A 63,803-nucleotide genomic window follows, 5' to 3' on the forward strand; every position below is an offset into this window, starting at 1 on the left:
CTTTTGCCATGGCGAAGTCTAATTTTTCGAATAAATTTTCCAACCATTAAAGCTTAGCTCAAGCTTTTGCATATAAGTATATTCTTTAATTTTATTAAGGCATGAATTTTTAAATAACTGAATTGTAAAGTTTTTAGTCTTCTTTTCTAAGAAATATACTTTCCTCCTTATTATTACAAATCCGTTGCTTCAGTTATGTGAGTCGGAATGGCACAAAACAGAAAATTGAAACACGGTAATGGCAGTTAATGGTGGTTGAACTTTTACAGAAGAGAAACGAAAAATGAGTTGGATTTGGGCTCAAAATTTATGATTCAATTTCAATGGAAATGATGGATTTTTGGGTGTGTTTTCTGGTGATTTTGGTTAGTTAATGCTGGCTTTGTCATTAAGTAAAGGGTGGGGGAAGAGGCTATGGTTGTTGATGGTGAAGAAAGGAGATGGACGACAGCCATGGTGGTTTAGAACTTGGGAAGATTAGGGGTATAGTTGTAATTTTAATTATTATATTTTTTAAATAAAAAATAATAACACGTGTCATTGTTTGATTAGTGCGTGATATTACACATATTCTAAAAAATTGGTTAAGGAAAAAGTAGTATGTATTAGATACACTTTGGAAAGGTCTGAGTGTGTAATATGATTTTTGTCCGCAAAAAATGTGTAACAGAGATTTGGTTCATAGTTTAGGGGTAACTTATGTATTTTGCCTTTAGTTATTGAATTATTTACAAGACTTGTTATACAGTTTAATGGTAATAGTATGGTTGATATCAGTATTAGCTAATTAATACTATATCAAGTATAAAATAATACTGTACTTAAATTGAGACATAAGTTATACTACTAGTATTAGTGACAGTGAAAATAGAAAAGCCAACTAAATACCAAGTTATATACTGGAACAAACGGCCCCAAGGGTTTAAGCCAGCAGAACAAGGGTTTAACGACAGAGAAAATTCACATTTCTGCAAAAAATTTAGAGGGCATATTCATATCAATGGCGTCTTCACTATCGAGAAAGTTTTTACGCAAGATGCTGACGAACCCTAGATCCATTAAAGCTTCGCAACTGTCTTCTTTTTGCACAAAAATCTCTTCAGCCACAGACGATTTCTCCTCTCCGGATTCTGACCGCATTGAGTTGGAGTCCGCATCGGACGCCGAACCCGAATCAACTGGGTTTTCATCACCTTCAGCTTCTGATATTAATCAAGAACGAAAATTCGTTGAACGTCCCCTAGAGAATGGTCTAGAAGTTGGTATTTACAAGGTGAATTTTGATAAATAGAATTGGAATTCATAGATTAAGGGCATTGGTTTGCGTGTTATCAATCATTTTGGACTCTAACCTAACTGTTTATGTATGTATAAATTTGTATGTCTTTGTATGTTATGATGTGCAAATGTACCGGTAAGAAGGTTTGTGCATACAAGTATTGGGGTTTATATGCACGTATATTGTTGAACATTCACTTTGTAATTACACGGCGGATTGTGATAAATGGAGATAAATTTACACTCTTTATGCATCTGCTAGTTGCAATTAATGTATTAAGGGATTGCTTTTACAGGCAGGATTCTATTTGTACATGTATGAACTTGTGTGTCTCCATAGACTGAGGTATAGCTTAGTCAAAAGGACCCTCCAATCATGAGATTGGGGGTTCGAGACGCCGAGGGAAGTGGGAAAAGACTGTTGGACACTGGGGGAGGGGAGTTTGGGGGTGGTATTTACCAATCTTAGTGGCTCTAAATGTCAATGTTGGTTAAGATGGTTTGGTTATGTCCTGAGTGGACTTCCAGATGCATCGGTTTGTAGGTGCAAAACCATGGTGAGTGAATGTGTTAAAAGGGGACGAGATGGACGTAAAATCACATGGAAGAAAGTTGTCTTAGAAAACTTACAATCTCTTGGGATCTATGCAGACTTAGTGAAAGGTAGGCAAGAAAGAAAAAGATCTATATAGGTGATGCACGTAGGGGTTCGGTCTAGTGGTAAGAGCGCATCACCTGATGTGTGGTTTAAGTGCACATCGTAGGTTCGAACCCTTCCACAAACAAAAGCCTTATATTTAAGTGGACACTCAAGAAGTTGATACCAATTATTTAGGAATATAGTCATGTTAGTATGTTTACTTTAGGTCCTATGCTTTCTAGGAGTCTATTACCCTTTCACAGATCTTTATGTTTGTAGAAAATATAGTGAATTTCTTTATCGAATATGCTAGTAGAAAATATAGCGAAATTCTAGTACACTTTATTTTTATTTTTTAGTTTTTATGTTTTATTTTTTATAGTATTGGTCTGATATGAATATAAATGGAGAATCATACTCGTTTAAGGATTCGTATAGCGGACCCCAAATTTGTGATTGAGGCATATTTGTAGGCATTTAATAAATTAAAACATTATTTTGCATACTATGCTTCATACAGACATGATCCTGACTGTTCAAATGTAGTTTATGTGTCTATATATGTTATGATATGTAAATGCACCAATAGAGTTTATGCATACATATTATGGTGTTTATATGCTTGTAATAATTCTTTGATGATTAAGTGGGGATTTGTCTGTTTGTTTTTTGCTTTGGGGTTATGATCGGAATTATTTAGTATTGGAATGAAACAGATCCGAGTAGAGCGAAATGGATATAGATGATTCATCTAACCAACCCCTAAATGTAATTGGGATTAGGACATGGTTGATTGATTGAATTGTGTTTGAATTAGCCGTTAGAAAGATTATGGTTTGCCAGTTTTGACAGAGAAATTGGTACAGCTGCAATACCTACTTCCTATCCAACCAAATGCAAAAAGATAAAGAGGCAAAAGTCATAGTCATATTAGTTAAGTTGGTTTGATGTTTTTTGTTGAATCTGAACAGGCAATCTTGGTTGGTCAAGTTGGCCAGACACCAATACAAAAGAAGTTGAAGAGTGGGAGGACCGTCACTCTGCTATCCCTTGGAACAGGTGGGATTCGGAACAACAGGAGGCCGTTTGATAATGAAGAGCCAAGAGAATATGCCAATAGGTGTGCAGTTCAGTGGCACAGGGTCTCAGTCTATCCTGAGAGGTTGGGGGAAATGGCCATGAAGAGTATTGTTCCAGGGTATGCTTCCATTTTTCTTTCATCTCTTTACTTTTTAAGTTAAATATGGGGTCATGCGATTGCATATATTCTTGTAATTTCCTGTGTTCTCTAAGGTTTTTCTGTTTTTTTTTCGCTTAAAATTGAACCTGATAGGGGTTGTGTTAATCTAGAGCTCACTTCTAATTCTATTTGTTGTGAAGTCGATATAAGCGTCTGCTTCATGGTTAAGCCTTGAATGAGAGATCAACAGAAAAACCAAATTGACTTATTCACTGCTTTTCATTTTTTCCCTAAATCATAAGAGTCCCCCAAAAAATGTCATACATGAAATTCTACATCCCTGACGACTGGGTCAGTGTCATAAAATTACACAATAATTAAAAAAAATATAAAACGAATTGCTAGATTTTCAGCTGATTTTGAGGTCCAACTTCCTCCCAGGAAAAGAAATAGACTGAATTTTGCCATCTGGTGAAAGTTTGTTGTGCATCTTTGACTGAATGCTTACTTTCTGTTGAATCTGTAGTTTCATACTTCTGCTTCCAGCTCTTGTCAAATGATGTGCTAATCTTCTGATAGTAGTTTGATGCACTGCAAATTGTAGTTCAATCTTGTATGTGGAGGGTAACCTTGAATCAAAAATCTTCACTGATCCTATCACTGGTCTTGTCCGGCGCATACGAGAGGTTGCTGTACGAAGAAATGGTAATTTCAGCCCTATGCATATTTTCTACTACTTCACTAAAGTTAGTTTCTCTTGCATTTTCCTGCATATAGTTTTAAAGTCTGTTACTATTTCAGCCCTATGGATAGCTTTTATTTAGTTTTTTCAGTATACAATCATTTTGCCATCAGAAATGAGTAAGATTTCTAATGGCTATATACATGTTTCACCTTGACTAGAAATTGTAGATTCTCTTTGGACATACTAGGTGGAATATACATATATACTGGATTCTGGTGTCTAGGTTACCGTGCTAGACTGGCCCTCTCGGCAACTGCTTCTTTTGAAGGCTGGGTCAGTTGCTGCAGTTACATTTCAGAGTCTGTAAATTGCACTATTAGTTGATCCCTTTTCTCCATTTTCTATCATAGCCACCCTTTTAAGTTTGAATTTTGAAGGTAGAACTTAAGTTTATGAGCTTCGAGTGAAAAGTAGCCTCTGGCCTACTCTTGAATTACTAGCCAATTTTTAAGGGCTTTAAAGCAAAACCATGTATGCATCTTGTACCGGCTTCTGAATCAACCTAGAATTTATTAATATGTTAGTGAAAAGTAAGTTATGTCCCTTGACAAACAAGGAATTGTTTCTGAAATCTCATGGTACCTCAAATGGTGGCGCCATCTCTATTCTCAAAGCATGTTGTGCTGTAGTTTTTACTGGAAAAATGTTTTTTGCTCTAAAGCATGGTATGGTATTCTGGCTCATTTCCACTTGTAATATTGTGGCAGACTATCGATGCCTGTAGTGATCATGCATAAAACCATATCGTCCAATAGGTCCAGGAAACTAGCAAAGTTCTATAGAACTTTTTCGAACCCTAATTCCCTGACCCTTTGCAGGTCGTCTGGTTTTCCTTGGGAATGGGAGTGAAGCACAGCAGCCATCACAAGCAGAAATCAAAGGGGTTGGTTATTACTGAGAGTGCGCTTGTAATGAAAGTAATTGAATCTTTGTGTAGAAGAAGTGTATTTGAGTTGTTTTTTGTTTCTTTTTTCCTCAAATTAATCCTAGGAGAGGTCAATTTCAAACCAGTCATCTGATGGTCTACGTAAACTCAGATCAGAGATCTAATAGTACTGCACCTATTAAGTTATGTTCTGATAATTTTTTCCATCTGTCTGCTGGCTAAGTTATTCATATTAGCTTTGAGTTGTTACACAGCTCATTGTTTCTTCCACTGATTGATCTGCAAGTGTTTTGTGGAAAAGAAATACTTTCCCAAAACGCAGTTGGTTACTTTGTTCTTTTAGAACATCTGGGGTGTGATTTTGCCTTAGCTATTTTGGAAGGTGTCTTACAAGAGAGCAACTGATGCATAGCAAAAATCACTTGGTAGACTCTCTTTAGTAATTTTCTCCACAAGTAGGCCCCTTATGCATTTCCCTTATAGCTCATTGGTTTGGTGTAAACACAGGTGTAGATATGTGCTTACCCTCTTCAATGTTCCAGAAAAATGGTCATCATATAGACGTTTTCTTTTATACCCATCTAATATTGTATTTTAGAAGGCAGTGCTTGCAAGTATATTTATGTCTTCTACTCGAACTCAATAAAATCGGAAAACACAAAGCATCTTGTGTTCAAGCAGGGTTCGGAGAAGCGTCGCATCTTTTTCGGTGTGATGTAGATAACCTATTCTAATGCATGATGGGACAAAACTATGTGGGTAAATGAAAAATCAAAGAAAAAGAAATAAAGATAAGAAAGAAAGAGACATAAAGAAAGAAGGGTCAGAAAATTTGGGCTGCCACAATGTGAAATAGAGAATTCTGCGCGCAGTTTCCGGTGTCGTCTTGTTCGTATTCATATTCATCGAAACTTTTTTCAGCAGACGTTCTGCCTATAAATAGGCATCCCCTTCTTCAATTGTAAATTATCCATCAACTTTTTCTTTCTCTTCAATTAATAAAGAGCTATTCTTTGTGTGGCCGTGGAGTAGGCAAAAATTGCCGAATTATGTAAATCTTATCTTGTCTTATCTTGTGCACTTTATTGCTTTTCTCTTTAAATATATTTTTTCTTTCTATTAGTCTGACACGCTTCCCAACAACTGGTATCATAGCAAAGACAGTGTAATTCTGGTAGAAAAGTTCGGTATTGATGCATGTACTATTCACAAGAATAATGTAACACTATTGATCATCAATACTAACACTATTCACAATAGTAAAGTAATATTTCATTAATAGTGATAATACTATTCATCAATAGTAATTGTTGTTTACCTTATACGGTTGGGACTGTTAATATTGACAAGTTCAATGGCAAAGATTTTGGATTCTAGAAAATGCAAATAGAGGATTATTAGTACCAGAAAAAATTACACTTACCTCTGATCGGGGTAAAACCAGAGAATATGGCCAACACGGATTGGAATCTATTAGATCACCAAGCTCTTGGTGTGATTCGTTTGACGCTAACACGAAATGTAGCGTTCAACATCATTAACGAAAAGACCATTGCAAGCCTGATGAAGGTCGTTATCAAATATGTACGAGAAGACATCTGCTTCAAATAAAGTCTATTTGATGCATCGATTGTTCAATTTGAATATGACAGGAGGTGGATTTATTATGGAACATATCAGTGAGCTTAATGCAATATTAACTCAATTGAGTTCTGTTAATATAACATTAGATGACGAAGTCGAGGTGTTGATTCTGCTATCATCTCTGTCGGAGAGTTGGTCTGCAGCAATAATTGCATTTAGCAGTTCATTAGGAAGTACTAATCTCAAATTGGATGATATTAGAGACTTGGTTCTAAGAGAAGATATTCGCCGGAGAGAATCAAGTGATTCCCCAGGATCTGCTTTTAATATCGAAAGCAGGGGAGAAGCAGCCAAAGAGGACAAAGTCATGGCCGTGGAAGATCAAAGTCAAGGAGAAGAGGGTAATCCAAGAATCACAAAGACATTACTTGTTGGAATTGTGATAAGAAGGGTCACTACAGTAGTCAGTGTAGAGAGCCAAAAAAGAAGAAGAAGAACGATCAATAAAAGGATAATAATTCAGCAAATACAATTATTGAACAAGTCGGTGATGCACTAATTTGTTGCGCAGATAGTCCAGTCGAATCTTGAATTCTGGACTTAGGTGCATCCTTTCACTCTACCTCATGCAAAGAGTTATTGCATAATTATGTTGCTGGAAAATTCGAAAAGATTTATCTAGCAGACGGCGAAACTTTGGATATTGTCGGAAAATGTAAAGTTCATATAAAAACTTCACAAGGGACACTACGAAAATTGCAAAATGTCCGACATGTTCCTGGCCTCAAGAAAAATCTGATATCCATGGGCAAATTGATATGAAGGATACACAACAGTATTTGGTAACGGATCGTGGAAGATAAACAAAGGAAATTTGGTTGTGGCACGAGGCTTCAAGAAGGGAACACTGTATGCAACAGCAATATAGAGAGATAATATAGCAACAACTGACTATGGTCGTGATACAATATTGTGGCACCGGAGGCTCGGGCATATGAGTGAGAATGGAATGAAGTTTGTTGGCATCCAAAGAAAAGTTTCCAAATATCAAGCATATTGAATTAGGTTTATGCGAAGATTGCATTTACGAAAAACAAAAGAGAGTTAGTTTCTCAAAAGCGGGAAGAACGCTAAAGAAAGAGAAGCTGGAACTAGTGATACAGATGTGTGGGGACCAGCTCCTGTAACTTCTTTGGGAGGCTCACGCTATTATGTCACCTTCATTGATGATTCCACGAGAAAGATATGAGTTTATTTTCTGAAAAATAAATATGACGTGTTTGTTACCTTTAAAGGATGGAAAGCTGAAGTTGAAAATCAGACAAGCCTAAAGTTAAAATGTCTGAAGTCTGACAATGGAGGAGAGCATAATAGTCAAGAGTTCAAAGCATTCTGCTCAGAGAATGGGATCAGAATGATCAAGACAGTTCATGGAACACCAGAACAAAAAGGTGTTGCTGAGAGGATGAACAGAACCCTGAATGAAGGAGCAAGAAGTATGAGAATATATTCTGGGTTGCCGAAGTATTTTTGGGCCGAGGATGTCACACGGCAGCTTACCTCATAAACAGGGGACCCTCTGTACCACTGAATTTTAAAATTCCTAAGGAGGTATGGACAGGAAATGAGGTAACTCTCTCAAATCCGAATTCTTTTTATTGTGTTGCTTATGTGCATGTAAACTCTAATGATAGAGATAAGCTTGATCCTAAAGTCAAAAAATATTTCTTTATTGCCTATGAAGATAATAATTTTGGTTATCGATTTTGAGATGATCAGAATAGAAAGATGTTAAGACACAGGAATGTCACATTCAATGAAAATGTTATGTACATGGACAAGCTTGGAGTAGAACCAACTAGCACCAGCAGACAGACATTCGAAATAGTTGAGTTAGAAGAAATCTCAGAAAATGAAGTGGCTAGAGGAATTACAACTGAATCTAAAACTAAAGATGTAGAACCAGTAGCTGAATCTGGGTCAGAATCAGAACCAGAAATAGAATCATATGGAGAACCAGATCCGGAGCAAGAACTTGAATCAAATTCGGAATCAGTTACTCCTGAACCTACATTAAGAAGATCTAAAAGAGTCATGAATGATCCAGATAGGTTAACTCTCTCTCTCTCCACTATTTACTTATAACTGATGCTGGAGAACCAGAGCATTTTGTTGAAGCAATACAGGTGATGAACTATGATAAGTGGAAGCTAGCCATGAAAGAAGAGATCTCTTCGAAAGAATAAAATATGGATACTTATAAAGTTACCAAAAGGAAAGAAGGCATTGGAAAACAAGTTGGTGTACAGGGTCAAGGAAGAGCATGAGGGTAAGAAGAGATACAAAGCACGATTAGTAGTGAAAGAATTTCAGCAGAAAGAATGAATTGACTACACCGAGATCTTCTCTCCTGTAGTCAAATTAACTACTATTAGGTTGGTGCTAAGAATTGTAGCTGCAGAAAATTTGCATTTGGAACAACTAGATGTTAAAACTGCTTTCTTGCATGGTGACCTTGAAGAAGACATCTACATGAAGCAACCTGAAGGTTTTCAAGTTTTTGGTAAAGAAAACCTTAAGTGTAAGTTAAAGAAGAGTTTGTACGGTTTGAAACAAGCTCCCCGATAATGGTACAAGAAATTTGATGGATTCATGCATAATAATGGTTTCACTCGATGTGAGTTGGACCATTGCTGTAATATCAAAAATCTTGATGAATCCTCTATCATTTTACTGTTGTACTTGTACGTTGATGATATGCTAATTATAGAATCTAGTATAAATGAGATCAACAGGGTTAATCAACAACTGGCGGAGGATTTGAAATGAAAGATTTAGGACCAACTAAGCAAATGCTTGGGATGAGGATTAGTAGAAACAAGTCTGAAGGAACTTTAAAGTTGTCTCAAGAAAAATACATACATAAGGTAATAAGCAGGTTCAATCTACATAATACAAAGACAAGAAGCACTCCACCCGGAAGCCATCTTAATCTGTCAATGGACCAATCACCTAATACAAATAAAGAAAGGAAGTACATGTCCAAAGATATGTATGCTTCAGCAGTTGGATATTTGATGTACGCTATAGTTTGTACTAAACCTGACATAGCCCATGCAGTTGGAGTTGTCAGCAGATACAGGTCAGATCCAAGAAAGGAACATTGGAAAGGTGTAAAATGGATATTGCGATATCTCAAAGGCACCTCAGGTATGACACTTTATTTTAAAAAGAGCAATATTATCTTACAAGGTTTTGCTGATGCAAATCTAGGCGGCGATCTCAGGCTTTGAGACTTCAGAAAAGTGTCACAGGCTTTGAGAGAAAAGTGTTGCTCTATCTACCACTGAAGCAGAGTACATGGCAATATCAGAAGCTGGAAAGAAGATGATTTGGCTCAAGAACTTTCTTAACGAGCTAGGTAAAGAGTAGGACATGTGAGCTTTTCAGCGAAATAGCTAGAGTGCAATTCATCTTGCCAAGAATCTAGTATTTCATGCAAGATCGAAGCATATTCAGTTGAGGTATCATCGTATCTGAGAGTTGATAAGTGAAGGAACTCTTTCCCTGCAGAAGATATCAGGATCAAAGAACCCGTCAGACATATTGACCAAAGTTGTCGGTGTTGACAAACTGAGGTTGTGCACTGCCTCAGTTAGCCTTCAAGATTGATAATGTGAAGGCGTCATCAGAGAATAGCAATTTTGTTTTTAATTTTTTTTCTTGATGTATATGGGTTTGGGGGGGGGGAGGGGGGAGGGAGAGAGAGATTGATGGGACAAACCCATGTGGGTAAATGAAAAGTCAAAGAAAAATAAATAAAGATAAGAAAGTAAGAGACATAAAGAAAGAAGGGTAAGAAAACTTTGACTGCCAAGATATGAAAGAGAGAATTCGGCGTGCAGTTTGCGATATCGTCCTGTTCGTATTCACATTCACTGAATTTTTTTTCAGCAGACGTTATGCCTATAAATAGGCATCCCCTTCTTCAGTTTTAAACCATCACTCAACTTCTTCTTTCTCTTCAATTAATAAAGAGTTATTCTTTGTGCGACCGTGGAGTAGGCAAAAATTATCGAACCGCGTAAATCTTGTCTTGTCTTGTGCAATTTATTGCTTTTCTCTTTAAATATATTTTTCCTTTCTATTAGCCTGACATGTTTCCCAACAAAGCAGGCATTAGTGGTTGTTTCCACATGTTGAACCCGTGATCTATAGGTCACATATAGATAACTTTGCCGTTACTCGAAAGCTCTCCTTACTTGACTCAATATAATCAATTATTATAAGTGCACTGTCCTTCTTTAGCTAATAAATGAAGCATCAATATCAGACATAAACAATTATAACAATTTTAAAATTTCTTTAAACCCCACTTATTGTTGGTGATGGTGGTTCTTCTCAGATTTTAGATAAATTTGTTACATTTTCTATATATTTTTTCATATTCACCTGCCAGCTTTTAGGACCTCCTTGGATTTTTAACTTTTTTTATATTTTCTTTGTCCTCTTTTTCTCTTTGTTTTCGGTTTCGGGAGCCGCGGAATCAATGTATGTAGGCGTAATCGGGGTGGGATCACAAACCTTTAATGAATTAATATACCAATTTGATATCAATATATTGCACATACTATCATCAAAGGGCGTGATAAGATAGTTGAAATCGTTTAATCTTTAACCAGATATTTCGAAATGTCATGAAAATAAAAAATCTATTGGTAGCGAGCGTTTTATCCCACCCCACTTAATTAATCTACTTAGAGTGTATCTGAATTAATCAAACCCGTAAATGTTAGGTATCTAATGCCTGCAAGGAAGATGGCACACACTGCAACAAAGGATTTTTCAGTAGTTTATGAGGTTGTCTTTAATAAGCATTTATTTGTTAAGTAAAGCAGCAACCTGTGCTTTATGTACAGCAAAAGGATTTGAATATTTGAATAATGATAACATGATCAAAGAAAGACTTCGATTATTGTGAATTGTAATCTTAACCTGATCTCTTCGTTTGAATGTTGTACTCCACATGTGCCCCTACCTTATCTTTGTGCACTTTGTACAAAGGAGCAAAGAATAAAGAAATGAATAACAAAGCCAAGAAACTAGGGGACTAATGATAGCTTATTGTTTTTTAAAAAAGAAAACCTCTAGATGATTTCTCATAATTAAGTTGTAACTGTATCATGTATCACCAACCCCCTTCCTTGTTTTTCCCTTTTGGCGTTTAACCTTCTCTAATAAACTCTTTAACAAGCTCTTAAAAGCATTATCTTATTTACCAAATATTTTATTTATGCAATGTATTCTTTTTCTAGAGAAGGGGAGATATGATCAAGAGGTTACTGGTCGAGCCGTGAAAACACACTCTTACAGAAATGTAGGATAAGGTTGCGTATAATATATATTATGATATGACTCTTTTTCGGACTCCATATATAACGAAAACTTAATGCAACGGACAATACTTTAGTGTATTCTTTCAAGATCCTATTTCTCGAACTTAAAGATTTACATTAATGAAAAGATAAAACTAAATTTTGCAGCCGCATCACTTGTCAGTCTGCAGGCAAGAAAATTTGATTTTACTTTTGAGGACTTCTATGATTAAAAAATAACACAGTTCAATTTATTGGGATTCTCATGTTACTTTGATTTAATCCACACGAAAGATACGCACCATTACCAATGATTGACACATGTACTAACATTTATTCAGATGCCGAAATTTCACATAGTAAAGCACTGGCTCGTACACTTTTAGTTTAACACGTTTTAATTTTTCACGCCCCTTAAAAAATAATAGATGAAGTGTATAATTTATTATGATATCCATATTAATTGATGCATATTTTATTGAATTTAAAAAATAATTAGAAATAAGTAATAAATATTATGAGTATAATAAAAAAAATTATTTTCTCTTAATATACGTAAAGTAATAAATAAAAATAAAAATTTATTTTTAGTCTAAAGTCTTAAACTTTGCCAGGAAAATATATTAACCAAGTTGCCAGGAAAAGAAACTAAAGCTTTAAACTTTGTCTAAAAGCAGTCAAGAAAAGAAGGAAATTGAAAAGAAAAGCATCAAACATTTTCAATGATGACCATGGTTCAATTTCCCACAAGAGGACAAACATAGACACCTATTGCACACTTTTTACACAAACATAAAATCTAAAGTAAGATTTAAATGTTATTCTCACATGTTTGGAAGCAACAGAAGCCTATCAAATAATTTTTCTATGGACAATAGTAACATGACCAAATTTTTACTTGTTCGCTGTATTACAAATATATATATTTTTTTACTTGTTTAAATTTGAAAAATCAATGAATATTTACCATCTTATACCTATTTTACCCTTATCATTTCCAATATTTTGGACTTATACTCCCTCCGTACATTTTTACTTATCTACTTTGGACTTTTCACGCCCCTTAAGAAATAATAATTGTAGTATATATTTTACCATATAATCCCTGATAATGATAGCATTTGAAAAAATCTTGAGAAATAATTTAAAAAATGAGTAATTAATTATAAGGGTAAAACAAGAAAAAAAAATTGTCTTTCTCTTGATTTCCTAAAATAGACAAGTAAAAGTGAATGTATTTTTAGTATAATAAAAAAGTAAAAGTGAACAGAAGGAGTAATAGTCAAAGTTAGTTTTTCAATATAATAATTAAGGGTGATATATTAAAACTTTCATGTTATTTAATAGTCAAAGTTAGCTTTTCAATATAATAATTAAGGGTGATATATTAAAGCTTTCATGTTATTTATTATTTCTTAAAGGGTATGACAAATCAATAGTGAACAAGTAAATTTGGACCGATGGAATATACAGTATCATTTGTTAGTAATGTTGACAAGATTCAAGAATTCAACTTGGCCCTACCAAACAGCAATGTGAGAAAAGAAAGTAGTAGCATAATGTCAACTTTTGATGAAAAACAAATTAATGAAACCAAAGGATATGGCATCAACAGAGGATTAGAGAACAAAAACAATGAGCAGAGGACACTACTAAAGCATTCATACAAGCTGATAAGTGGGGGGGAGGAGGGTTATTTATCCTGCATTTTTCTTATTTGATCATGTTGCAAACCATTCAATTAAGGATATAACTTATTTATGAATATTTCTACAATTAGTATATTTTAACTTTTTCGTGTAACTTGCCTCATTTTTTATGTTACTAGTCCGACTTTTATGGACGATTATCACTTAATTGATCTAGTGTAATTTTTTTTAAAATTGTGTATAAAAGCTAAACTCTTCAATTGAAATGGGAAGTATATTTTGGTAATAGCAATAATACAATGTTCCATACCACCCAAAAGAGAAAAAATACAGTATACCATTAACCATATACCATTCTCTAACCACATTTTCTTCAAAACAAGAAGAAAAAAAAGGGGGGAAATACTAAAAACTTGGACATGGCTAGACCTCCATGTCTTTGGAAGTTAGATCAAGAAAGGATTATAGTTCAGTTTAACTCTCTTAAAGAAAAGAGAAAAGTAAAACTAAGTCATTGGAAATTGGGATCTTCCATTGGCTACTTAGACTCTAAGCAAGTAGAAACTAAGTTCAGGAGCTCCATTTCTATCAGGATTCATCATATAAAATGCCTCTGAATCTCTAGAGCCAACAACTCTCTCAAACTTGGCCCTCATATACATAATATCACCAGAGTCAGCAACCCCATTTTCATTCCCTGGCAAAACACCAGCACCAGTTGAAATTGGCTCCACAACTTTAAGTATCTGCAATTCTTTCGGCCCACATTCCCGTCTTGTCGCATAACCACACTTCTTTCCATTACAGTAAGTTTTCCATTTAGGCTCATCTATCAATTTTCCCACCTTCTTTTCTTCCTCCTTGTCACATTCCAATGCTATTCTAACTAGGCCTGATGCCATTTCTTGGACTAATACAGTTATAGGAGTGGCAAGCTCAATCAAGAAAGCTGGTTGTGAATTGGGATCTTTCTGAAATGCAAAATGTACGTATCCACGCTTGTGGCCGAAAAGGGTGCCTACAACTCTTGTTCCAAGTCCTTGTTGGAAGTGTATCCTGTTTCTGCCAATTGCTATAAGGACAGACTTTAGCCTGGCCACTGTTATAGTTTGCAGTTTCCTTCTTGTTGTTGTAACTGATGCTGATGAAGTTGCTGTAGCTGATTCTTGATTTAAATTCTTGTCATCTGTCTTGTTGTCATGGATAGTGTTTAAAGAAGAAGACTTGGAGTTGGTCCTTGACACTTCAGGGGTTACTTTTGAAGTTATGTTTTTGTTTGAAGAGGGATTTAGGGATGGATATTCTTCTACTTCTGCTTCTTCATTACTGATTTTGGCTGTCCAGTGAAACTGCCTCTTGGAAGACAGGTCTTGAAAACGCTTAGCCATATTTGACTTCATCTAAAAAGGGGGGGAAAAACCAGGCTGCACCTTTGAAGTGTTCTTGTGTAGGAGAGTGAGAGCTGATAAAGTGTAGAGCTTCTGTTTTGTTGTTTTGAAGGGATTTTTACTTTCTTTTCTTAATGTTTTGCTTCTACTATGTTAGATATACGAATCTGATAAAGGGAAAGCATAGCTACCCCACCAACTTTGATGGGAATTAGAATGAAATACAGGGCTATAAGGTGGTGGTGGGGAAGGGGGGGGGGGATACAACAGAGAAAGAGAAAATTTGTACATAAAGAAAGGAATCTCAGGGAGACACAGGATATGTTATTTCACTTTCTTTTGTGGTACGGTGCAAAAAGAATAACTTGACTGGCTCTTTTTTGACTTGAACAGTTTATTTTTCTCTTCAGAGAATGATCTAAATTTTATGCGACAATGTAAAGATTTTTTGATATCAATGTAGTTTAAACCCCAAGGGGTCGTTTGGTATAACGAATAAGCAAAATAATCCTGAAATAAAAAATTTAGTACTTCCCTATTCCCTGTTTGGTTACTAATTCTGGGATAAGTTATCACAGGATTAAAAATAGCATCGGAATAACTTATACATGCCAGAGGGTGGAATAGTAATCTCACGATAAATTATCCCTGAATAAAGCAATAAAATTGACAATCCCAAAATTAATACAACATACCAAACAGTCAATAAAAAATATTGTAATACCAAGATAAATAATTCTAACATAACTAATCTCAACATAACTTTTCTTTTTCTTCAAACTAAAAGACCCTAGTAGTAGGTTACTTACCAATTTTATTAGTTTAGGATTTAGTGTTTTGTCTTAGAGATATACAAGTATTTACGTCATAATCGACATGACCATCAATGTATAGGAACTTCAAGGCTTTTTGAAAAATGAGCAAGTGGTCAACGAAATCAGAGGAAGAGAACCAAGGATCAGTCACTGTTTACAGTAGAAATCCTCCCAACACAATGTTCTGTCTCATGTTTGCGCTTGTGATAAACCTGCATCCACACCCAAAGGACAACCAGAGATGATGTTGGGTTCAGCTCGAGCAAACATAATGCTACTAATCAAGAACCTGCAACACTGATATAAAGCTGAAGTTGGCTTTATAGGATTTAATGTTTCCTTATCCTCTTTCACTGAGCTGTAAAATTCACTGCACAATAACAGCCGTCAAAAACTGATTTTAGGGCTAAATCAAACAGATTGGGAGGTGTATTCTCTTTTCTCAATACTGAATGGGATCAGTAATTCAACAATGACCAATTAAATAACCATCACATTCACCATTCTCTCCCACAACTTGACAACTTAGTTTTATTTGGGCGGAATTGGAAAATACACACCCCAAAGAAATTGACCACATTTGCTCCTTGGGGCAGTGGCTGAGGAATGTCGATCATTCTGCTCATTAATTACACACAATATATGGAGACAAGTACAAATTGAAGGAAAGTTCACATAAGTAGCACATGGGACAGGAGCTTTTTGTACATAAAGAAAAGAGAAACCACTTGCCTACAGAACTAACAAAGAAGTCCTAAAATTAGCTAGTCAAGTTTTGGTCCGCTTCTGAATCAGGCTGTTTCGAGGGAACTGTAACACCGCCATTCATCTCTGCATGTGCCTCAGCAAACATCCTCTGCTGCTCAGCTAGTGCTTCTGAATCAGGCTGTTTTGCGGGAACTGTAGCACTGCCATTCATCCTTGCACGTGCCTCAGCAAACATCCTCTGTTGCTCAGCTAGTGCTTCTTCTTCGGTCATCGCAGCAACATTGCTGCACCTCCCTGATCTAACCGTGTCCTGTGGTTGAAAATACACCAGAAGGCAACGCAATTATCAGACTCTTCGCTTTTCGAAAAGCTACTTTACTTGGAAAAACTACATGCATGGGTTCATGGAGTGAGGGTGAGAATGAGACTGATTTGGGGAGGAAAAAGATGAAAAAGATAACACTAAGATGACGGCTCCATGGAAATGAAAAGAGTCAGTGGCTCAATAGATGGATAAGTCTACTTTTTTTTGGTCCGTAGATAAATCTAGCTATTCAACAGGAAGTCATTGAAGCATCCTACATAACAGGTCAAACTAATGCAAGAAGATATAGAAATGAGCAGTTACCATGGTCTCTAGCCTGTGTTGTTCGTATGCAGCATAAACTTCTTCAATATATTCCCCAAAGCCAAGAACCTGAGAAATCATTAATTAATATAAGTTGTGAATGCGTATGTCAATTGCAAATAATTATCAGCATGTTATGATTAGCAAATCAGGTCATTAATTATCACTCTCATTGTAAAGATACCATAAAAGCTTTCATATGCTTATGATTAAGAGGTAACCTATAAAGATACAAATTGATCAAACACTCTTGTTTGGTCACGAAAATAACTGTAAGAATACTGAACAACATAAAACTGGTTCAGTTGATCTTCATAATGATTTTTTTTTTTTTTTGGGATAAGGTGGTGAATATTTGTTCCTTGAGACCTATATAAAATAAAAAAAGATTTCACCATAAATGTGGACATCAGTCTAAATCATGAAAAACCATTTGCATCCGATCATATATCAGGCCCAATATAACCTCAGACGAAAACTTGAAGGCGAGAACAAAATTTACAGTTGGTGTCCTTCCCACTCTACTCTCACCTCAAAGTTAAACTAAGTTTCAAATGGCTTATATCTCCTCAAAGTAAACTCATATATAGCACAGTTTCAAAGTGATATGCCGCAGAAAATTGCAAAGCAAAATCAACATAAAGAAGATGAACATAAAAGATGAACTGCAAGATCAAGTCTAGTACCTCCAAAGCCTTGAGTACATGTTCTGGTGCAATTGTTCGTCTCTCTTCTCTATTACAAACTTCATTTGATTCTGATGAGATAAGATTAATGAACTCTGCAGAAGATCAGAGAGTACCAAAAATTAATGCAAATCAAAAAGAGAACCCCAGTACAACGATGCTTCATATACTAATTGAATCAATTATTTCGTTATCTAATCGTGGTATGTGAATAGATAACACTCAATTATCTGTTTTTCTTTTCTTTTGACTGTTAGATAACATTCAACTATCTATAGAGGAATGAACAGGAAGGAGAAGGGACCTCAATCCTGTTCAAGCAGTAGAGACATGTTATCACGAATTCTCTTAGAATAAGCTTGAAATGTGTTAATTTATCAGCTTATTTTAATATATTAACCTACATAATGTCTTAAACATGTTTTATGCTCATTAGTCACTACCATGCACTTGTACCATACTCTTCTTAGTTCTTACTACAACTCACCATAAATTATTTGACTTGACAGCTTTTAGACTCGCTTTCCCTTTAGATCCATAATCCTCCACGGGAAATAGTAATTCTAGTCATGTTACATATTCCCTTAAAATTTATACAGAAAATCAGCTGCTATTATAAGCAAACACCACTAACAATAGCAATGACATATCACCAAACTTAAAAACTGAACCCAGAAACTAAATCAACTCACCTACACAACATTCAATCAAAAGATCCTGAGTATCTCGAGCAACACGGACATCTGGGGGCAACATCTCCTTAATAATTTTTGTCATAGTTGCTGAAAAGAAATAACAGCAGTATCAGATAGCCAAACAATATATCAATTATAGAAGTAAAGCAACAACCAAACACATTGAGACCTCCTTAAATAATGAACTTCTGCCAAAAACTAAATGAGCTTCAGAGTATAAGGCGAACCCAGAGGCAACAATAATTCCTATAATACCATTGTTCTCAATTGAGATCATCAATCTCATCAGCCTAACACAATTAGCATACTGTACCACAAAAATAGAGAGAGAGAGAGAGAGAGAGAGAGAGAGAGAGAGAGAGAGAGAGAGAGAGAGAGAGAGAGAGAACTTCAGTAATTTTTCACATCATATAATAAGAAAAACCTAGAGAAATTGAAGCATACAAGAACCAATACGTTATCAAACTGATCTAATACTTTAGAAAGTGTTCACTGCTCAACCCAATTTCTCAACTCTATATTCAACTACGACACAGAAATCCAAACCACTGGAGACACTTTATACAATGTTTAGCAACCATTCATCTGAGAAAATTTTCTCCAACAACCTTTGGAAAAACAAGGCAAACCCTCTATTCCAGCTACAACACTCTGTCCACATATGTAGAAGGACTGATCACCCAATGTTCTAATATCTCAATAGTGCTAATATTATCCTAAGAGAAATACAGAAAGTTCCAGCTATTATAGAATTCTTCTAACCTAATACTTCTAACTTTTAGTCAAAAGGGAACTCAATAAATTTCGTACAAACAAATCTGAGGCAAAGCAGTGACATCAACATGCATGTGCTGTTCCAAATTTATAGCATTTACTTGCCACCGTAGTTCACGGAGAGGCCTACACATGTCAACTACTTCAGTCATTGCAAGTCAATGCGTGCTCCATAAATTGTATTAAATGCATCTCTTAGATTTCAGAAGAAAACCTCCCCTCCCTGAATCATAAAAGTCGCAAAGGCATGCAACTAAATTGGCATAACCTAATACCTTCCAAACAAGCACTTAATCATCAACCTTTGCGCGATTACATCATATTCATCCACTCAAAAGCTCTTCAATTACAAACTATGCCAAATTCCAAACTAGTCTGTGCACAGCTATACGAGTCCCGAATATACATTCCACTCCATTCGGAGCCGTTCCATTCCAATACTCAATAATTGTCCTTTCTTCAAGTTAGGTATACAAAAGTGAAAGAGAAACTTTGGGGTGCGGCCTAGTGGTCAATAAAGTCGGTGGAAAACCATGAGGTCTCAGGTTCAAATTATAGCAATAATAAAAAAATACTAGGCGATTTCTTTCCATTTGTCCAAGCTTTGGTGGACACAGTTACACAATACCAGTGCTGGTAGGAAGTGGCAGGTATATTTAGTAGCTTAATCGAGGCGCAAAGATGCAAAAACAAAATAGAACATGGAATTTAGGGAGAAGAGAAGAAAGTAACCTTTTGGAAGCGAAGCATCCTCCTTATTTTTACCAACGATGTCCATAGGCTCCATATTAACCCTAAAAAAACCAAACACAAAATCTCAAATACAATATACATAATACAAATACGAAAAAAATTGCTTATACGAATCGAAGAGGAAAGATCTAGAGCTATAGAGTGAACTAAACTCACCTTACGAATTAGAAAACCGCGAGTGGCGGATCGGATAAAGGATGACGATTTTATAGAGAATAGAGCCGCAGCTCCGCCGATTGGAAAATAAATGAATGAGATCGAAGGAGGTGATCGGAATCGTAAACGGCGGTTCATGATGCTGGATATAGATAAGGAAAGGGAGAGAGGAGTTTCGCAGATGACTAGGGCAATTTTTTTCTGAATTCAACGGCGGATAGTCTGAAGCACGAATGAGGGAGGTGTGGTTCAGAATGACGTGGGTCCCATAAGGTCTGAGTGATGATTGGGACGTGGCTTGCACGTAAGAAATGGGCGCGTGAGAGGGTCGGGGATGATAAATATGATTCATTTGCTTATATAGTTTCTTCTGGAGAAAGTGGAGAAAAGGTGTGGCAAAGAGATTTGCGGACTCTGTTGTGATCTTCCAATTGAGGCCTAACACATATTCCCCAATATGGTATTCTATATACTATCATGAGAATAAGCTCTTTTCTATTCCTAACTTCTTTTAATTAAGTGTGTTATAAAATAAAAGCAACTTAGTAAAATATGAACAAGACATGTTATTATGAAATAAAAGCAATTTAGTGAAACATGAACAAGAAATGAAGATAGAGAGAAGGAAGAGATTTTCTTCTTCAATTGTATGTATTTTCCTATCAATTACAAGACCTTTATATAGGCATGAAAAGTGAAGAAAAATATGTCATTGAATATGTCATTAAGCATAGAAATATGTCATTGAATATGTCATTAAGCATTTGAGAAGATCATGGAGGAAGAGTAGACATCCACCATAATTTGATTTTTCTTATCACACTCCTTCTTGGATGTCCATAGATAATGTGCCTCGTTAAAACCTTATTAGGAAAAAACCCTATGGGAAAAAAAATTCTAGTGAAGGAAAAAGAATACACATGTTTAGAAATACGCATTTTGGTTGCCTCGTTAAAAACCTTGCAAGGAAAACCCAGTGGGACAAAACCTTGTAAGGAAAAAAGAGTACAACGCGTATTAACTCCCCTTGATGTGAGCATCAATTCACATCCTTGAGCCTTCGCATCCCAATCTTGTACACTAGTTTCTTGAAAGTTGACGCCAGTAGAGATTTGGTGAACAAATCAACCATATTATCACTTGAATGGAGCTGTTGCACATTGATATCACCATTCTTTTGAAGATCATGTGTGAAAAATAACTTTGGTGAAATGTACTTTATCCTATCCCCTTTTATGAATCCTCCCTTCAACTGAGCTATGCATGTTGCATTGTCTTCATACAAAATTATTGGTAGTTTGTTACACTTCAAACCACATTTGTCTCGAATAAGGTGTATTATAGACCTCAACCATACACATTCTCGACTTGATTCATGAATAGCAATTATCTCAGCATGATTAGATGAAGTAACCACGATTGATTGCTTAGTCGATCGCCAAGATATGGCAGTGCCTCCATATGTAAACACATAGCCTGTTTGAGATCGAACCTTTTGTGGCTCATATAAATACCCAGCATCGGCATAACCAATAAGATCATGACTGCAATCATTGCCATAAAATAATCTCATACCGGTAGTCCCTTTTAGATACTGCAATATATGCTTGATTCCATTCCAATGTCTCCTTGTAGGAGCAGAACTATAACTGGTTAAGACATTAACTGAAAAAGTTATGTCAGACCTTGTAATGTTAGAAAGATACATTAGTGCACCAATTGCACTAAGATATGGTACGTCGGGACCACGAAGCTCTTCATTATTTTTATGAGGTCAGAATGGATATGCTTTATCCATATAAAATCGCTTTAAAATCATTTTAGTGTATGTTGATTGATGGACAAAAATTTTATCTTTCATATACTCAATTTATACACCAAGACAAAATTTTATCTTTCCAAGATCTTTTATTTCAAATTCTTTCTTTAAATAGTCTACTACTTTAGGAAGCTCTACTGCTTTAGGAAGCTCTTCAGGAGTTCCAATGATATTTAAATCATCAACATACACGGTGATTATAATAAATTTAGATCCAGATCTTTTTATAAAGACACAAGGACAAATTGAATCATTCTTGTACCCTTCTTTCAACAGGTACTCACTCAGGCGATTATACCATATGCGCCTTGATTGTTTCAATCCGTATAAGGATTTTTGAAGCTTTATTTAATAAATTTCTTGGAAACCTTAATATGCTTCAGAACAATTTAAATCCTTCAATGATTTCCATTATACGCATATCACGTTTTTCTTGTATTGCCAGATTAAAACTTGAAATGGCGAAATCCACCACAGGAGAACATGTCTCTATATAAATCAATGCCAGGATATTTACAAATTTTCTTGTGACACAAGTCGTCTTTATATCTATCGACTTGACCCTTTTTTTCGCATAAGAACACATTTATACATCTACTGGCTTTATACTTTCAGGTGTTGGAACTATTCGTCCAACTTCATATTTTTCATGTGAAATCAATTTTCATTGCATATTTTTTATTTGGCCAATTATTTATCTGTCCAAATTTTATGACAGATTTGAGCTCAAGATCCTCGTCAATATAAATAATATTGAGCGCTACATTAAATTAACAATATCATCGACGATCATTTTATATCGGTTCTACTATTACCCAATAAAGACATAACTTATTGAGATCTCTTTATCTTATTATTTTCAGGTACCTGAGCCTCTCCCATGAGGTCTTATGAAGTGTTATGTCGTGGTGCTCTCCCATAGCACTTGCCTCCTTATTATGACCATCTTGAACATTTGCTCTTCTCCTTCTTCAAGGAGTTTTATCTTTAGAACCGATTAGTCTATTATGCTTTATGCATGCCATGGACTCTATTCATTATGAACTTTATTTTATTTGGAGAATTAGCAGCTGAATATGACATTTAGTTTTGGGTCAGCAAATACGCCTGGCAATATTTTGCAAATGAATTATCACTTGAACTTCAAGTTCACATGTTCTCGTACGAGGATCTCGATGTACTCATAATAATTCATTACATGTATTACGTTTTCAGCTGCCTATTTTCTCCCCCTATTGTTGGGATCACCAACACATATCCCTAGCCTTATTTGGGGATCCATCTTTGTGCATTGTGGTAGAACAATTAAATCATATAGCACATTCATATTTCTAGATGGAAATTATTTGGTTCCTGACCCTGAACCGATTGTGATAGGGAAAACTTATCATAACTTGGCTAGATGCGTACAAGTGCTGTTGTATATTAAATAATACATCACATACTAAATTTTACTTTGGCAATTTTATTCTCATAACTAATGGTTTAGATATAATTGGAGGTATACAATTTCTGCTAAACCAACTTGGATTTAAACCAGTATTATCAAGATAAATCATCATAATTTATATTCTGAAACTGTGCTCTAATAAGTTGAGCAATCAATCTTGCAAAAGCCAAACTACAAGTTGATAATAAATGCACATATAACCATAGAATAGATGCATCTATTAAAATCATATAATAGTAAACGGTCCACATGGAAGGTGACTGGGCCCATATATTTATCACCTTTTATTCGTTCCAGAAATCAAGGGATTCAATCCCAACCTTAATTGGTATATCATGAGAATAAGAAGCACAAGAGAATTCTTGAAGAATCTTATATTTCTTCAATATATGCCAATGTAATTCTCAATTAATTTTTTCGCATCATAATTGAACCGAGATGGTCAACCGATCATGCCAACTAATATTTATTTCAGTAAACCTTTAGTTTACTTGTGGCTTGTGATTGCATCATCATGATTATACTTGTGTAGTACAAATAGAAGAAAAGTCAGGTAACCTTTCATATTTACCCGGTATGACTATAGTAATATAAAGATATTCAATCTTCTTTTCATTTATAGTCTCAATATGCCAACCACTTTGGCTAATATATTTGTAAATCAAAATATTTCTTTTGAGATTTACTACAATATTAATGTCATGAACAATTTCATTCATCCGGGTAGTAACAAATTAGTTCTTTCAGAGCTCTTAACTGCTTTTATACTACAAGATCTTTTGTCACACCATCCATATAATGAACGTCTCCTTCACAAAGAGAATCATATCATAATAATTGTCATGTTAAAAATCATCACAAGTAAAATAATTTCTTACTTTAATTTTGCTTTTAATAACTTTCATAAGGCATGACAAAATATTTTTGGCGTATCATATGTATTCGACCAATGATATATTCATGTAACTACACAATAATATTCATTATCTTTCTTTGTCTCAAACCTCCCTTAGAGGTGAGTTGTAGTATTTATCCAACTATGCACAAGTACATTATTATGCATAATCTTTATCATATATATATTTTCACATTCACTTTCAGGAATGAGTATGCAATCTCAATGTTTATCACAAGTCACATTCTCTTCAAAGAATTTCTCCCTTTTTATAATTACCATAATGATAACTATTATTATTTTGACCTTTCGCACGCCCATATTCATTGGTCAACCACTTGTCTTTATTTAGACTTATCATGCACTGCTATCACATTCACTTCAAGAATTGAGCAAATCAAGTGGGACAAGCTTCGTGCTTTTTCATGAGAATTACATTATTTTTTCTTTAGTTGTTATTATTATTATTATCAATATGGTGCATTAAGACTCAAACTCAATGCTTTACCCATATAAAGGTATGCTAGGTCATAATGCGTTGGAACTTAAATCCAACGTCTTTTAATCAACATAGTGCGTTGGGACTTGAACCCATTGTCTTACCCTCAATCTTTGGCATAATAGGCCAAAATTTACTAGGATTCGCACTCGAGCCTTTAAAATATTATTACTTCATAATTATAGGTATAAGTAAATTAACTTTCAAGAAGACATATATAACTATTTCAATCTTGAAACAGTTCCTCTGCAACAAAAATGTTAGTTAGGATATATGTCAATTTTGCTTTCAATGAAATACATCATGTTATGGTAAAAATATTATTACTAAATTACCTTAATAATTATCTATCATAGTATGTAAAAGGTCAGAACATATATATACGTTGGAATATTATCTTTGTCCTATAAGAGATGTAGCAAATAAAGACATACCTTTCCAGTTCTTTATCTCACTAGATACAATTGAAAAAAATATTTTTACTAAACACTGCACATAAAGTTAATGCAAAGATATGAAAGTATGAATGGGTTTAGATGGATGTAAAACTTATCTTTGTATTATCATCCAAGATATTTTTTATTGTACTTGATCTCATTGTCTGCTTATAATTTACATAGTCTTGACGTAGAAGATCATGAAATGAGCAGTTCGTGCTGATAACGTATTATAAAATAAAAGCAACTTAGTAAAACATGAACAAGACATGTTGTTATGAAATAAATTTTTTTTAGTAAAACATGAACAAGAAATGGAGATAGAGAGAAGGAAGAGATTTTCTTCTTCAATTGTGTGTATTTTCCTATCAATTACAAGACCTTTATATAGGCATGAAAAGTGAAGAAAAATATGTCATTGAATATGTCATTAAGCATAGAAATATGTCATTGAATATGTCATTAAGCATTTGAGAAGATCATGGAGGAAGAGTAGACATCCACCATAATTTGATTTTTCTTATAACAAAGTGGTCATTGTTAAGTATTTCTTCATTTTCAAAGTTCAGATTCTAGATCTTGTTTGGGCTATTTATAATATTGTATCGAATATTTATTTCGATTGTTACTTAAATTTTATTATATCATATCGTTACATCCGTCGTTACGTGACAACGAAAAGTGTGACCGATTTGGTATGGTCGCATCGTTACTTTATTTTGTTCTCTCATTTTGCCTTTCCTTTATTAAATAATTTTATTTTATCTGTTACCTTACTTTTTTATATAATAATTCTACTTGTACCTTACTTTTTTTATAATATTATAAGTTTATTCTTCATATTGTTGGTGCATGACATCAAACGATGGCAAACAATACAATCTACCCAAATATTATATACAGTCAGACTTTTCTATAATAACATCCCTATATAATAACACTTCACTATAAAAACCAAGTTTTTTCGGAACTAATTTTCATGTTATGTTATAATATATATTCTCTATAACAGCACTTCGCTGTAACATCTAAAAGTATTCGGAACAAACAAGGTTTTTATAGAGAGGTTTGACTGTACATCAAAATGACACAGTACAATACAATACATTATGAAACGATACATAACAACCATCCAAACAAGCCATTAGTTAAGGATATAGGAATCTCGTAAATCCCACCATAACTCCAATGCTATACCTAACATATCAGGACTTGAAACCGTAAAAATATGAAATTAAGCTTTAAGTAATATTGTGTCTCTTTTATTCTTTTTCAAAGTAATATTGTGTCATTACTGTCTAGTTAGACATTTTTTATTATCCTATTAATGATATAAGAAGAAGAAAATTTAATTTATTTGCCTGTCCATGTTCTCATATAATTGATATAACTGTGGTCTAGTAATATTGATGTATAAAGTATATTCTAAATGTGAAAATGATTTTACACATCTTATCGTTGGTATTGAAATATGGGCACCAAATTGAAACTGGACCTTGCTTCTACAGGGGTTATAGAGTTTTCACAAAGCTTTCATTTCAAATGTAGAAGTGATTAACCACCTCGTTGGCTACAAGGGTAATTTGATGGTTTTTGTCATCTATTCCCTCATTTTGTCAATAGACTTGAAATTATAGTAAATACGTATTAGGAGAGCTCTTGGAGTGATTCCTGGAATGATGTAATACACAAATAGGAACCTTCTGATACAAAATCAAACTTCAGACATAAGGAGAGAAATTATATAAAATTGATTATATTTGAAAGTATGTATTCCTTTTTCTTTTGCTTTCTTTTCAACTCTTAGATTGATTTAAGTGATAAATCCACACCATTCATGTGGTTAGGGGTGGCAAACATACGTGTCGGGTCGGATACGGGTAATTCAAAAACAGATAAATTATCCGACCCAACCCGTATTTGAGACGGATAAAAAACGGGTTATCCGACGGATAATATGGATATCCATATTATCCATGGCTTCTTGAATATGATTACTTATGGGAGAATTCCTAGCCTCCCAAACTCGAGGAACCCCCAATTTGAGGCTTTACAAATGTAAAAGTTAAACACATTAGTTATGCATTGGTTAGCCATTTTCTAAGTGGATAATATGATTCTTATTCATATTCGACCCGTTTTTATAAAGTTAATTATCCAACCCATTTTTAATAGATAATATGGGTGGATAAATATTCTCTTTTAATAATTTTTCCACCTATACATGTGGTTATTCATCAAATTTAATTATAGGAGATTATATTTCTTGATGTATTTAATTATAGAAGATTGTAAATCACACTCTAAGAAACAGAGGGAAAGTTTATAGAACAAAGAATGACTAATGTAAGTCATAATGCAAAATTGCAAACCAATGCCATGAAATTTAACTTAGACTTGAATGAGTGCGGTAAATACTTACCACACCCCGTATGTTTACACCAAACTATATTAATACACCACATTTAATTGATTTAGTGAGATGAGAACGCTTGTAATTCACTATGGTTAAATGCTTGAAGTCCATGTGCAAGACATATGTTATGCATTTATTGATTTGGTGTAAACACTCTATGCATGTAAAAACTTACATGCTTATGCCGAGGACTTTTTTATACCAGTAAATTTTAGTAACTAACTCGTGTGATATCCGTCCGATTTAGGAGCATTTCTAGTAATTAGTTAGCTCTCTTATTACTTAGGAGATCCAGCATAAGTTTAGTCCTTGTTTGTTACTTCTTTGTCTATTTAAACATTGGTTAGTGACTGAATAAAGTATCCTTCAGTTACTCTTCATCACTAGATTTTACAAGGGATTAGAGAATCGATAAGCTCTGACTAGCCAAATCCATCTCAAAATTTTAAAGCTTCCTTTTCTAAGGTTAGCAGTCAACCATCTTTGCCCTGTTTCTGGCAATTCCTCGAAATGATTTTGACATTCCAGATCCCTGGTATAATGTTTGGTTCTCTCAAAATCAACTGATCCGACGAGGAATAATTATGACATCTGTTCAGGGGTGGCTCAAGGGGAAGACAAAGTAAAGCCTTTGATTTAGTTTGGGGCCCCTTAAATTTTAAATATATTTTTTTGATGTTATTTTAGCTTAGACATTATTAAATTTATAGAAAAAGTACAAAATCTTTATAAGTATAGAAATACTGACACTTTGTAACAGTAAATTTTTTTAGAGCTTTGAATTAAACTACTCAAATCTTTATATTACTAAATAATATTTTTTACAAAAAAATCCAAGATAACATATTACAAACACATGACTTATACCTTATTAACTTGAATTAACCCTTCAAAAAAATTTAATATTACAATCAGATGTTTGTTGTGCATTTGAACGCTTTATATCTTGTAAAAGTACTATGCTATAAACAAAAATACTTAACAAGAAAAAGCTCTCTTATTTAAATTAGGCCTTAGGCCACTAATTTTGTTGAGCCACCATTGTATCCGTTGATCCTACCATTGCTCCGGTTGTTGCCACTGTTCCATCACCTCAAAAAACCCCGGGAGATCCTTCACACGACTTACCCCGACAATCACTTGCTTTTTAAGCTGGTGAGACCAATTGCAATATATGAAGAAGGCCTCCAAATTCATTTCTGAATATTTACAATTCCTTAGGTTGTTACTTCTTGTTGGAGTATTATTTTGAATAAGTCTCCTAGTATTTCTAGTATTATTTTGGAGTATTTCTAGTATAAATGCTCCTACACAATAGGAGACTTATTCAAAATAATAATAAAAATTACCAAACTAAGGAAGCATACAAGGATAAAAGTGTTGCACGTGCGTAATACATATTACATCCCAGTACCAAGGCAAGCTTCCAGGGGGGCTGATATGCTACTGTCACATTGCCAAATGCATTCATATTTAATTTTATCAACATATTATCTCCATATTAAGTAAATTGCCTGTAGTTTTAGTACTCATTTTCTATTTCCAGTTATAATTATCACTTGAGCAACTTAATTTGTAATGCCATTTTCAGGTGACCTGACTCCTGCTCAAACACTGAACCTAACGTCCGTAAGTTGGATGTTTCCTCAGAGACGTTTCATGTTTATCTTTAATTCAACTAACTAATTGCATATGCGTTCTTTAAATATTATTTCAGTTTAAAGGGTTTACCAAGTAAGGTGAGGAGACCTGTGATAAATTCTAAGAAAGCTGAATAATTAGTAGTTCTGAAAACCCTACCTAGCCTTCTTGCCGCCCCATTCTTTGTCGGCATCGATCCATGACATTTCATGGTATCCCTAACCCGTCCTGTTTGTCACAGCTTGACTTGGAAACATGTTAGGAGTTTTACTTTTGTATGTTTTCTATGTTAGGAAGAATGGTGATAACAAACTATATTTTCATGACCACAAAAAAAAAAAAAAAAAAAGGAAAAAAAGAGCAAACTATAAGGTTTAAATGTGAGAAAATATGGACATGTGTTAATGAGAAATTTATCTACCGTTTTTTGGAAGCGTAACACAATCTAAGTGGAAGAATATTAGGCTGCTGGTTTTGGCTCGAGTTATTTCTCTTGGGTGGAGTCTGATTTGTGTTTAACCAAAAATAGATTTTTCAGTCAAAGTCAATATCTAGAAGAAGTTGGGTTACTGATAACCAAGATTTACTTTAATTTTCCAATAATTTTGGAAGAATAGATCAAAAAATAAAAATGATTGACAAAGAAAATAAGAAATGAACTGATAATCGCTCCCAAAATTAAAGCTTAAAGCTTGGAGAATAAAGCAAAGAATAACAGTATGGATTTCAATAATAATTGTTACTTGCCATTACAAATGAGATTTTTGTCCTTATATAGGAGCATATAATTATAACAGTTCCCTTACTTAATTTGGGCTCACTAATGGTATTAATTGTGTTGATTGCCCGTTACCATGTTTAATCGTAACAGAAACATTTATGACTAAAGATTCCTTGTAACTGTACCGATTTCTCTTCCTTGTTTATGTCAGGAACGTGTATCTTCCCCTTTTTTGCAGCCTTTATTCATTTCGTTCCTGTTTCTTGTTTTACAGCTGTCAGGTCCGGTGTTTTTCTCAGCATAACCCCGTGGGTGTTTCTCTCGTGCCTTTTCCACATTCTTTAACTCGTCTAATGAAGAACGCCACTTGTCCTAACACCGACGTTCCACGTATCATGCCCCCGTCAGCTTATTGATAGCCCACGTGTCATGTCTTTTTCACCAATATAGATAGTCCCCCCACTTTTTGAATATTCTCAACTGAATATTCGGGAAGTGGTAAGTTCTTTATGGCGGGAATTCTTTGCAGTCGTTTCTTGAGTATCATTATGCCTTCTTCAGAATCGATGCGACGTATGTCACATTCATTTAATGCCCATGCCACGTGGCTTCTTATGACTGGTTCTGCAGTTTCTCAGCACTTTTTTAGAGTTTTTCCTGTGGTTGCGTTAGTCACGAAGTGACGGTTCCATTATAACACTTCATAATGATCGATTTTAATGACGATACAATCCTTTTTGATTTCTTGAAACCTCTTTCCTTCTGTATCCATCATCTTAACCCTTCTTCGTATTTCTGTACCTTTTCTCTGTAGTTCCTTTGTTAAATATGTCTTCGTCAACACTAGACCCTCGCAAAGTTGTAATCGTCGACGAGCTTACTCCTTCTACTACCCCTACTAGGAGTATGAGAGGTGGTAGACTTTGTCGCCTTGGTTCGTTATCTACTCGAGATTCCTCCTCTCAAAGTAGTTCTGCCAGGCCTTCTTCTTCTAGACTTAGGGCTCCTTTGACCCCTAGATCCTCTTCTAGAAATAGGGACCTAAATGAACCTCTACATGAGCCTACGGTTGCTGAGATTACTCCTCAAGAATTTTCTTTTATATCAGATCGTGAGACCATGTGGAATCAAGTTTCTTCTATAGCTTCCCTTAACCCTGCTGAACTTTACCCAAGTTTAATCACTCCTGGTATTCTTTTCTTAGTTTGACGAGAATGTCATTGGAAGCTAGGTTTCCTAGTTTTAATCCTTGGTGCCAATCAAAGAATCACTTCTTACCATGCCAGTTTTTCTTTCGTTTATACCTACCCTTTCACTTGAGGGTTAAGCTTCTCATTGATCCAGTGATCATCGAGTTTTGTCGCTATTTTATTATTTGCCCTTGCCAGATTGGTCCCATCGTGTGGAGGGCTATAGCATACCTTTGTTATGTCGGGTTTGGTCTCCGTTCCTTTTACCTTTCGTCACTTACTTCATCTTTACTCCCCCAAGTTGTTTCTCGAAGGGGTCTTTTCCCTCGTGGCTAGAAGTAAAAGGGTTTAGTTAGCCCCGAGCATGACATGGGCCGTGGCTGGTACGCCCGCTTTGTTGCTGCCACCACTAGTGGGTTAGTGGGTGAAGAAAACATGTCTTTTTCAGAAAAATAGAACTTTACACGTAAGTTTTCTTCTTTTTTTTTTTATATGTCTTGAATTCCTTCATGTAATCACATATCCATTTTTTCAGCAACCATGGAAGTCTTTGAAGAAATTTCCAACTTCCGTGCTTGGGTAGAAAAGATGTTGACTGCTGCTCCTATGGACAAAAGATCTTGGAAATTTCTTTCACAAAAATTCAGTTGGAAAGTGAAGACACACGATACCCTTCACCCTCATAGTTCTTCTCCTTCTTTTACTTGTTCATATGTAAAAATTTCATCATCCCCTTTTTTTATTAGGGTTTGCTATTCGTGACATTAGTCCCGTATTTGTTCCATCAACCAGGCTTTCTGTAAGTCTTGCTCAGGAAAGGATTTTGAGTGTTTCCTCCTCCAAGAGGAAAACTAATAAAGCTCGTGGGTCTGATGATGAAGAGGAGGTAGAAGAAGGTTCTTTGGTAAGAAAATCGTGTGCCATGATATGCGTGGTTTCTGATGATGAAACCCTATTTCTCATGATCCTCCACCGAGTTCAATTCCTTTCAGACTCATTGATGAGCCGGAGAATATTCCTTTAGAAATTTCTGATAATGACGCTGGTAACACAGCTAATCCCCTATCTAGTCTTGTTGATAGGTTGTTCGCCCATGGCTTTGAGGGTGAAGAAGGCCTCAGGCTTGTTTCTGAAGAATTACCTCTTGTAGTTTCATCTACTGTTAACCCCCCTGTGTCTTTACCTGATGTTACTCTAGTTGTTGCTCCCGTTGCTGCTTCTCATATAGAAGTTGAGCCTTCTAGCAGCAGGAGGGAAATGAGAAAAATTGTAATTGAGGTCCCTGAGGGTGGAAATGTATTGAGGAAGTCTGGTCAAGCTGATGTATGGCTGAAGCCATTGTTAGGACCCGTGGAGAAGAAAAAGTTGGAAAGCCACAGTTCCCTGACCTTAATGAATGGCATTGTTCATTCTTCTCTTAAGGTATAAGTTTACTTACATTTCCTTTCTTCCTTTTCCTCATTCATAACTCTTCTTCTCCTACTTTTTTGTAGATTAATTTGATAGGCACTGAGCTTATGAAAAGAGTCTCTCAAACTGACCATCAAGTAATTGATTTATGTACCGAGGTTGACAATTGGAAAGAACAATTTGAAGGTCTTGATAAGTGAAGATTTTGACTACTTATTAGCGCCTTTTAGCTTTTGTTTTAGTCTAAAAACATTGAATTGCGGTCCCAAAACTAATGAAATATGCAAAATTGTAGGAATGTTAGAAGTTGGACTCCTGAGATGAAATCCGGATCAAAGAGGAGTAGTTCGAGCACAAGGAAATAAAAGGGCACAAAAGCCTACAAAGTGCGGTCTGCGGAAGGAATTATGCGGCCGCTGAAGAAATTGCGGTCCGCAGAATTCCATCTGCGGCCGCAACCAAAGAAGGAAAACTCAGCAGACTCTCGTGCAAATTGCGGACCGCACATGAATTGTGCGGCCGCAAAAGAAAGGCTCAAGACCAAGATCAGAGAGATGACAAAACAGCCAAGTCTAGAGCTTCATTGAAGTGCGGTCCACACAATATTTGTGCGGCCACAATCATACTATTGCGGATCGCAAAAGAGTGCCTTACGGCCACAGTGCTAAATCTGCGGACCGCAGAAATATTTCCTCGCGACCGCAATTCAGAATTGTGCGGCCGCAGAATCCCAGCTCCTGCCAGATGAAGAATTCTGCAGACCGCACATGGAATTGTGCGGCCGCAAAACCTCCCGAAGGGCATTTTTGTCCAAATATTTTAGCCTTGTATAAATAGACGAGTTTCACAAAATTAGGTTAAGTTTTTGACATCATCAAGTACTGTAGCCTTTTTTCTTTGCCTCTTTTGGAAGTTTACTATATTTTGGTGTATTTTACAATAGATTTTATTATTTTATGCTTACATTATGAGTTTAATTAGTGTTTCTTCTTCTTCTTTTTCTAACCCAAGCATGAGTAGCTAGATTTTTACTAGGGTTGTGACCCAACCCTAGTGTGTTAACCTTATGGGTAATTAAATTAGTACTTATTTATGATTGGATGTTTGTTATTTAGCCTAGTTCATGCTTTAATTTGTGGAATAAATAGTTGTAAATATTGGTTCATGCCTATTTGACTTAGTCTCTACTTGAGAAAGAGGGACTTAGTAGTCTCTCGATCAATGTGCCATTAGGTGAAGCCTTAGAATAAATGCCTGGTTATGCAAAGTTTATGAAAGATTTGGTGACAAAGAAGCGGTTACTGAATTTTGAAACTATCAAAGTCACTCATCATGTGAGTGCAATTGTGCATTCAATGGCTCCTAAGTTGGAAGATCCCGATGCTTCCACAATTCCTTGTACCATTGGAAGTGCCGAGTTTGCTAAATCTCTTTGTGATCTTGGGGCAAGTATCAATTTGATGCCTTATTCGGTTTTCAAAACTTTGGGAATTGGGAAACCAAGACCCACCTTTATAAGATTTCAAATGGCCGATCGTATAATGATGAGACCGTTGGGAGTGATTGAAGATGTATTGGTTCGTGTTGATAAATTCATTCTTTCGGCGGATTTTGTCATTCTTGATTGTGAAGTGGATTATGAGGTGCCGTTTATTCTTGTAAGACCTTTCCTTGCTATGGGGAAGACTTTTTGTGATGTGGAAGCCAGAGAACTCACCTTCCGAGTGGGTGATGAAAAAGTGGTATTCCATGTGCGAAAATCCATGCGGCAACCAAATAGCAACGAAGTGTGTTCTTTTATAGACTTGGTAACCGATATAATTATTGATGATTCAAGTGCCACGATCAATGTGGGTGATATGTTGGAGGCCGTCTTGCTCAACTTTGATGATGACGAGATGGATGGCTTCATGGAATATGTGAACTCTTTGCAAGGAATGGGGTCGTACAACTATGCACCCTAGAAACTATCCTTGGATCTTGAAAATAAGAAAACTCCTCCTACAAAGCCTTCCATTAAAGAGCCTCCTACATTGGAGTTGAAGCCATTGCCTCCACATCTTCAGTATGAATTTCTTGTCCCTTGTTCTACTTTACCGGTTATTCTTTCCTCTTGTTTGACTAACGTGCAGCTGGACTCTACTTTGGCAGTACTACATAAGAGGAAGAAGGTTATTGGATGGACATTGGCAGATATTCGGGAAATAAGCCACGCGTTTTGCATGCATACGTTCAATTTGGAGGAAGATGCCAAACCATCTATTAAACATCAAAGGAGACTCAATGACGCTATGCAAGAAGTGGTCAAAAAGGAGATTATCAAGTGGTTGGATGCCGGGGTTGTCTACCTCATTTTCAATAGTTCGTGGACTTCTACGGTGCAATGTGTCCCAAAGAAGGGGGGCATGAAAGTGGTCATCAATGACAAGAATGAGTTGATTCCCACAAGAACGGTGACCGGGTGAAAAGTGTGTATGGACTATCACAAGCTCAACAAAGTCACAAGGATGGATCATTTTCCACTTCCCTTCCTTGACCAAATGCTTGATAGGTTGGCCGACCGTGCTTTCTATTGCTTTCTAGATGGATATTTGGGCTACAACCAAATCCTTATTTCTTTGGAAGATCAACTGAAAACAACCTTTACATGTCCTTATGGTACTTTCGCATTCAAGCGGATGCCATTTGGTTTATGTAATGCACTGGCGACTTTTCAAAGGTGTATGATAGTTATCTTCACATACATGGTGAAGGACTACCTTGAAGTTTTCATGGATGACTTCTTGGTGGTTAGAGATTCCTTTGATGATTGCTTGGCAAATTTGGATAAAGTATTGGCAAGATGTGAAGAAACGAATTTGGTGCTAAATTGGGAGAAGTGTCATTTCATGGTCGAGGAAGGCATTGTCCTTGGCCTCAAGATCTCAAAGAATGGCATTGAAGTCGACAAGTCAAAGATTGAGGTGATTTCTAAATTTTCACCTCCAACTTCGGTGAAAGGTGTGCGGAGTTTCTTAGGCCATGCGGGGTTTTACCGGTGTTTCATCAAGGATTTCTCTAAAGTGGTGAACCTGTTATGAAAGCTTTTAGAGAAAGATGCTAAGTTTCACTTCGATGATGATTGCATGAGAGCATTTGAATTGTTAAAGTTCAAGTTGACAACCACTCCCATTATCACCGCTCCTATTTGGGGTATCCCTTTTGAGCTCATGTGCGATGCTAGTGACGTAGCGGTTAGAGCTGTTTTGGGGCAATGCATCAACAAGATTTTTCATCTGATCTACTATGCTAGTAAGACCATGAATGATGCCCAAGTCAACTACACTATTACAGAGAAAGAGATCCTTGCAAGTGTGTTTGTAATTGAGAAGTTCAGCCCGTACTTGATGGGTGCAAAAATTATTGTCCACACGGATCATGCGGCACTTCGCTATATTATGAGCAAGAAAGATTCCAAAGTTCGGTTGATGAGATGGGTGATTTTGTTGCAAGAGTTCGATATTGACATCCAAGATATAAAAGGGAGTGAAAATCAAGTGACAGACCACTTGTCTCATTTGGAGGAGGAGGGAAGGTCGCATGATGACCTTGAAATAAATGACTCCTTCCCCGATGAGCAACTCTTGGCTATTTCAATGAAGGAGGTGCCATGATTCGCAGATCTAGCAAACTTCCTTGTGTGTGGAATCATCCCGGATGAGTTCTCTTCAAATCAAAGGAAGAAGCTCAAACGGGATTGTCAAGATTATTATTGGGATGAGCCATACATTTTCTAGATTTTCATAGATGGGGTGATTAGAAGATGTGTACCGGAAGAAGAGCAAAGTGATATTCTTGGGGCTTGTCATTCTTTTCCATATGGTGGTCACCATGGTGGAGCAAGAACGGTAACCAAAGTGCTAAGTTGTGGTTTCTATTGGCCCACTCTTTATAAAGATGCAAGTGATGTGGTAAAAAGATGTGATGAATGTCAACGGGCCGGTGGAATCTCGAAGAAGAATGAAATGCTTCTCACTACCATTTTGGAGATTGATATCTTTGATGTGTGGGGAATTGACTTCATGGGTCCTTTTGTGAGTTTTTGTGTAAGCACCTATATCTTGGTCGCGGTTGATTATGTGTCTAGGTGGGTTGAGGCCATTGCTCTACCCAACAATGAAGCGAGAAGTGTGGTGGCGTTCTTGAAGAAGAATATTTTCACAAGGTTTGGTACTATGTGGGCTATCATAAGCGATGGGGGGTTGATGGCAAGCTATAATCTCATGTTTTAGTCGATTATTACATTCCAATTTACTACACTTTAGTTGAGTTTGAGCTTTAATTGCTAGTGTTTTGCACTAATTGTGTGTTTTATAACTTGTAGGAGCGATTCCGAGCTATGTAGATGTTATGGAATGAATTCAAGTGATTTGGAGCTTTGAAATCTGAGTAAAAGCCCAAGAAATTAAGCTGGAATCGTGTTCAGGGATCAACGGAAGATAGTAGAATGAAACGAAGAATCGAGTATGCATGTTGCGCAGCGTTTAGTAAAATGCACATAACTTTTCTCTAGGAACTCCGTTTGGGATCCACAGTATATTGTTGGAAAGCTAATTTTAAGGACTACAATTTAAAATTTCCAACAGAACAGGGTGAAATGTGCACGTCAAATGCGCGGTCGTGCACTGACCGCGCATATGGGGCAGAATAGTGTGAAAAGTGTGCGGCCAAGTGCGCGACCGGGCATGTCCAACTCCGGAAAAGTGTCCTTTTTCGCGTAGGAGAAGGTGTATTTGTTTGGGCCTAACCCTACTTGGTATATATACATAGAAAAATGGTATTTTGAGGACTTTTGACATAATTTAGACCTAAGTAAGCTAAGGAGAAGAGGGAGAAGCAAGAGCACAAGGATTTCATCATTCATCCTCACTCAAGACAAGGGTTTGGATGTTTTATATTTTCCTTTGACTTAAACTTAATTGTGATGAATTTTTCCATATCCATGGAGTAATTATTCCTTAGGGATTGATGGATTTGGTATTTTGAGAATTGTTTGTGGATATTAACTCTAGTTTTATGTATTGAATCGTTTTGGGTATTTTTATTATTGCATATATATTCACATATTTATGTAATCGAAAGAGGCATAATTTGTGATGTTTTGCATTATCTTGTTGGTTGAATTCGTTGATTCTTCTTAGTAATCGAAAGAGGTTAGTTGAATTATTGTTTAGACCTAGTTAGGAGGATAATCAAAAGAGGTTCTCCTAAAGATTAACCCACTACAAATTCTTGCATATCTTCACTAAGCTTAACTTAGTTTATATTGTGAGGTTGAGACTTAATCGAAAGAGGATTTTCTACTAAACGTTCGAACTAATAATAGAGTGAATTCGAGAGACTCACTTGAACCATAGAAGTGAAGTAACTAGAGTTAATTCCCCAAACAAGTATCTTGCACATATCCAATCAACCCCTATTTTCTCCCTTTGATTTCTTCCTTGCTACTTTTGTTTGATTGTCATTAGTCAATTAGCTCTAGATTCTTAGTTAATTTTAGTATTAATTCATATAATTCTCAATTATTGATCATCTTGGATAGTAATCTAACTACAAACTATAATAATATTGTTTAACTCCAATCCTAGTGGATACGATATTATATTTTACTATATTCGACTAGTGAGCATAATTATGTTTTGTGTTTTTATCTCGTCAGGGGTTGCATTTTTGCAAAAAGTCTTTTGACACTTTACTTAGAAAGTATGATGTTACTCATAAAGTTACGACTCCCTATCATCCACAAGCTAGCGGTCAAGTGGAAGTCTCCAACAGGGAGATAAAGAGTATCTTGTCCAAAATAGTGAATGCTAACCTGACAGATTGGTCAAAGAATCTTAATGATGCATTATGGGCTTATCAAACGACTTTCAAAACACATATCGGAATGTCTCCATACCAATTGATGTTCGGCAAAGCTTGTCATCTTACGGTGGAACTTGAGCACAAAGCCATGTGGGCTCTAAAGAAGTTGAATCTTGATTGGGATGCAACCGCTAACTTAAGGGTTGCACATTTGAATAAATTGGATGAGTTACGGTATCATGACTATGCAAGTTCGTCCTTGTACAAAGAAAAGATGAAATATTTGTATGACAAATACATTTGGAACAAAGAGTTCAAGGTAAAAAATCTTGTTTTGTTGTTTAACTCACAGTTGAGGATGTTTCCCGGAAAGCTAAAGTATAAATGGAGTGGTCCCTTTGAGATTATGGGTGTGACGCCTTTTGGTGCATTGGACTTGAAGAACAAAAACAATGAGCTATACCGAGTAAATGTTTACCGGGTGAAGCACTATTTGGGAAAATTTGGTGATGGCCACATTGTGGCGGTGATTCATTTCAAATGATGGTAATCTGCGTCGTGCCGCAATGTTAAATCAGTCGCTTCTTTGGAGGCAACCCATGTGTTTTTCTTTTCTTTGTTTCTCATGTATTTAGGAGTCATTTTTATGCTAACTTGATTTGAAGTGTGTTAAAATGATGAGTGTGCTTTACAGGAATGGTGGACAGAAATCTAGCTAAGTGAGCATAAAAATGCAGACCACGCAAATTCCAGTTGCTGCAGCAAAAGTGCTCTGCGGCCGCACAAAAATCTTGGGAACCGCTGAAATGGAATGTGAAAAATGCCAACTCTCTGAAGTTGGTCCGTTAGAAAAAGGGTCGATCTGCAGCCGCAACACCAAATCTTCAGTCCGTAATTATTGCTCTACGGCCACACACCAAATTCTGTGGACCGTAAAACAAAAGGGCACTGAAGCCCCCAGGTAACAGAGTGCGCTCCGTAACTAGAATTCTGCAGCCGCACTCACTTCTCTTTCCCATGGCAAAAAATCGTTAAGTATAAATAAAGAGGCTAGGGCACTGTTCCTCTTTTCCCTCTCTGAGCTCACAACTTGTACCAATTTGAAACTTCTTCTTAAATTATCTGCCCACTCCTAGCAACTGCTGATCACTCACCTCTTGCACTTATTCATATACGGTGTGCTTCATAATCTTGTTAATTTCTTTTAATTTTTAGTAAAACTTTAGACCATTTGTCTGTTGAATCTAATTGAACAATCAGGTGGGGTAAATCTGTAGTGGGTAGACCGAAAAATGCTCTAGGGGGAATGGGTAAATAGATTTTCATGCTTATATGTTGTTTCTATGTCAAAATTGTGCAAAGATTGCTAGCCCTAGACAAACGTACTGCTTGTTCGTCATTGTTTGAAATCTAAGGCCGCACAAGAAATTGTGTGGTCCGCAGAAGATGAGTCTAGGGCAATCTTAGTTAAGCATGAGTCTGCGGCCGCAAGGAAAAATATGCGGACCACAGAATTTCCATCGAGGCCGCACAACTGCTATTTTACTGTCTTCAGAGAGTTGACAAATTGGTGACTCACATGTGCGGCCACAAGATAATTTGTGCGGATCGCAGAAAATAGGTTGTGGCCTCAAAAGAGCCAATTCTCTGTTATCAAAGAGTTGGCATATCTGTGGTATCTGAGTTGCGGCCGCAATGAAAAATATGCGGACCGCAATCCAATTCTACGGCCGCAAAAAAGAATTATGCGGTCTGCAAGGCCCATTCTGCGGGCGTAATAAAAAATATGCGGACCGCAAATCCCTACCCTGTAAGCATGTTTCAACTGTGTCTCTCACTGTATCTTCTGATGTGTCCTTACATTAATTCTTTGTCTAAAATTGAATTGCAACTAACAATCAGCTTTGCTTGGTACTGAAAATGGTTTGATCTAGAGGTAGAGGCGACACTTCGAAAGGAAGGGGTGACCCTTCTCGGGGATGAGGTAAGAGACCCTTACCTAGTGCCCAACAATAAGAAATCAGAAAGAAAACAACAGTCAGCAGAGGGAGAGGTGTAGACCTTTTCGAGGCCAGTTCTTATGTCCCATCTAGGGACGTATCAGAGGGCAACTCAACCTCTTTACATGACTAGTCGACCGTCCAGTCAAGGCTTCCAGGGAGGTATCAGCTTAGGGACGAGCCGTTATCATCACACGACACTTCCGAGGGTTCGGAGAGTGCCAGTCAGGCTTCTGAGCCTTCCACTACACCTGTCCCTCAGGCACCAGAGACATCAGCTTAGGACATCCCAGATGATGGTAGGGGGGGTACTGTTACCAGCCTTGAAAGGTTGAAGAAGAAAGAGGTGTGAGAGGACCGATTTGTCAGTTTGGCCGCCTTCACCAGCTTCCGTGAATGGTGGCCGGTGAGGTCGGTCACTCTTGAGCGGCAGTTTTAGTTGGAAGATCTTGAGAGTTATAACCCTGCAGTATTTAGACAGTTTCGAGAATGCAAAGGGTGGATGTGGTTTACCCAGAGCGTGGTGGATGCGAAGGAGTACCTTGTCCGGGAATTCTACGCCAATGTGGCCCATATCAAGAGAGGGACAAAGGTGACTAAAGTGAGGAACCTCAACGTGCGATTTGATCAGCACACATTGAACACCTACTTAGGGTTTGATGCTGTCGAGCCTACAAAGTACTTAGAGAAATGTGCACTTGGGGATCCAGCTCGTCCTTGGCTAGCAGAGATTCTAGCAGATCCTGAGCTACCATCACCATGGATCATAATAGGGGTTTCTATTCACAGGAGTACACTGAGCTTTGAGGCAAAGGGGTGACAAACCTTTGTATGCAGCAGACTAGACCCGTGCCAGAACGAGACATATCTTCCGATCCCTCAAATTGTTCTAGTTGCTTCCATCATGGCCGGGTACCCCATCAATGTGGGTGCCGTGATGTCGGCCAATATCTCTGTGGTCGCTCGGCAAGATGACACATCCTACCCGTATCCCAATACCATTACAGAGTATCTCATGGATCCGAGGGATTTTGACACAAAGGTGTGGCCGAAGAAGCCTTTCTCATGGTACTTACTGATGTATGCACACAACCCTTAGAAAAAGGGTCAGCCGTCTACCACTACATGCCAGTCTTATGATCCATCGATGGTAGTTGCAAAGGCTGTTAATGTTCCATCCACCTCGGCCGAGCCTTCAGCTAGTATCGCAGCTATACCTTCACCACCATCCTCAACTCCTACAGCAGTTCCTGCTACAGGTTCCACCTCGGCTTTGAAGGCGGTGCTCATGCCTACTGCTCTACTTTCTGCGCTGCGAGTCTCCCAGATATTGGCGAGTCTCAACAACTGGATGCAGACAGCCACTGCAAAGCTGTCTGACTTATCCAGTACTGTTGCAACACAGTCTTCTATTCTAGCACCTCAGATGCCCCCATCAGTGGAAGAAACTCTGAAGAAGTTCCTGGAGAACCAGAACACAATCATGGCTACATTGGTGCAACATGGGTCAGTGATCGAAGAGCTGGGCAAGGAAGTAAAGAAGATGAGAAAGTCCCAAGCCTTTAAGAAGTCAGTGGACAAGCTCCAGAGACAGGTTACCAAGCTTGTTGCAGCCAAAGACATCCCTTTTGACATGCTGATTGACTCACACCATCCAGGCCCAGATCCTACAGCACCTACAGCACCAGCTGGCCAGTCTGAGGAGCCAGACCTCGCTGCCGACACTGCCGAGGCAGTGTGTCACATGTTCACCAACCTAGTCACTCCCAAAGTTAAGGATGATGAGATCCAGTTGAATGATACTGCAGGCGGTAATGTTGCTTTGGACACAGAGATGTCCAAGGATCCATAGGAAGTTTTCTTCACTCTTACCCTTCCTTTACTCTTATTTTGTTAAGCATTGGGGACAATGCTTACTTTTATTTGGGGGGTGGAGTGGGGGAGGGGGTGGAGTTTATTTGATCTTATTTGATGATTCTCAGATAATTGGCTTGTAATAACTTGGAATTATTTTTTTCTCTTTCCTTATTCTGTATATATTCTCTCTTTTCTCTCATTATGTATATATCTTCTCCTTCTCCCTCATTATGTATATTAGTTATGCTTTCAATAGTTTTTGGCTTTGTAGCTTCTTTATGTTTGTTTTCTTATTAGTTAGTGTTTAATTTAGTAGATTCTTTTTGAATTAGGAGCTTCCTTTTGATTTAGCAGCTTCTTTTTATGTTTTAGTAGATAATAAGCCTTTGATTTTCTTAATGCTATGGTTCTTTCCAAAGGTAGTTTTTGTGTGAACCAGGTGACTCTTCCAAACGATTGATGGCGTGACAACCTTCTTAAGGGACTGAGTCCGTTTTTGGTGTTTAGGTAATAACAGTAGTAGTAATGAATAAAAAGACCTAATTAAGTCATTCTCGAAAAGTCAAACATGCTTCACTTGGCACCAACACAGTTAACTACGTGCTTATGGTTAAAAACAAGGTTTTTGAAAGAAATAGCTCTAGTTAGCAACTTTGTAACTCCTGTGTTGACTTAGGCAATCATCGAGTGGTTTAATCGAAACATAGTATTTTTCAATCTTGAATGTGGTCGCTGTGGGCCCTCGACTCTATCCTCTATAAAAATCCAGTTTCATGAGGGGGTGAGATGCTTTGTTGCTAGTCCAAGTACCCGTACGAAAGGTCTAGAACTTGCCCCGAATATGTTTCAAGGTGAAATCTTAAGTTTTGCTTGGCTTGAGAAGTGATTGTAGGCTTTCCTTGGCCCATTTGAATTTTTTATTGCCTACCAAAGTTGTTATCCCTATTCAACCTATTTGAACCTCGAGCCTTTCTCATTTGATAACCATGTTACAAACCTTTACCCATTTTGTCGTGACCCTCTCTTGGCACCCGAGCTTTCTTTAACACTCTTGTGAAACAATTGGCTAAAAACATAAGTTTGGAGGAGAGACGAAGAACTTGAAAGAGGTATCAAGGCACAAAAAGAGAAAAGGAAATGATGAGAAGGAAAAGGCAAGAAAAGAAAAGAACAAAAAGAAAAATGCAAAAAACAAAAAAATGAATAAGTGGAAGAGTTGAAGGGATTCAAAGAGAGGTAATTATCCAAAACATGGAAAAATCAAAGAGGGAGAAAATGAATGTCATGATCAAGAAAGAGTGATGTTAAGTCTCTCTAGTTCTCCAAGGAAAAGAAAGTGCCTCAAAGAATTGGCAAAGTGTGAGCCGAGAATAACAAAATGGAGTGCTTAAGGAAAGGTGAACCCACTCAACCATAGTGTATCCAATCCTAATCCAAAAGCCTTCATTACATCCCGAAAGAAGCCCTACTTGATTTCAAGCTGAGTGAGCTTACATTAGTGGCGATCTACATGAGGGGAAAGCCTATGGTACTTGAGATGAGTGAATCTTTCATAAATCTTCGGAATGAGTGCTAAAATTCTCAATTGAGCTATGCAAACGGAGAGTCGAGGAGGAGGAGTTTGGGATCCACAATGACCTACATGAGAGAGCGAGCTTCCTTGATGAATAAAGTCAACTCTTGGTGCTCAAGTGTCACAATAGAACTATATGTGCATGAATGTTTAACGTGTCGCCTTGTTGATAATACATAAGTAGTGTGGGTAATTGCGGACTGCACATGAATTGTGCAGCCGCAAAATAAGGGCTCAAGACCAAGATCAGAGAGATGACAAATCAACCAAGTCTAGAGCTTCATTGAAGTGTGGTCCGCACAAGATTTGTGCGGCCGCAGAAGATTATCTTGCGGCCGCAATCATACTATTGCGGACCACAAAAGAGTACCTTGCGGTCGCAGTGCTAAATCTGCAGACCGCTGAAATATTGTCTCGCGGCCGCAGTTCAGAATTGTGCGGCTGCAGAATCCCAACTCCTGCCAGATGAAGAATTCTGCGGACCGCACATGGAATTGTGCGGCCGCAGAACCTCCCAAAGGGTATTTTTGTCTGAAATTTTTAGCCCTGTATAAATAGACAAGTTTCACAAAATTAGGTTAAGTTTTTGACATCAACAAGTACTGTAGCCATTTTTCTTTGTCTCTTTTGGAAGTTTACTAATTTTGGTGTATTTTACAATAGATTTTATTATTTTAAGCTTACATTATGAGTTTAATTAGTGTTTCTTCTTCTTCTTCTTCAAACCCAAGCATGAGTAGCTAGATTTTTACTAGGGTTGTGACCCAACCCTAGTGTGTTAACCTTATGGGTAATTAAATTAGTACTTGTTTATGATTGAATGTTTGTTATTTAGCCTAGTTCATGGTTTAATTTGTGGAATTAATAGTTGCAAATATTGGTTCATGCCTATTTGACTTAGTCTTTACTTGAGAAAGAGGGACTTAGTCTAGGAAAACTTGGCTAACAAGGAATTGGGTCAATCGAGAGATTAATTAACCCAATTAAAGGGTTCAACCTAGAGATAGTAATAACCCAACTTGAGCTTTTATCAACTATTTTGTGGGATACCCATTTGGTCTTGAGAAAGCCAAATTGGGCAAAACCACTCTCTGACCGAGAGGTATTAAGTGAGTAATTGAGAGTTGATAGCTATAACACACCTCGATCAATAAAACAAACATTAAGGTATTTATCCTATTAGGCACACCTAGACAATGGTCACAGTCCTAGGATTTTTATCAATTTGAAAACATCAAAAATAACTATCCTAGTCTTATTTCTTTATTCTGCAAACTTTAGTGTAAACTTAGAAATAGAAACAAAACCCTTTTTGTGGAAGTGCAAATTAAGATAATTCAATTTCACGCATTAGAATATATACCCTTAACTCCCATCTAGCTCCCTGTGGATTAGACCCCGACTCTTCGTTGGGTTACTATAATTGTAATCGACCATTTCATTCCTTGTTTAGAGGTGTGCATTTGGACGCGATCAGGTCTTCAATTGGAAAATGACGTTCTTGAATAAGAGAAAAGAGCTTTGGAACAACAAATGAGAATAATTTCTGCTGAGTTAGCGGTTGAAAAGGCTTCTTCCAGTCAAGTCGGGAAGGATAAGGATGAACTGGAATCCTCTTTTGCTGAACAACTTTCCAAGGCTACTGAAGAGATAAGGGGTTTGAAAGAACTCCTTAATCAAAAAAAGATTTAAGTGGGTGAATTGGTTCAAACGCTTACCCAAGCTTAGGAAAATCTCCGCACCTCTACAATAAAATTCAGCTCTTGGAAAGTTCTCTTGCTCCTTTAAAGACGGATTATGAAGCCTCGGAAACATAAAAAGAAGAGTTGAGAGCTGAAATTGATCAGTGGGAGAAGGACTACGAGGCCTTCGAGGATAAGTTATCGCTGGATGTTAGTTGGCCTTTTCTGAACACTCGCCTCGAGACTTTAACTGAAGCCAGCCAGTAAGATTTTGACCTTAATGCTGAGATTGCTAAAGCTAGAGAAGCAATTTATCAAACTCAGCAACGTCAAAGCTTTTCCATAACTGAAGACGAAGGTTTTAAGGGTGATGGATATGGACTTGTTCCTGGCGGAGCTGATGTTCAAGCCTCTTCTCCCCAAGTTGATCCATCTTCTCCCGTTGATGATGCTCCTTAGCTTTTTCCCCTTTTCCATAATCTTTTGTTGGCTTTTACTTGGAACTCCCTTATGTTGTTTTTCCCCTTATTTTAACAACGTTTTGGAAGGTTTGTTTTTGCTGCCCCTTTCTTTTTGGGGTTAGATGACAAAAGTATCACCCTTATTCTTTTAGGGTTAATATATACAAATGTCTTTATTGCTTTTGCCGCATATTATGCTTTTTGCCCTTTAATATTTGAGCTTTATCTTGCACTTAAAAATGCTTTAATAGACCGTGCCTTCGATATACATGGGTTCTTATAAAAGAGTGACCTTTTATATTAACGACACTGATGTCTCATCTTCATATTGGTGCAAATATATAAAACATGAAATAATATGAGGAGGTTTAATATTTTGAACTTTCAAATAAATTTCGTACATCATTTTCATAACTGTTCATACAACACATTCATAACTGCTTTCATTGTAGCAGGTTTCAAATACTAATTCAGGTCTATTGTCCCGTGACTAAATTTATGTCCTTAACCTAAAAACTCATGGGAATATGGAATATCTTGCATCTTTTTCGCGAGTTCGAACTCCTTTGAAAAGTTTTTAAGGTTTATTCAAAGTTTTGATTCAGACTAAACTATGCCTTCGGTTCTTTTTGCTTCCTTCTATATGCATAGTCCCCCAGTGTTGGAGCTGAAGTATGAAATCTCGAACACTGGATCACTCATTTCTTTTGGTCCATTCCCTAAAAAGGAAAATAGGAACGGGACTCGGAGATAATTATTTAGATGATGACTGCATTTTTCCATCAGAAAAGTTGTAACCTAGACCGGGAATAATTTAGTATTCCGCGTGTCTTTCGGGTTTAATATCATCATTTGGTACGGGGCAGCTTTTTGCCTATCATCTAAAATGGTTAGTAAAATTCAAAAGAACAAAATAAAATCGAACTTGCGTGATACCTGACCGTGGGTATTTTCCTCATCTAGAAATAATACTTCTTCAAATGGACCGCATTCCAGTTCGATGGTAGTACCTTGCCATCCATGGTTTCTAACTCGTATGCTCCTTTTCCGGCGATGCCTCGAACTCTATATGGGCCTTCCCAATTTGGGCACAATTTTCCTGCATTGGCCGCTTTTGTTGATCAGAACACCTTTTTGAGGACGAAGTCCCCAATCTTTAAGTACCTCAAATTAGCTTTCTTGTTGTAGTATCGTTCAATCATCTGTTTTTGAGACATCATTCGAATTACTATTGCTTCTCTCCTCTTTTCTAACAGATCCAAATTTACCCGCAACTCTTCCTTATTTGCCTCTTCAGTAGCATGCGTGTACCTCGTACTTGGTTCACCTATCTCCACCGGAATTAAAGCTTCCGCACCATATACAAGTGAAAACGGAGTCTCACCCGTGCCAGTTTTTGTTGTTGTTCGATAAGCCCATAGTACCCCTGGTAATACTTGTGGTCATTTGCCTTTTGATTCTTCTTATCTCTTATTTAAGTTATTGATAATAACTTTATTTGTCGATTCAGCTTGTCCGTTGGACGTAGGGTGGTAAGGTGCGGATGTAATTCGTTTAATCTGCTAACTTTGAAAGAATTCTGTGATTTCGTACCTATGAACTGTGGGCCATTGTCACATACAATTTCCTTTGGAAACCCAAATCGACATATAATGTTTCGCCAAATGAAATCCCTGACTTCTTTTTCCCGCACCTGTTTGAAAGCACACGCTTCTACTCATTTTGAGAAATAATCTGTTAAAAGTAACAGAAACTGTGCCTTTCTTTTAGCTTGAGGCAATGGCCTCATGATGTCCATGCCCTATTTCATGAAGGGTCATGGTGAAATAACTGAATGCAACAACTCTGCCGGACAGTGCATATTATTGGCATATCGTTGCCATTTATCGCACCTAGCTATAAAATTTTCTGCTTCTTCTTCCATTCTTGGCCAATAATATCCTGCTCTTATTAATGTTTTCACCAACGATATTCCCCCGGAGTGATTACTGCAATGCCCCTCATGTACTTCTCTCATTACATACTCCGTTTGTGATGGACCGAGGCACCATGTTAAAGGTCCACCAAACATCTTACGATATAAATTTCCACAAATTAAGCACTACCAAGTAGCTTTTTGCTGAAGCAATTGTGACTTATTCTTATCTTCAGGCAAGATACCATACTGCAAAAAGTTCACAAATTTGTTTCTCCAATCCCAAGTTAAATTATTAAAATTTACCGCACTCTTGGTTTGATCGAGTGGCGAATGAAACAAATGTATCACAATAGCATTTTCTGCATTTGTTACGTCCACGACATACGCGAGATTGGCTAACGCGTATGCTTCTGCATTTTTCTCCTTGTGTATCTGCACAACTTTCCATGTCTGGAATTGTCTAAACAATTCTCGTACCTTTTCCAGGTATTGATACATTCGCGTCTCTCTTGCCACGTAAGTCTCCCGCATTTGGTTAACCACCAACTGCAAGTCACTTTTGATCACAATTTGTTCGATACCAAGTTCTCGTGCCAATTCCAAGTCTGCAATCACAGCTCCATACTGTTCCTCATTGTTAGTGATTGAATAACATTTTATTGATTGTCTTATGACTTCACCTGAAGGTGGAATTAGAACAATTCTTAAGCATTCTCCTTTAACATTTGAGGAATCGTCAGTAAACAGGGTCCAAGTCCCCGGATAAGCTCCGGTAAATACCTGTAGTTCCTTCTCTGCTTCAGGAACTAAATTCATGCTAAAATCTGCTACAACACCTGTTAAAACCTGCGATTTTATTACTGTTTTAGGCTGATATATGATATCATACTCACTGAGTTCTATTGCCCATTTAGCTAATCTACCTGATAATTCTTGTTTATGCATTATATTCCTTAGTGGGAAAACAGTTATAACAGAAATAGGATGACATTGAAAATAGGGTCGTAACTTCCTAGATGCCGTAATTAATGCTGAAGCAAGCTTTTCCAAGTGTGGATGTCATGTCTCAGCATCTAGTAAAGATTTACTAACATAATAAATTGGAGATTTTTTTACCTTTATCTTCTCGTACCAACACTGCACTTCCCGCTACTTTTGACACAATGAGGAAAATGAGCAATCTTTCACCGTCTTTTGGTTTGGCTAACAAAGGAGGATTTGATAGATACGACTTTAGGTCCTTAAGAGCTTGTTGGCACTCGTCAGTCCATTCAAACTGATTTTGCTTTTTCAATACTAAAAAAAATTTAAAACTTTTTTCTGACGACTTTGATATAAACCTCCCCAGAGCTGCTATCTTGCCTGTTAATCTTTGCACTTCTTTCTTGCCCGTGAGTATATCTGGTATTTCCTCGATAGCTTTGATCTGTGAAGGATTCACTTCAATACCCCTAATAGAAACAAAAACCTAAAAGTTTACCTAAAGCCACGCCAAAAGCACATTTTTCCGGATTTAGCTTCATATTATACTTGCGGAGAATCTCAAAGGTGTATGACAAGTGTTGAAAATGATCTCCCGCCTATGTTGACTTGACCAACATATCGTCTATGCATACTTCCATAGTTTTTCCCAGATGTTCTTGAAATATTTTAGTGACCAATCTTTGATACGTGGCTCGAGCATTTTTAAATCCAAATTGCATGACTTTATAATCGTAAGTCCCCATGTCTGTGATGAACGAAGTTTTTTCGTCATCTAGAGGGTCCATTTGGTTATATCCTGAATATGTAACAAAAAAACTTAAAAGTTCATGACATGCAGTGGAATCAATTAGTTGATCTATATGCGGTAAAGGAAATGAATCTTTAGGACAAGCTTTATTTAAATCAGTATAATCTACACAAACTCGTCATTTTCCATTCTTTTTGGGAAATACCACGATATTAGCTAACCAGTCAGGGTACTTTACCTCTCGTATTGACCCAATTTTTAAAAGTTTTTGTACCTCATCCTGGATCACTTGATTTTTGAAGGATCCTTACTTTCTCTTCTTCTGCTTGACAGGTGGGTGTAATGGATCCTCATTCAGTTTGTGAGTCATCACCTCCGGTGGTATACCTGTCATATGTGAGTATGACCAAGCAAAGCAATCAACGTTAGTTCATAAAAATTTAATTAACTTACCTTTCATTTCTGGGCTTAAATTTGCTCCAATGTAAACTTTTCTGTCTGGCCAGTGGAGAAATAATATAACAGCTTCGAGCTCCTCGGTAGTCATCTTAATGTAACGACCCGGCCGGTTGTTTTGAGAGTTAGAGCCCTGAACCCCTATTAACTGCTTTTCCCATATCTATTTCTGCTATTGTGACTTGCCAGGATGATTGGTTTTGAGTTTCGGAGTGTTTTGGGACACTTAGTCCCTAAATGAGAGCTTAAGTCTTAGAATTTGGACCGTAGTCGGAACTATGTGAAGACAAATCCGGAATGGAATTCCGTCAACTCTGTTAGCTCTGTTGAGTTATTTTGAGCTTAAGAGCGCGTCCAGAATGTGTTTTGGAGGTCTGTAGTAGATTTAGGCTTGAATTGGCGAAAGTTAGATTTTCAGCGATTTCGACCGATAGTGGAAATTTTGATATCGAGTCCAAAATGGATTTCCGAAAGTGGTTGTAGGTTCGTAGTGTCATTTGTGACCTGTGTGTAAAATTTGAGGTAATTCGAACTAGATTTGACATGGTTCGGCGTCGTTTGTAGAATTTGGAAAATTTTAAGTTCTTAGGCTTGAATCCGTGCTTAATTCATGATTTTTGGTATTGTTCGATGTGGTTTGAAGGCTCAACTAAGTTCGTATGGTGTTATAGGATTGGTTGGTAGGTTTGGTTGAGGTCCCGAGGGCCTCGAGTGTGTTTCGGACACTTAACGGAATGAAATTGGACTTAGGAAAATCTGGTGTTTTTGCTGGTTCTGCTATAATCGCACCTGCGCAATGCTGCCGGCAGGTGCGAACAAATTGGCGCAGAATCGGGAAAATGGAGGAGTGCCAGGGGTCGCAGGTGCGAGGTGTTTTCCGCATCTGCGATGCCCGCATATGCGTTAGGGGTCTTCGCATGTGCGCAAGGTCCGCAGAAGCAGAAGGAAATTCTGCAGGCGCGCACGCGCAGATGCGGCCCTTTCATCGCAGGTGCGAAGGCAGGGGGTAAGTGAATTGCGCAGATGTTAAAACCGAAGGGCTTCGCGATTTTTGTCATTTTTGGACTTTGCAACTCGGTTTAGGGCAATGTTTTAGAGCATTTTCGAGAGATTTCTTGAGGTAAGTCCCTTGTGCTTATTTTTTATCAATAATCTTGCTTCCCCATGTATTTTCCCATTTAGTTAGTGTGTATTTAAGGTGGAAATTGGGAATTTGAGGCTAAGAATTTGGAAGTTTGATTTGTGGATTTGGAAGACCATTTGGTGTCGGATTTTAGTAATTTTGATATGGTTAGACTCGTGAGTGAACGGGCTTTTGTATTTTATGACTTTTACCCGATTCTGAGAAGTGGGCCCCACAGGCAAATTTTGAGTTAATTTCGGAATTTTGGTTAAAATGTTGATTTCGTTAATTAGATGAGTCTATTATTGTTGTAATTATGATATGTAATTGTTTTTGGCTAGATTTGGGCCATTCAGAGCCGGATATTCGTGGAAAGGGCATTCTTACGGATTGATTGAGCTTGACTCGAGGTAAGTGGCTTGCCTAACTTTGTGTGGGGGAAATATCCTTAAGATTTGAAACTATTGTGATATGTGAACTCCGTGTACGTAAGGTGACGAGTACGTACATGTGCTAGTTGTGGAAAAACCCAATTTTCTTACTCAGCAGCAAATCCTGTTTTGCTTTTATTTTGAGTTATACTATTTTTATGAGTATTAATCTATTTTTCAGTCTTAATTGAGTTATTCCCATTTGCGTAGCTATCCTGTTTAGTCTAATACAGTATGTCTACATGTGTTAATTGTCTATGTGAACTTTGTGCAACATGCTTAGTGAAATTCCTGCTTTTTCCTTGACTAGTACATAGTCTAAATCGTAAGATTTCGTGATGCAGTTGCATTTCTATTGTTTGCGCTGCATATTTACTTTGGGACTACAGAATAGTATTCCGGGAGATCCCCTGTACTGCATATTTACTTTGGAACTACGGAACGGTATTCCGGGAGATCCCCCTGCATATTTACTTTGGGATTACGGAACGGTATTCCGAGAGATTCCCCTGCACATTTACTTTGGGAATACGGAGCGGTATTCCGGGAGATCCCCCTGCATATTTACGTTTGGGACTACGAGACGACATCTCGGGAGATCCCCTGTTGTGTTTCTGTGTATTGAGCTGTTACCTTCTCTGATTTCATTGTTGTTAAATTTCAACCTTTATTTTATTATGGTATTACACTCTATATTATTTTATTATATATTTACCAGTAGAGCCCTGACCTGACCTCTTCACTACTCGACCGAGGTTAGGCTTGACACTTATTGGGTACCGATTGTGGTATACTAATGCTACTCTCTGCACATGTTTTTTGTGTGCAGATTCAGGTGCACCTTATTAGCCGTACTATCAGTGAGCCGGAATAACTTTGGAGACTTCAAGGTATATCTACAGTGTCCACAGACCTCGGAGTTACCTTCTACTCTTTCTCATATCCATTATACTCTGTATTTTTCCTTGTTAGACTCTGATGCATAGAGACACTAGATTTTTCCTTCTGTAGTTTGTGATTCATGATGTTCCGGGTTTTGGGATTTGTTGTGTATTTTTGAATAGTTGGTTAAATTTTTATTTTTATTTTATTATTCTGAAAAATGTTAGGCTTATCTAGTTGTAGAGACTAGGTGCCGTCACGACGTCACACGGAGGGAAAATTGGGTCGTGACACTTAATATTTTCATTTTTTTCTGGCTCTTGAATAACATCGTGTCTTGAATCAACATCAATCTGTCATTGCGTGTCTTCAATTGAGGTTTTCGTAACAACGTCCTCAACCAAATTCTGTAATTGCTATTTTGCGTCTGCATCATTGGCTACCGTGCTTACGATCACCACTGAGTTGATACTTCTTGAAGTTTGATGATCTCCACAGATTTGGCGGATTCCCCACTGTGAAGGAAATTTTATAACTTGATGCAGTGTGGAAGGGACATCGTCCATATCGTGGATCCACGGTCTTCCCAGAATTATATTATAGGCCATGTCCGCGTCTATCACCTAGAACTTTGTATCCTTGACAACCCCTTCTGTAAATGTGGTGAGTACAACTTCCCCTTTTGTAATAACGCTTAAATTATCAAACCCGGACAACGACCGCGCTTTTGGTATGACCTTATCATTAGCTTGCATTTCATTCACCACCCTCAATAAAATGATGTTCACTGAGCTACCTAGATCAATCAAAATTCATTTTATGTTAGTATCATGTACAAGTAAAGATATTACCAATGCACCGTTGTGAGGAATCATCAACCCGTCCGCATCATCATCATCGAATGTTATACTGTCGCCATCCAATACTCGGCGAACTCGCTTTCCGTGAGTGACCGTGACTTTAGATGTCTTTTTGTGGCTGTATATGTTACTCCATTGACCTCATCTCCCCTTGTTATTACGTTGACTGTTCTTTTTGGTGATGGAGGTTTTGGGGGCTCTTGTCTGTTCTTCATATATGATTGTCTTCCTTTCTCACTGAACAAATCAGTAAGATAACCTTGCTTCAACAAATGCTCGGCCTCTCCTTGCAGAAGTCTACAATCTGCTGTTCTATGGCCATGATCGTTATGAAACTCGCACAAAAAATCTGGATTTCTTTTGCTTGAATCTGATCTCATTTCTTTAGGCCAACACACCTTGTCCCCCATACCTCTTAAAACAGCCACTAACTCGGAGGTGCTGATGTTAAAGCTGTAATCTCCTATCCTTGCTTGCGCATTGGAATCATTACTTCGGGCATCTCATTCCTTTTTGAACCTCGATGTAGAACTTGTGTCTTTTTGCCTCGGTCTTGAATCGAATCGTGCACTTTCATGTTTAGATCAAGAGTCTCGCCCTACAGGTCCTATGTACGTCTCGTACCTATTTTTACCGGACCTTTTTTCTGATTCCGAACGTCTCGATCCTGACCTTTCATCGGTGCAACCGTATCTTCTTCTATTCGCAACTTCGTATTGTACCTGTTGTGCACATCGTTCTAAGTTATTGCTGGAAATTCTCGCAAACTTTCCTTCAGCCTCCTTGTGGCTTCTGAACTTTTCTCGTTCTTGCGAATGCCATACCGCCCAGTTATCAGGTACTCGAGGTAACATCATCCTTTCCCGTTGAAATTTATCTACAAATTCCATGAGCAATTCTGTACTCCCTTGTTTAACCTTAAAGATGTCTTCCATTCTTTTTTTCAACTTTTGAGCTCTCAAATGTACTTTTATAAATAAATCTGCAAGCTCAGCAAAAGAATCAATAGAATTTTAAGGTAAAAGAGAATACCACGTTAACGCTCCCTTTGTGAGTGTTTCACCAAACTTTTTAACCAAAACTGATTTGATTTCCTATTTGGTGAAGTCGTTACCTTTCACGCCAGTAGTGAATGCAGTTACGTGATCTCGAAGGTCAGTTGTTCCATCATATTCGAGAATATCAGGCATTTTAAACTTTTTAGGAATTGGTAAAGGTGTCGCACTTGGCTTCCAGGGTTATTGTGAATACTTGTCAATATCTGATAAGTGGGGATTTTGGCCAATTATTTGCTCTCTTTTACTTGCGATTTAGCTCAAAAATGCTTAAAGGCATTCCCGGAAACTAACAAAATATGCTTACTTACAGGAATATTGGGACACGAGCCAAAGAAGTCAAAATCAACTCATAAAGGAGTCAAAAGTGAACAAGAACCAAAACAGGGCAAAAAGGCAAGCAGTGCGGCCGTAGAGGGGAGATTCAGAGAGTAGATTTTGGGCTAGCTAAAGGCATACGGACCGCACCGAAATTGTGTGGCCGCAGGAGGCCAAGTGTGGCCACATTCATTATTATGCGGTCCGCAAGGTTAAAGAATCAGAGAGCTGGTCAAGTCCAAAAAGGCAAGGAGTGCGGACTGCAGCAGTTTTGTGCGGCCGCATAATCATAAGTGCGGCCGCACCCATTTTTATGCAGACTGCAGAAGCCCCCAAGTTCCAAGCCCAAGTTACCAAGAATGCGGACCGCACGATAATTGTGCGGCCGCAGTGGCTCATTGTGCGGACTGCACCAGAATTATGCGGCCGCACAACCTTCGTAGGGGCATTTTTGTCAGATATTTTCAGCTTAGTATAAATAGAACCTTTTGTCATTTTTAGGTTAAGTTGAGTTTTTATAAGTGCACCTAAGCGGTTGTCTTTGCTATTTTGAGGAATTTTGTACTAGATTAACTTCTTAACATTAGATTTTCTTTGTCTAATCAATTATTATGCATTCTATCTTAATTTTTTCTTGTATTTCTTTATTTTTCATGAGTAGCTAAATCTTTAGCTAGGGTTGTGACCCAACCCTAGTGTGGGTATTTGATGGGTGTTTAATTTAGGGTTTATTTTTGATTGGGTTAGTGATATTTAGCCTTGTTCATGATTGAACTCTAGAATCAATGGTTGCAAACTTTGATTCATGCCTATTTGACTTAGCCTCTACTTGAGAAAGAGAGACTAAGTCTAGAAAAACTTGGCTAACAAGAAATTGGGGTGAACTCAAGAAATTGATAGCCCCAATTAAAGGGTTAAACCTAGAGGTAGTAATACCCGACTTGAGCTAATATCACTTGTATTGAGCAAATACCCAATTGGTCTTGAGAAAGCCAAATTGGGCAAAATCACTCAAACTATCGAGAGGTATAGAGTGAGTACCCGGATGTGATTGCTACATCACTACCCCAACTAATCAAATTTTCCCTGGAGTTTACAACCCATTAGATAATCACCTAGGTAGACGTCACGACCCTAGTCCCTTTTAATCATTTGAAAAACTCAAAACCAAAAATATTGTCCTTAGTTTTATACTTGCAAACAATAGAGTAAAGTAGAAGTAGAATACCAATCAAGTTTGTGGAAGTGTAATTGGAGCCAAAACTTGCAATTGACTTAGATATACACCTAATCCCAAATTCTAACTCCTTGTGGATTCGATCCCGATCTTCGTTGGGTTTATTATTGCATCTACCGCCTCACTACTTAATTGTGGTGTGGGTTTGGTTGAGATTAATTTTTGGCGCCGTTGCCGGGGGTTAAACGGATTTAGATATATATCTAGGTATTTGTGTGTTTTGTCTTTCTTTCCTTCCGAGTCACTAATTTTGTTTGTGAATTACTTTTAGGTACAAAATGGCCCTTAACAACGAGCCCCTCGAAAATTTACCATTGGGGGAGGAGGTAGATGATGATCAAGTAGATGAGGTTCATCCCAAGCCTTAAGTAAACAGGCGAGGCCGACCGCCTAATGATAATGTCCCAAACCCTCCCCCACCTCCACCAAGAGCAGAGCACCGGGTGTTGCCGAACGAGGGCTATGCAAGTGCAATAGTCCCACCCCGAATTAGGGCGGGCAATTTCCAAATAACCAACGTGATGCTTACACTGCTTGAGCAACGTGGTTTCTTCACTGGAGCTCCACACCAAAATGCCTACAAGCATCTCAAGGGTTTCGTCGATACTTGTTGGGGGAGAAAGCAAACAAATGTCACCGAGGATGCACTGCGGTTAAGGTTGTTTCCATTTTCTCTACGGGGAAAGGCTTTAGACTGGTTAGAGAGATTGCCCAATCATTCCATCCACACTTGGAATGAGTTGGCCGAGAAGTTCATTGCCAAATTCTTCTCTCTGGGGCACATGGCTACACTAAGGGATGAAATTCTAGCCTTCAAACAAGAGCCCACTGAGCCATTGCACGAGATTTGGGAAAGATATCGTACCATGGTTAAAGAATGTCCGAACAATGATATGACTGAGGCCATGATCCAACAGACCTTCTACAGGGGGATTAACACAACCAATCAGTGTGTGGTAAATCAACTTGCTGGGGGTAACCTCATGAACACGCCTTATTCTGAAGCTTGTGAAATCTTGGATGAGATGGCGAACACCTCTTAAGCATGGCAACGAAGAGCCAATGTTCCTCAGGGTGACCCAAATGTTATTCACCTACACAAGAAGCTACATGATCATGGGCAAGCTATTGCGGAGTTGACAACCACCATGAACCAATTGGCCAAGGCTCAACTTCAACAAGTTCAAGGGCCAAAACAGGTGAATGTTATGGAAGGGGTGAACATGATGGTAAATAAGAGACGACAACGAGGTCAACAAGTACAAAACTATCCGAAACAATTTGAGCAAAGTAATAGTTGGTATAATCAAGATGATTCATATGATGAGCAAGATGAAGAGGTTCAATATGTCAACAATTATCAAGGTCAAAGAAGCAATGCTCCAAATCAACAACAATGGAGATCACAAGGAAACCAAGGAAATTGGAACAACCAAGGCCACCAAGGAAATTGGAGTGGTGGCAACAACAATAATCAAAGCAATTGGTGTAATCAAGGTAATCAAGGCAATTGGGGAGGAAATAACCAAGGTAATTGGGGTGGCAACAATCAAAGCGACTGGGGAGGCAACAATAATCAAGGGGGTTAAAAACAATAACAATCAAATAAATTGGGGGTCGGGCTTTCAGAGGTACCCGATGTATCAACAACCAAACAATCCGCCTCCATATCCATTGCAAGGTCCTGGTTCTTCCAATAGTAAAATGGGACAGATTGAAAACATGTTTAAGCAAATGATGGAGAAAAACGCCGACTCCGATGCCCAATTTGCCTCCCACAACACTTCTATCCGCAACTTGAAGGTTCAACTTGGCCAAATTTCTCAAGCTTTAAATACTCACCCAAATGAGGCACTACCTAGTGATAGGGTGGTGAACCCGAAAGGTGGGAATACGGGGCATGCAATGGCCGTGATAACAAGAAGTGGGAGAGGTGGAGTTACTAGTACCTCAAACCAAAGAAGACATGTGGGTGATGATGTTTTGGTGCAAGATGATGATGAGCCAAGCAATGATGTTGAAGCTAATGAAGAAGCGAGGGTTGATATTGATGAAAATGTGGAGAAGACGCAAGAAGAAGTGAACCCGTCTAGGGAGCACGTGATTGACATGCCGGAGCCGATTGTGCCAAAGGCTACCTCCTCCTCCATACACTCAAAGACTTGCAAAGCAACACAATGCGAATCAATTCAAGAAATTCATTGATATGATGAAAAGTTTGTCCATAAATGTGCCGTTGGTTGAAGCCTTAGAACAAATGCCGGGATATGCCAAGTTCATGAAGGATTTGGTAACAAAGAAGAGATCAATGAACTGTGAAACGATCAAAATGACACATCAAGTGAGTGCTATTGTGCACTCCATGGCTCCAAAGTTGGAATACCCCGGTGCTTTCATAATCCCACGCACTATTAGGAGTGCCGATTTCGCCAAAGCTTTATGTGACTTGGGGGAAAGCATTAACTTGATGCCCTATTCTGTGTTCAAAACGTTGGGGATTGGGCAACCAAGACCCATATCCATAAGGCTGCAAATGGCGGATTGGACAATGAAAAAGCCATTGGGGATAATTGATGATGTGTTAGTTCGGGTCGATAAGTTCCTCCTTCCCGCATATTTTGTGATACTTGACTTTGAGGTTGACTACGAGGTGCCAATAATTTTGGAGAGACCTTTCCTTGCTACAGGGAAGGCCTTAGTTGATGTGGAATCTGGCGAGCTCACCTTCCAGGTGGGCGATGAAAAAGTGGTGTTCCATGTTTGTAAATCAATGAGGCAGCCAAATAGCAACGAAGTGTGTTCATTCGTGGATCTTGTGACCGAAGTAATTGTTGATGACACAAGTGATGTGATAAATGTTGAAGATACCTTAGAAGTTATGTTGTTGAATTATGATGAGGATGAAAAGGAAGGCTTTGTAGATTGTGTCAATGCTTTGCAAAGAATGGGATCATATACTTATGAGCCCCGAAAACTTTCCTTGGATCTCGAAACCTGGAAGACTCCACCAACAAATTCCTAAATCGAGGAGCCTCCCACCTTGGAGTTAAAGCCTTTGCCTTCACACCTCAGGTATGAGTTTCAAGGCCCTTGTTCCACTTTACTTGTTATTCTTTCCTCGTGCTTAACTAACGTGCAGGTAGATTCCACAGTTGCGATGCTCCAAAGGAGGAAGAAAGCAATAGGTTGGACATTGGTGGATATTCAGGGTATAAGCCCCGCCTTTTGCATGCACAAAATCATTTTGGATGAGGATGTCAAACCCTCTATGGAACATCAAAGATGATTGAATGAGGCCATGCAAGAGGTAGTAAAGAAAGAGATCATCAAGTGGTTGGATGCCGGGGTTGTTTACCCCATTTCCGATAGTTCGTGGACCTCGCCGGTGCAATGTGTCCCAAAGAAAGGGGGCATGACTGTGATAACAAATGAAAAAAATGAATTAATCCCCACAAGAATCGTCACCGGATGGAGAGTGCGCTTGGATTATAGGAAGCTCAACAAAGTTACTCGGAAAGACCATTTTTCGCTTCCATTTCTTGATCAATTGTTGGATAGGTTAGCCGGACGTGCTTATTATTGCTTCCTTGATGGATATTCCGGGTATAACCAGATTCTTATTGCTCTTGAAGACCAAGAGAAGACAACTTTCACTTGTCACTATGGCACTTTCGCATTCTCGTGGATGCCATTCGGGTTATGCAATGCACCGTCAACTTTTCAACGGTGCATGATGGCCATCTTCACTGATATGGTGGAGGACTTTCTCGAGGTTTTCATGAATGATTTTTCTGTCGTGGGGAATTCTTTTGAAGGGTGCTTGGATAACTTGAATAAGGTATTGGCACATTGTAAGGAAACTAACTTGGTGTTGAATTGGGAGAATTATCACTTTATGGTCGAGAAGGGCATTGTCCTCGGTCTACAGACTTCCAAGAATGGTATTGAGGTTGATAAAGCAAAATTTGAAGTGATGTCCAAACTCCCTCACCCTACTTTCGTGAAGGGAGTGAGGAGCTTTCTAGGTCATGCAGGGTTTTACCGCCGATTCATCAAGGACTTTTCTAAGGTGGTAAACCCTTTGTGCAAACTCTTGGAGAAAGACGCCAAGTTCCTTTTCAATGAAAATTGTATGAAGGAATTTGAACTACTCAAGTATAAGTTGACTACCACTCCTATTATCACCGCACCAAATTGGAGCTTATCATTTGAGCTCATGTGTGATGCAAGCGATGTGGCGGTTAGAGCGGTATTGGGGCAACAAATTAATAAGATCTTTCATCCGGTCTACTATGCTAGCAAGACCATGAACAAGGCCCAAGTCAACTATACGGTGACCGAGAAAGAACTCCTAGCCGTTGTCTTTGCTATGGAAAAGTTCCGTCCGTACCTAATGGGTATAAAGGTAATTGTTCATACCGACCACGCGGCACTTCGTCATTTGATGAGCAAGAAAGACTCTAAGGCAAGGTTGATGCGGTGGGTGCTTCTATTGCAAGAATTTGATCTAGATATTCAAGACTGCAAGGGTAGTGAGAATCAAGTGGCAGACCACTTGTCCCGATTGGAGGAGGAGGGGAGGCCATATGATGGCCTTGAGATCAGTGATTCATTTCCTGACGAACAACTCCTTTCTATTTCTATGACTGGGATGCCATGGTTTGCCGATGTGGCCAAATTCTTATGAGTGGCATTTTTCCGAATGAGCTCTCTTTAAACTAAAGAAAGAAGCTCAAACGGGACTACCTGGACTACTATTGGGATAAACCATATCTCTTCAAAATTTGTACTGATGGTGTTATCTACAGATGTGTACCAGAAGAAGAAAAATTAGGCATTCTTGAAGCTTGCCACTCTTCGTTATATGGTGGTCACCATGGTGGAGTGAGAACTGCTATAAAGGTGCTAAGGTATGGATTCTATTGGCCTACCCTTTACAAGGACGCTAGCGATCTCGTTAAGCATTGTGATGAATGCCAAAGGGCCGGTGGGATCTCCAAGAAAAATGAGATGCCTCTCACCACCATCCTAGAGATTGATATTTTTGATATTTGGGGCATTGATTTTATGGGTCCGTTTATGAGCTCATGTGGGAACACCTATATGTTGGTAGTTGTGGATTACGTATCCAAATGGGTTGAAGCTGTGTCTTTGCCCAACAATGAAGCTCGGAGTGTGGTAGCTTTCTTGAAGAAGAACATATTCGCAAGGTTTGGTACTCCAAGGGCCATCATTAGTGATGGGGGATCACACTTTTGCAACAAAGCTTTTGATACTTTACTCTCCAAGTATAGTGTCACTCACAAAGTGTCGACCCCCTATCATCCTCAAGCAAGTGGACAGGTTGAAGTCTCCAACCGGGAGATCAAGAGTATTCTGTCAAAGACTTTGAATGCCAACAGGACAGATTGGTCGAAGAAACTTGACGATGCTCTTTGGGCTTATAGAACAGCTTACAAAACACCAATTGGTATGTCTCCATATCGGTTAGTATTCGGGAAAGATTATCACCTTCCGGTGGAACTTGAGCATAAGGCTATGTGGACGTTGAAGAAGCTTAACCTTGAGTGGGATGTAGCTGCAAATCTTAGGGTGGAGCAATTGAATGAACTCAATGAGTTTCAGTTCCATGCATACTCCATTTCATCCTTGTATAAGGACAAGATGAAGTACCTCCATGACAAGTATATCCGGAATAAAGAATTCAAATAAGGTGATCTTGTGTTGTTGTTCAACTCTCGGTTGCGGATGTTTCCGGGAAAGCTGAAATCAAAGTGGAGTGGCCCATTTGAAATTGTACATGTGACACCCTTTGGTGCTCTAGATTTGAAAAATAAGAATGATGAGGTGTTTAGAGTCAATGGGCATTGGGTTAAACATTATCTTGCTCTTTCAAGTGATTGATGGTAACATGCGTCGTGTCGCGATATTAAATCAGGCGCTTCTTCGGAGGCAACCCATATCTTTTTCTTTATTTTATTTATCTTTTTTAGATTAGATAGGCTTTGTTTTGTGCTAACTAGTTTTGAAGTGTATGCAGAAATGGGTGTGCATGACAGGGACTGTGCAAGAAAATTTGGCTAAGTGTCAAAATTCATGGTCTCTGAAGTTTGGCATGTCAAAAATGCTGAACAAATTGCGGCTGCACATATTTTTGTGCGGTTCGCACTAATGTTGCGGCCGCAATCACTTTTGTGCGGTCCGCAACAAGACTTCTCAAAGGCAGGTAAGGAGTACGGTCCACATCAAAATTATGCGGCCGCACCCACGTAAATATCTAGGGGCCACGGGTAAAAGTATAAATAGGGTTTCTCTCATCATTTTACACTTTTCGATCTTCTGAGCCCTGAAGCTAGACTAGCACAGTAAATTTCCCCATTGCTCTCAAATTGTTCCTCATTTCATCACCTGCATCTTCATAACTGGTATGTTAATTCCATCTATAGATTTTTCATCTTTTGTTTTGTTTTGTTCTTTGATTTAGGGTTATTTACATGTCTAAAATGTCAATACTTAGTCTTTTTATGCTTGTAATCATGTGGGTTGAATATTAAGTGTTAATTGGGGTCTGGGTAAGTAGCTATCCATATTTAATGGTGCAAACCATGTCTAGATTATGAAAAGATTGAATGAACCCAAAAAAAGTGCCAGTGAATTTTGATTTATGCGGTCGCACTCATTTTTGTGCGGTCCGCACTAGAGGCTATGCAGCCGCACACACTTTTGTACGGTCCGCAGCTCTCTGAGTTAGGAAAATTGTGTGCTTGAATTGTGCATCCGCACTCAAAATTGTACGGTCCGCAGTGGACTTGTGCGGCCGCACTCATTTTTGTACAGTCCGCACTGATGAAACATCAGAGACCCCAGTAGTCTGAACCTGGGGCTGTGCGGCCGCACTCAAAATTGTTCGGTCCGCACTTTTGGCTGTGCGGGACCACTCAAAATTATGTGGTCCGCACTTTTGGTTATGCGGTCGTACTCACTTTTGTGCGGTCCACACTGGGCAGTTTGCGTCCGCACTCACTTTTGTGCAGTCCGCACTGTCCCTTCTGAGACTGCTTTACTGCAATTGTTATGCATGCACCTATGGTTTACAAATCTAGCTGACTCTTATCCTTATGCATTGCAGATAATGGTTCGCTCACGTGGTAGAGGAGATGCATCACAAGGGAGGGAAGAACCCTCTCGAGGCCGAGGTCAAGGTGAAAGCAACCTACCTCTAGCACTTCAAAGGGCTATAAGTAAGAAAGTTACAATCAACAGACCTCCCTAACCCTCGGAAACCAGTGAGTATGTCCCATCTGGGGAAGCTTATGAGGGTAACTCAGCGCAACCACAGCCGGAAGCCCAATCACAACAATTCCCGGGGAGATTTCATTTGGTAGATGAGTCTTCTTCAGCTGCCTGTTCGTCTGAAGGTTCGAAAGAGGGTAGTCAAGATTTTGAGCCCTCTTTCTCACATACTCCAGCTGATCCAATTAATGTGGACGATAATGATGATGTCCCAGACGATGGGAGAGAGGATGATACTGCAGTGGGAGGTTTGGAGAGATCTAAGAGACCAGAGGTATGGGAGGATAGATTTTTCAGTGCTATCGCCTTTGTAAAGTTTAGGGAATGATGGCCACAAAGGTCGCTTACTCTTGAGCGACAATTTCTGATGAAAGATTTGAACAAGCACAACCCCGATGTCCTTAGGCAATTCTAGGAGCGGAAAGGATGGAAATGGTTCACCACCAGCATCCTAGATGCAAATGAGTACTTGGTCAAGGAATTCTATGCAAATGTTTCTCACATCAAAAAGGGAACTAAGGTGACAAAAGTGCGAAATCTGAAAATCCGCTTTGACACATCTGCACTGAACAAGTATGTGGGGTTTGAGGAAGTGAAGGCAGTCCAATACTTGGAGAAGCTAGCTTTGGGTGATGCAGCTCGTCCGTGGTTAGCTGAGATTCT

At 38.0% G+C, this 63,803-nt stretch overlaps 4 protein-coding genes across 4 annotated transcripts; 2 read left to right on the top strand and 2 right to left on the bottom strand.

The window, feature by feature from the left end:
- The first annotated feature begins 892 nt into the window (after nt 1-892).
- On the top strand, nt 893-4,935 carry LOC104104081 (single-stranded DNA-binding protein, mitochondrial). Its single transcript, XM_009612075.4, has 4 exons — nt 893-1,273; nt 2,890-3,116; nt 3,703-3,803; nt 4,662-4,935. The coding sequence occupies exons 1-4, from the start codon at nt 1,001-1,003 to the stop codon at nt 4,739-4,741; spliced, it is 681 nt and encodes a 226-aa protein (XP_009610370.1). The 5' UTR covers nt 893-1,000; the 3' UTR covers nt 4,742-4,935.
- An 8,721-nt stretch (nt 4,936-13,656) lies between these two features.
- LOC104104082 (protein MIZU-KUSSEI 1-like) lies at nt 13,657-14,874 on the bottom strand. Its single transcript, XM_009612076.4, has one exon. The coding sequence runs from the start codon at nt 14,735-14,737 to the stop codon at nt 13,880-13,882; it is 858 nt and encodes a 285-aa protein (XP_009610371.1). The 5' UTR covers nt 14,738-14,874; the 3' UTR covers nt 13,657-13,879.
- Nucleotides 14,875-16,140: 1,266 nt separating this feature from the next.
- Nucleotides 16,141-20,363, bottom strand: LOC104104083 (protein Dr1 homolog). The gene is made up of 6 exons (XM_033658156.2): nt 19,941-20,363; nt 19,764-19,825; nt 18,255-18,344; nt 17,563-17,657; nt 16,877-16,945; nt 16,141-16,558 (listed from the first exon to the last, which is right to left on the bottom strand). Exons 2-6 carry the CDS (start codon nt 19,816-19,818, stop codon nt 16,301-16,303), a joined length of 567 nt encoding a protein of 188 aa, XP_033514047.1. The 5' UTR covers nt 19,819-19,825; nt 19,941-20,363; the 3' UTR covers nt 16,141-16,300.
- Nucleotides 20,364-33,668: 13,305 nt separating this feature from the next.
- LOC138903347 (uncharacterized) lies at nt 33,669-41,082 on the top strand. The gene is made up of 5 exons (XM_070191305.1): nt 33,669-34,160; nt 34,410-34,879; nt 34,970-35,279; nt 35,502-35,769; nt 40,733-41,082. The coding sequence occupies exons 1-5, from the start codon at nt 33,669-33,671 to the stop codon at nt 41,080-41,082; spliced, it is 1,890 nt and encodes a 629-aa protein (XP_070047406.1).
- Nucleotides 41,083-63,803: the final 22,721 nt, after the last annotated feature.

The sequence above is a fragment of the Nicotiana tomentosiformis genome, chromosome 12 (genome assembly GCF_000390325.3).
Source record: "Nicotiana tomentosiformis chromosome 12, ASM39032v3, whole genome shotgun sequence".
In the NCBI taxonomy this organism is placed as follows: Eukaryota; Viridiplantae; Streptophyta; class Magnoliopsida; order Solanales; family Solanaceae; genus Nicotiana; species Nicotiana tomentosiformis.

Bases quoted from the DNA above. Each gene is read 5' to 3' on its own strand.
- LOC104104082 (XM_009612076.4), bottom strand. From the start codon at position 14,737: ATGAAGTCAAATATGGCTAAGCGTTTTCAAGACCTGTCTTCCAAGAGG.
- LOC138903347 (XM_070191305.1), top strand. From the start codon at position 33,669: ATGCCTGGTTATGCAAAGTTTATGAAAGATTTGGTGACAAAGAAGCGG. The intron at 34,161-34,409 runs GTATTCCATGTG...CTTGAAAATAAG, and splicing joins GAGTGGGTGATGAAAAAGTG to AAAACTCCTCCTACAAAGCC. The intron at 35,770-40,732 runs GTGTGTTTGTAA...ATAACCCTGCAG, and splicing joins AGAGAAAGAGATCCTTGCAA to TATTTAGACAGTTTCGAGAA.
- LOC104104083 (XM_033658156.2), bottom strand. From the start codon at position 19,818: ATGGAGCCTATGGACATCGTTGGTAAAAATAAGGAGGATGCTTCGCTT. The intron at 18,345-19,763 runs GTTACTTTCTTC...ATTTCTTTTCAG, and splicing joins GGATGCTTCGCTTCCAAAAG to CAACTATGACAAAAATTATT. The intron at 16,559-16,876 runs GTAACTGCTCAT...TTTCAACCACAG, and splicing joins AACACAGGCTAGAGACCATG to GACACGGTTAGATCAGGGAG.
- LOC104104081 (XM_009612075.4), top strand. From the start codon at position 1,001: ATGGCGTCTTCACTATCGAGAAAGTTTTTACGCAAGATGCTGACGAAC. The intron at 3,117-3,702 runs GTATGCTTCCAT...TGCAAATTGTAG, and splicing joins ATGAAGAGTATTGTTCCAGG to TTCAATCTTGTATGTGGAGG. The intron at 3,804-4,661 runs GTAATTTCAGCC...GACCCTTTGCAG, and splicing joins GGTTGCTGTACGAAGAAATG to GTCGTCTGGTTTTCCTTGGG.